Source organism: Lissotriton vulgaris, chromosome 5, assembly GCF_964263255.1.
Source record: "Lissotriton vulgaris chromosome 5, aLisVul1.2, whole genome shotgun sequence".
Lineage (NCBI taxonomy): Eukaryota > Metazoa > Chordata > Amphibia > Caudata > Salamandridae > Lissotriton > Lissotriton vulgaris.
The window spans coordinates 321,231,384-321,303,472 of record NC_141693.1 but is presented as its reverse complement, the minus strand read 5'-3'; positions in this window follow the sequence as shown (position 1 = coordinate 321,303,472).

Sequence of the window (72,089 nt, the reverse complement as noted above, 5' to 3'; positions counted from 1 at the left end):
AGGAGTCTCAACTACTCCAGTATTTTCAATGTTCATAGCTAAAACTAATTCCTCCAAATTATTGACACTTCAAATGAAAGTTAGTCATCCCATACATTCAAATAATCTCAAGCACATAACACACTTCCATTTAGTTTTCCCGTTTGCACACACTACCGAAATGACTCATTATACTACATTTGTTTAAACACATGACCAATCAGTGGATAATTGCAGAAAATCGCTTAAGTGTGATATTGAATCACATTTGAAGCATTATGATTGCTGAGATTGCTTTCATAAAATGTAGGCATTATGATTTAAGCCTTTGTTCCTAGATTAACTGGAATACTGTTTGATTGCACACATGGTAGAGTGTGTGCTTAAACAATGTGTTGAATTACAACCACAGGGATGAGTTGGTAGAGAAGAGGAAGAGCCAGCATGGATACTGCTGACACATGAAAGTTTTTGAAGTTTTTTTAATCAGATCACTATCTCTTTATATTGCAGGCAATGTCAAGAGCTTTTCCTAAAGTTGGGTTTTTGGAGGACATAAAACGTTCTTATATGCTTCTCAAAGAACAACTTGCAATCATTTGATCTTTTATGATTTGGGACATGAACCCTCTAAAATAACAATCCTTAGGAAAGAATGTTGAGAACTGTGACAAATGCTTCCTTAGGTTAATTCAATCTTTAAACTCCGGTAAAAAAAATGATATCTGAAAACAACTAAATTCTTTTCCCTCTCAAAATACATCTTCAAGTAATTTGAAATTCATTTAGTTCTTCAGCTGTCTCTTAGCTAGCTTGAGGCTCATCATGGGTAAGATTGTCAAATGCATTTCCCCCTCCGACCCATAGATAGTAGTATAATGTATTCTTTTTCCCATCTGGTCTGCATCTTTGACCATTGACGGCATCCTAATATGCACTGAATGCTCTCATCGAAATTCTCCATTTGGTGGGAGAATGTCCAAAGTCTTGTAAGAAGAAAGGAGATTGTGTTACACCTGTAGAGTTATCCATACATTCCTGTTGAAGCTAATAGGTTTAATATACTAAAGAACTCAGAGATACAAGAGACTGTTATCTTTCCTGACATATCGGTGGATGTTTCTTCAGGTCACATACACGTTGAATTGCTTATTTTTGGTCAGACTTTTAATTATTTATTCCTATTTAAGGAGGGCCTAATTATGTTGGGTCTCTATAATCTAGTTTGCGTATTACAGCTTCAAATGATGTCTCTTGACTGTTCAATGTTTGAATACCATGTATCCAGTAGAAGAGTGATGGCACAGACAGGGGTTTTTCTAGATACATAAATGTGACTTCTATCTACTAGCAAACCAGCGAGATTAGCTCCGCCTCTCTGATGACTCTACCACTGAAAGTAACCATGAAGGCCCAAAGTGAAGATGTTTGCAGAGTTTGTATAGCATGTTAAGGAGACATGAGTGCCCAGTTGCAAATATAATGACTGTTAAGAAAAACGTAATATTATGTATTATTTTGTTTTTTGTCAGGTTTTCTTAATGAGTCCGTCTATCTTTTGGGTAACTAGATAGAAGCGACAGCGTTTTCACCATGAACTGTGCTGAATTTCCCCCACCACCAGTTGCCAGGCAGCTTGTCGTACAGTTCAGTGGAGAGTTACAAAAAACATGGGCCTTTTGATTTTGCTCATCTTCCCTTTTTGGCAATGTGCAACACCAATGGGTGGCAGATTTGGATCTGTCTGTGTTTTTCGAAGTATGGTAAAAGGATTTATTCTGCAGTTCTCAGCCACCTGGGCTGAACCTGCAGGGTAACATTCTGTGTACCCAAGGCTACTAGTAGAAACCAGTGAATGGATCAGTTAAAATTATCGCTATTTTGTATATTTTCTATCAATTTTGACTTTTGACTATGGCGTTTGTCAGCAAAGTATGGCAAGAAACTAGACACAAATGTATACCTGAAGACCCCTCAGTGTGTTTGATTGCTGGATCAGAGAATAACATTTATCATTGACTGCAATGTTATTTGAATTACAGAGCCATACCACGTTGCCCATATAATGGTGGTGGACTGGGTCCCAAAAAGAACTTGAACCTGCATTTTTTCTTAATCCGTATTTTAACTTCCATTCTCACTGTAGACTGATGATACTTTGTATCATTTATTGTGTTTTGCTGTATTAGAGTTTCTTATCCACCTCTTAGAATAAGCTTTGACTGCTCTTGTTCACTACCCACAGAAGTCCATGTGTCCAAATTATGTAAGCTGTTTATCTATTAAATAGCAACTTGTAGCCCTTAGACATCTGTAAGAAACACATCACCCTCCACAGATACTATTAGCCACCTCCTGTTCTAGTATCAATAAAAAGGCTTCATATGTTCCCCTATTGGCTCACACTAGCAGCGGCTTCCTTCAATACATAATGGATGGATGTTCATTTGAACATAACTCCTTCTGGATTAGAACAAGTCAATGGGTACACATGCTCTCTTGCCACTTTCAAAAGCTTATCCTTGATCGTGTCTTAGAAAATGTAAAATTCTGAATGAGAGCAGGATGTAGTAATTCAGGAAGATTACTATTTATTGGTTTTCCCTAAGGTATTTATTTACCACGCCACAAATCCTAATGGGGGTCAACACACTTAAAAAATATTTTACAGTCTCTCTTTCACACCTCTCTTTTGTAATTTTAACATTCGTGGTTTTGCAAAACCATCCACCTATTACTTACAAACCAACTTAAAGGAATCATTAAGGGGCAGATTTATGAGGCCCTTGCGCCACGTTTACGCTGCTGTTGCGTCACGCAAGGCGGCGTAAACGTGGCGCATCCCTACGAACGATTTACAACGTGACGCATCTAGGCAGATGCGTCACGTTGTAAAGCCCTGCGCCGCTTGTGGGCGTTCCGGCGCAGGGTGGGCGTTCCGGGGCAGGTGCGCCTCGCAAAAGTGGCTGAGTGAAATCTATGAGATTTCACTCAGTCACTTTTAAGCCAATGCTGCGTCAAAAACCTGCGCCTGCTTGAAGCAGGCGTAGGTCTTGATGCAGCATTGTTAAAATGGGGCACCCCCGAGCCTTGCTGGAGCTGCGTCGCGCTTGCGACGCAACTCCAGCAATGCGTCACATTTCCGGCACAGATGCGTCACGCATCTGTGCTGTTTTTGCACCATGGTGCGCCGCATTATAAATGTGGCGCACCATGGCTGGCGGAGCTGTGGCGCACTGTGGCGCATGTTAACTGGCGCATCCCTGGGGATGCGCCAGATAACATAAATCTGCCCCTATGTGTTTTAATAATAATCAGCCAGCGTGTATCAGGACAAGAGTATAGCTGGCGATGGCTGGGAATCGATATAGGGCTGGAACCCCTTTCTATATTTGGCCTGGAGTTGCCTGGACTCTCCATTGCTATATGGGATATTTTAATAGGATACTGTGAAGAGTGTTTAATTTGTGCCTTTAATAGCAGATGATGGGCACTGTCGTGACCCGACAGTGTGGGCGACGGACAGTAGGGCGTTAGGACCCTGTGGGTCCTCAGGCAGAGTGACCAAGTCACGGACACCAGATCCGGTGACGACACAGGAAAGGGGACAGACACTGACCAGGACATGGACGGGGACAGAGGTGCTGACCAGCAGCTGCACGAGATGCTACCCAGCAGTTATGAGAGACGCAAATAAAGAAATGTGAAACTAACCTGCGTCCAGTGTTTGGTGTACTTCCCGGCGCACGCGAAGAACATGACAACTGGCGACGAGGGAAAGTGACGAACGACGCGTGGAAAATAGAGCGAACAAGAGATGACTGGAGACACACCAGGAGCCCACCCTGGATGTGTAGGAGACACGAGAAAGACTGCCCGTTGAGCAGCGACGCGGGAGCTCACCCCGACTGCCACCGGTGAAGACGAGCGTGGATGCGGTAAGCGCCGAGGAATATGGGAGTGAGTTGGAAAGGCTGGCGCGAGCCATCGCGAGAACATCGAGAGTCTCGTCGGCCATATTAGAAGGAGGCGAGCTGAGCCAATGGGCATTGAGAACAGCGGTGGCGGCCATCTTAAGAGCAGGCAATACGAATAGGACCGCGAAATTGCGCGAAAACAGCGGCGGCCATCTTAGATCAGGAAAGAAAGATAGACAATGATGGAGCGGCCGTTTTAAGGCCAAATAACGTCAAAAAAAAAAGAAGGAAATGAGAAAAAAAAGACAACAAGAAGCTAGAAATAAACAAAACAAAGGCAGAAATAAGGAGAATAAAGAGGCATAATAAGGACAAGAAAGGACAAAGACAACGAAAGTATTATGAGAATGACGGCGGACATTTTGAAGGGGACACTCAAGGAAAGGTCATAGGAAAAAGAAGAGCAGCGATTTCAAAGCCAGGCAAAGGGCAAAGAAGAAGAATAACATAAGGCAAGGTGAATTAAGGAGGACGCGAGCAATAAAAAGGAATAAAGAAGAAAAGACAGGAAGAAAACGAAGATAAAGAAGAAAAGGAAGATAAGCACGGAAAAGGTCTGATAAGAGAAACAAAAGAAAATAAATGTTTGACTGAAGAATAAAGGATAAATAAAGCAAAAAAGAGCGCACAAGTGGAAAAAGAGCAATAAGGCAAAGGAAGATGATGGTGCAATAAGAAAAGAGAAAACGAGAGAATAAGAAAAGGACAAATAGAGAAAGAGAAAGAAGAAAACAATATATATATATATATAAGAAAGAAGAACAAGAGAGTTGAAGAAGCCAGAGAAGGCTAAATAAAAGACAGAAAAGAGAAATAACAAAGAAAAGAAAACAAAAGGAAAAAAAAAGCAGAACAACAAAGAGAAGAAAAAAAAGTACAAAGATCGCACAAGGACAAAGAAAGAGCAAAGGAGAAGTTACAAGGCAATAAAGAAAAGAAGATAGAAGAAAGAGGAGTAAAATAACGAGGAAAGAAAGGACAGAAGAGAAAGGAGAACTTACAAGAAAAGAAAGAGAAATAAAGAAAAGGAGAAGACAAAAAAAACAAAAAAAAATCAAAGAGACAAAGAAATAATACAAGTGCATACCGGGAAAAAGAAGAGAATAAAAGGAAAAAGGACCAAGAAAGCCCAGAAGAGGCCAAATTAAGTAAAACAAAGGAAGGAAAAGAGACAAAAGAACACAAAGAGAAAAGGAGAATAGAAGAAAAAGAGGACTAAGAAAGCCCAGAAGAGGCGGAATAAAGTAAAACAATGGAAGAAAAAGGGACAAAGGATCACAAAGAGAAAAGGAGAATAGAAGAAAAAAAAAGACTAGGAAAGCCCAGAAGAGGCCAAATAAGAATCTTGTAAAAATAAAGAAAAGAAAGGAAAGCCAGAGATAAGGCTAAATAAAGGACAGAAAAGAGAAATAACAAAGAAGAGAAGGACAAAGGCCCACAAAGAAACGGGAAAGAGAAAAGGAGAACATATAAGAAAAAGAAAACAAAAGAAAAGCCACAAAGACAAAAGAAACAAAATGGGTAAAAAGGAGTAACACAAGAGGACTTTGGCGCAGGAGAAACAGCAGCAAAAAGAAAGTGACAAAGACATACAATGAGCAGAGCGGACAGGCGCCACCAAGGAAATAAAAGCAAGAGGCACCGTATGGCCAGGACCAAAGGTGTTGAGACAGAAACAACATAGATAATAAGACAACAAGTTCTCCAAAGAGTCACTGGCGGTGACGAAAGTGAAAGGATCGCGGCTGCCTACGACCAACAACGAATAACAAGAAATAGATAGCAGTTCAAGGACAAAGAAGGCGGAGAAAGAAGAAATGGCAGCAACAACTGCAGCCACATGGAAGGTATAAGATAGAGGACAAGGAAGCGATGGAGACACTAGATTCACGAAGGACATGCAGTAAACAACAGAGACTCATTGAAGAAATGTAGAATGACAAATACTCTCTTCTCTCTCTCTCTCTCTCCATATCTCTCTCTCCATATCTCTCTCTCTCTCTCTCTCTCTCTCGTTCGTTCACCTCCATCAATAACTGTGAATGAGGACTATGATAAACGTGTCACGAACATTTGTTTGCAACAAGGGGGGAGATGTCGTGACCCGACAGTGTGGGCGACGGACAGTAGGGTGTTAGGACGCTGTGGGTCCTCAGGCAGAGTGACCAAGTCACCGGACACCAGATCCGGTGACGACACAGGAAAGGGGACAGACACTGACCAGGACATGGACGGGGATGGAGGTGCTGACCAGCAGCTGCACGAGATGCTACCCAGCAGTTATGAGAGACGCAAATAAAGAAATGTGAAACTAACCTGCGTCCAGTGTTTGGTGTACTTCCCGGCGCACGCGAAGAACATGACAGGCACTATAACTCATGTTTGAGGACCAGTACTTATTTGCATCACCAGACTTTGCCATAGCGCAAGAGTGCAAAAGGATAAAAGAAGAGGAACAGAAATGTAGGAAAAAAGAGACAATTGGAATTAGATTGGACTGAATTGGAAACTTATTTAGCACTAAAAACTGTTATTTGGAGCAACTAAGCAATAAGTCATACCAAAGGTATTCAACAAAACAGGAAAACTTTAAGGCCTTCTCGGAAGGACCTAGATGTTGACAGCATCATATTAAGGCATGTTGAGAATTCGACAGCAAGCATGCCGTGGCTGGATAGGACCTCCGTCCAACCTTTTCCCTGGTGGCTTTACTTGGTTCCAGTACACATTTCCCAGGTTTCTCATCAGAAAAGTGCACACAAAAATCCTGCTTCATATAATGAAATCAATACCACACAGGATTTGACGTACCCGGGTTAGTGCCTTAAACTTTGCGTGAGCTGGCAAAAAGCCACTGTAGGTTATTTTGAGCATTCAAAATATGGGACACTCTTAGTCATATAGTAAGGGCCGCTCTCATTGCTGAATTTTGCATGCATTGAATTTCGTTCTTATTGACATTAAAGATGCCTACTTATAAGGAGATAGCAGGAATTAAAAAGAAGCTGAAAGAGTGAGATCAAGTGATGGGAAGTGGGGGGTGGTGGAAGAAGGAGGCATGAAGTAAAATCAGAACTAGGCAGCCTTGGTATTCGGAATTTCAGCATTTGGGAGAGTCCAAAAACTTTGGACTCTAAAATAAGCAAAAAATTCTAAGTAGATAAAAGCATGCAGTAGTGTTAAAAGAAGTGATAGTTCCTGCATTCCAATACTTCTTACGAGATCTGAGGGAAAACATATCCTAATTGCGCTTGAACAAGCAAACTAACAGGGAAGGCCTTGCACCACGGTATTAAACCACCTCGTCATCAGGCTCTCCTGCACACAGTTATTTTTCCTGCATGTACTCTCCTTACAGTAAAGCTGGTTTAGTTCACCGCGGTGATGTCATGGTGGCACTCTGTTAACATGCCTTCCCAGACATCCTTGCAGGCTCTTGGCAGCCATTTTCCTCCAAGGTCTCGTAAAAGAGAAAAAACATAGCTCCAGACCTAAAAATAAACACAGCTAACAAAATTATGGAGTTAACAAGACCATAGCTTAATTATTTCACCTCTTCTCTGATCCACTTACCGTAACGCGTGCCCCTAGGCGCTGCTATTGTGGAACCATTGGAGGCTTAATGTATTACTGCACACGATCAAGGAGACCCAAGGGCAAAAGGCATTTTTCTTTCTCTGGAAGAGGCTGCAGAGACATTAAAAACTAATTACACCAAGCCGTGTGCTCCAGCAGTTTGCAAAATGTAAATGAAAGTTAGGCGAGATTTATTGCCTATTTAAAGATAAACTCTAGCAAGTCAGAGGCAGGAAAACAAAATAAACACGCATGCCGATCCCTAACTTTTAATTAAATAACAGAAGTTTAATTCACTTTTTAAGTAAGAATATCGTTATGCTCGCATTTCTCCACTTTTTCGAAGATTTCTTTCCGTATATGCAATGCAGACATTGGCCGAATTCAGTGACAGGAAAAATTAACAAACTTTTTTCGGGTAAGGAGGCCGATGAGAAAAGTCAGCTTTACAGCGCCAGTTGAAAGATGAGTGTTTAGACAATGCTTGTCGCACCAGAGCTGAATAGGCCACCTTAACCTTTTTTTGAGAAAACAACAGGAATAGTCCTTTTCTATTAATGCAATGCGCACTAGACATAAAAGAAAGGCTCGGAAATGTATCTATGGCTTCTTGAAAACTAATTTAGGAATTTGGTTTAAACTCTACCAGTTCCCCAAATAACAAATCTTGTGTGTGTGTTGGTATGTGTGAGGGGCGGTGTGTCAAAGTTAGTCTTAAATAGTTTCTTTAACGAGTGCAAAACTGTTATTGCAAATCTCAAAAGTTGTTTTTGCACCTGAAAAATTATTTATTAATATGGACATTTTCATGTGATGATGCAAAATCGATTTTGTTTATTTCCGCTTAAAAAATATGTTACTCTGTAACCAGCATTAACTCTAGTTCACACGAATCACACATGATTTATTCATTATTTCATTATGTACTCACATTATGTCACTTATTAGTTCACGTTGTTCATATTTAGATGTAGCACAGTGAGCCCTATATATATGGCTAACTTTAGTTAGCCAATATGCATTTAAATGTAGTGTGAGTGGGCCTAAGTGCTTCATTCCATTTTGAAATGCACATGTATTTCAGCTTGCTGTGCATAATGCATTCTATTTCAGATTCCCAAGTAACCATGTGGTCATTTAAAATGTTATTCTTTGCTACCTTACATTTTGAAGGTCATAGTGTTGTGATTAGTTGGTTTGTAATGAAATTTCAGCACCTCCAGTGGATGAGAAAGCCAAGGAGGCGATACACTTTTATGTGATATCGTGAAGGTCGTGTTGAGAAAAAAGAGTTGGCATTGTATTAATCCATGAGAAGGAGCTCAACACCAAGCACACTGGTCATTGATTGGTCAGCACCTGCAGGGAAACCTGAAGATTGTATCATTTAGATAGAATGTTATTCTTAAGCTGTGCGAAGCCTGTTAGTGGGAACTTTGCTCATGTTAGCAGGCAGATGTCTTTTTCTCATCTTCTGAGACAAATGCTCCTTATTTTACTTCTTGCAGATATTCTCTCAAGAGCAAATACCTTTCTTCTCATTCTAATTGGAACCTTTATCTGGTTCTTTTTACCATTCTATAATGGTTGACATCAGTACACAAAAGAGGGAAAGCCTCACAACTGATTAACTCCTAATATGTTAAGAGGTCAAATTAACTGGTCTCAATTCAGCCTGGGTGGTGAGCACTGCTCCGTTTGTGGAGCCTGCAAAGTTTTCCGCACTCCACAGATCACACAAAGTTCCCCAAAACTCTGCTCTGCTCCATTCAATTAGACTCAAAGACACACAGTTAATACACTGATCCAATCAATATTATGCCTGTTTGTGTCAGTCCTTAAATTGAGGGTGGAAATTATTGAGCCCAAGTTCCAACACTCGGAAGTACAAGGAGAATCTGCTACATACAAACGAACAGCCAGAAGACAAAGAAAATTAAATTCAAGCCAGGCAACAGAGCGGTATCAAGATTCGAAGCCCACCAAATTAAACACGTGGGAAACGATTTTAAAGAGTGGCTCACAGGACAAGACAAATCATTCATCATAGCAATCAAGCGATACTGACAGCCAGACCCCTAATTTCATAAAAGTGGGATATAAGTGGAAAGGATAACAAGACTCGTGCAGAGTGATAAGCCACAACGGGATAAAAGGAGCTTACCGGCACTGGCCGATAGGAGCTCAAGTTAAATTAAACAATCTGAGTTAATGAGATGCCCTGAAATCTGTATAGAAATAAAGGGTGAAAGAAATATAACTGACATAACCACAGAGACAGAAATATTGTGTCTTGATAAAGATGGTGTGAAATTACTGGAGCCATCGAAACGCGTCAACGCTGTTGAAAAGCACAATTTAGGGACTGACACAAATAGGCATAATATTGATTGGATCAATGTATTAACTGTGTGTCTTTGAGTCTTATTGGATGTGCAACTGTAATTGACAAGGGTTGGGTCTTACATTTGTCTGTCTCTATTATGCTGGTCATAATTGCAAACTGTCCATTAACTTTTTTGTGAATTATATGTAATGTATGTTTTTTAATAATCAGAAAGGATTGATTTTATTGTGTTTCATTTGTATGTTTTCATGTGATTTTATATTTGGTATAATGGAATGTGAACAAAAAATCTTTTTAATAAAAGATGATGACAAAGTATTGGATATAGCATTCAATATTTTATATTGGTAATTAGTGTATCTGGAACAATTGGGTCAAGTGAATGTTTTCTGTTTTGGTTATAAGTACCTCATTTCCCTTGATAGCTTTAAGGAGTCCCTCTCTTTTCTCTTACCGCTAAATATCTGCACAAATGGTGCAACTAACAGAGGTCGCCTCTTATGGAACTCCGCATAGCGTTGTTGAGTTTTTTGGTTACTTTGCTAAGTTCTGCTACGCAGAACTCCGTGAACTCCGCTTAAGCCTAGTCTGAATATATATCAAAGTGGAAAGGGATCTGCACCCAGGTGAATTGGTGCGATCCTTGCATCACTTAGATATATTAGTACGATCCTCACCCACTAGTACCACCAGTGGCATGCTTCATCATCGGATCCTCACCCACTGCACCTAGTGTGAGTGGGTGGGCTCAACACGGCTTGTAAGTGGAGCTCTTACTAAAACCTAAGTGCAAATTAAAAAGTCTTTAGGTTCATAATTCTTGTTTATTATTAAGGTCCTTTAGCTGGGAGAAAAACAGTGTGATGTTCAGTGCGTGCAATGATCCATAACATCTGTAGCTCGGTATGGTCAACATGTTTCAGCCTGTTACAAGTGCCACTCAGGGTCAGCAGGCTTTCTTCAGGACCGTCAAAATCCGTAGATTTTTTATAGACTGTGTTAAAAACTAACTCCTAATGCTGGTTTAAACAGTATGCTAAACATGAGATATGCAGTCATACAGACCATACAGGACCTTTTCCCTCTAATGGTCTCTGAAATAAAAAACACAAAAGCATTTTTTCTAAGGGGTAAATCAGACCCCTGATCATGTAATTGCCCCATGCTTGTGCACACCAAGGGGGTCATTAGGATGATGGGTGGACTTAGTTGGCCCGCCATCCTATCAGATTACAGGACCGCCCTCCATAAGGGCGGGGGTCCCGTGGGGGTATAAGGATGCGCCCGCCACAGTGGCGGGCGCATCCTGCATTTTTAACATTGTGGCAGGCGGTGCTCTCAGCATGTGAGACAATTGCTGGAAGCACTGAAATTACCAAAGGAAGTGGCAGTCGTTAAATGTGCTGCCCATGGGAAGGGAGATAGCTTTGTCACAGTGAAAGTGCTACGCGGATGAAGTTGCTTGTTTTTGTTTTACACACGCATGCATTTTTAATGGGGAAAACTGAACTCGGCATGATGCTAGCTGTTGCAGACACATGGGATGAAGTCAGCCAACAGAGGCCACATATCAGAAACAAGCAGGTTGGATCTGAGCAGGTTGTGAGAAAGGAGAAAGCGACAAATGGGTTTCTACGATGGTAGGGCAGTGTTACCGGATTGCTGTTGAACCCAATTCAAGGCAGATTCATGGGGAAGCTCACATAGGAACGGATGAAATGGTGAGATTGTTCAGGAAGACTTTGTTCAATCCAAGGTTTTGAGTGATTGCAGAAGCAGTTTTCATTGGTGTGTTCCATGTCAACAGATGAATGCTGGGAAAAAGGCGGATTTTGCTCTGAGTCACATTAGCAGATCAAGGGGTCCCTTCAATCGGATTTAATTGGATTTTGTTGAGATGCCTATGTGTAATGGACTGAGGTACATTTTGGTTGTAGTGTGCATCTTTTCTCGGTGGGTGGAAGCTTATCCAAGTAGAAGCTGTGACAGTCTCACAGTAGCAAAGTTATTGCAGAGGGAGATTATACCCCATTTCAGATTTACAACAACATTGGAGTCGGATAGAGGAACTCACTTCCACAGTGAGATCATGAAGCTGTTGTGTACCACCTTAAATGTGGATCAAAGACTGCATTGTAGTTACAGGCCAGATGCATCAGACATTGTGGAGCAAATTAATAGGACTTTGAAGGTGAGGCCGGCCAAAGCGTGTACTTCAATATCTCTGAAATGGCCTGATGTGTTGCCCTCATTTCTGATGAGCTTGCGCAGCATTCCAGACGGAGAACTGGGTGATCCCCACATGAGATTTTGATGGTGAGGATGATGTGCTTGCCTGTAGCTTCGTTAAACATCACAGATGACTTGATCCTTGACTACTGTAAAGGATTGGCTGATGTGGTTTGTTCTGTGTCTCATCAGCTTGAAGCAACAACTGCACCGACATCGAAAGACCTCTGCCATGATGTGAGCACAGGGGACTGTGTGATCATCTGAAATCATGTAAAAAAGAACGGTCTTGAGTGTCTGTGGTATGGACAATATCAGGTGATATTGGTGAGGAATACAGCTGAGAAGTGTGGAGGAGTGCCTAACTGGATACACGCTTCCCATGCCGATGAGTCACAGGTCCCTCCAATGAAACAGCTCCTCTCCTAGAAGTGGTTCCAAGATTAATCAAAGGTTCACAGGAGTGGCAATCCAAGATGTGGAGTTTCCTGACGTGGCTGGATGCCCACCAGATCAAACTTAGGGGAGGTAAAGCGGCACGGGTATAGACTCTATGGGGTACGGTAACGCTGCGAGTGGTATAAAGTCTGACTCAGCAAAAGAAAATGGTCTGGATATTGGTCGTGTGCAGTCAATAAAGAAAGATTTCACAGATGAAATGTGGCCTGTGAGACAGAAAAGGATGAATTTGAGACTCACATCTAAAAGAGAACTTGCACTAATAAGTGCATCCTCAGAGTCTGATTTGAGGGAGTCCAAACAAGCCCCAGGAATTGTAAGGCGATCAAGGAGAGCAAGAGTACCGTGTCGGAGGTATTGCTATCCTGAGTGGATTTATCTGGTTACCAATGCAAATTATGATTTGGTACTCTCAGAGATACCATTCTATAAACACCTGAACACATATGATTATTACAAGCAAGAAGAGAGTATGGAAAAGTATTTTGTACCCACTGTAACACTAGACACGGCTCATGCGCAGAAATTTAATTTGCACACTACTAGACAAAGAAAATAAATTTGTAGATCAAGTAGAGGATAGGCATAGAGGTTTAACTGTTAAACTTAACAATAGGGAAGGGCATTTTGAATGGACCAAGGAGCAATTAGCTCACAAGGCTTAAGTAAGTTGTGGTCCTATAGCTCTAGATTGGAAACAACAAGGGAAGCTTTGCATTCGACAAGTACAGTTCCGTTATGACACTGTATTTGTGGGACAGAGTGTGCGTGATCACATCTTTCTAATTGATACTTCTTAGAAAAAGTTCCTTCAAGACGCAGAGCAAGTGGTTTCAAGAGTATATTTTGTGTGTGGAAAGAAGGCATATGTTTGGCTTCCGAACAATTGGTATGGTACTTGCTATGTAGCAGTTGTGTTTCCAAAGATATATCATGTGGAAAATTTGGAGAGTTTGGATGGAAAATCGAACCATAGAGAAAAACGTGGACTGAGTGCAGGTGAAGTTGTAGGAGAAATATTTGGAGTGATGATACATAGTTTGGGAGTAGTGCTGAATGACATCAAGATTAGAAGGTTGTCTACCATTGTGGATCAGTTATCAGTTAACACAGCTCAGTCGTTGTTACTCATACAGGGAGGAATGGTTTCAATAAGTGCAATGGTGATGCAAAACCGTATTGCTTTAGGTGTGTTACTGGCAAAAGAAGGTGGAGCCTGTTGGATGCTGAAGGTCCAACAGTGTTGTACTTACATTCCTGATAAGAGTAAAGATATGCAAAAATATATAAGTAACATCACTGAGATACACCATGAGATACATGACTTGGTAACCAAGGGAGTCTGGGACAAGATTGGAAATCATTTTGGAGCAGTTGGAAGTTAGTTTGCTAACCTAGGAAAGGGAATTCTTGGATACATCTTGAAGTCAATCATAATTGTTGTGATCTCTTTTATCATTTTGCTAGGTAAGATAAGGGTGTTCAAATGGCACAAGGTCAAAGGGAGAGAAGGGTGGAAAGCATGCAGTACATTCATTATGAGAATCTAAAGCAGTGGGAGAAGTTCACACAGAGTAGACTAGCTATGACATCTGTTTAGATTGGTCTAATCTACAGGTACTTAAGAATGTTTTATGATGACTCAACGTCATCAGAGAGGGGAACTGATGTAGCGAAAATTGCATGTTATATGTAGGGGTGCATTATATTCACACGTGTAGAGCGTACACGCATATAAACCTTTGTCATATTAACGTGGTATTAGAATCTTGAAATGTAATAACATGAAAATGTGATGTATTTACGCCATTGAAGAATAACTTGGAGAATTAACATAGAAGGTGAATGTAACTAGCAGAAAATGTTAGCATGAAGAAATTTGTGTTGAGCAGTTGACAATCATTCTTCCATTTAATGTTTTCATCAATTCATTGCTTACATGTAGTTAGAATTCTTAACTGAAGGTGCCTTATTTTTTCATGCAATTTCGTAAAACTCACATGTCATTTTCTTATGTTAGCTGAATTTTGTAGGCCTGAAATGCATTTTCCCTTGAAGCCCTTGCTTTAGAATTAACTGTTTGAATTTCATGTGTGCTGTGGAATTTCTCTTTCTCACGTTTTGTGTTGCAGGTGAAAGAACCACTCTTGTTAGCTAGAATAATGATTTTGTTTTAGTAGTCAGGCAAGGAGAAAATAGTTACATTGTACAGGGTCTATATCGATAAAGGAAGGATGTTGCGTTTCGCACCGGAGATGGCTTGGGTACCAAAGTCAAATGTATCGGAGGAGAAGAACACCATTGTGCCATGGAAAACTACCTCTAGGGCAGTACCCAGAGTGGATGGTATAATCTGAAAGCGATTCTTGGAAATTTCTCCTCGATATTGGATTGTTGGTAGTTGGAAAAACACCGACTTCTCTTCCTGCCTTCAGAGAGAGAGCACCTTAGAATGAGTTCTGTCTCGATTACTTTATGCTATCTGACTCGTCAATGGTGGAGAGACTTCTTAGGAAGACACCACATACTGACACCTTTTATTACTTTTTCTGAAGATGCTTAGGTAGGGATGTCATCTTAGCGTTAGTGTAGGGAAAGATTAATGCTCTATATTCATCAACCCTCAATGCAGGGAAATTTGGACTCATGCTTTCTTATCCTTTGCATTCTATTTCTTGAATTAATTGTTTTGTCTTGCATCGACTCCACTGGATGTGTAGATTTAGCTTTATGGTAATTCCGATGTATTTTTACACTCTCATCTTGAGGTGTCTTTATGTCCAGTTATTTTTGGCTTTGTAATAAACTAACCAACCTTACTTGGTTGTCTGTGATTACTATGTGTCTAAAGAATTTTCTAGTGAACTGATATGTCAATAATAACAAACTTTCTTCCCTCTACGCTTATATCCTGCTAAAAAGACCATTGTATTGTGATTCTAGAATATGTCTGGATTAATACCCCCAGCTCTTTCACCAGTGTAACCATAAATAACCTAATGAAAGCTCAAGGGCTCTTTCAGCAATGTACATTCCTGAAGTATTCATAACTTGAGATGCTTTAGTTGGATTCTTATTGCATTTATCTTGTTTGTTAAAGTAAAAGAGATACTATTTTCATACCTCATTGTGGAGTTTTTTTGTGGTGCTTTCAAAGTGTTACTGTAACAACATATGCACAACTGCTTTACACAGTGCCTCTTATGTTAAGCCTTACTGCTCTGTGCCAATCTCCCAGAGGTTGAGCACGGGTTAAGAGTGTGACTGACTTACCCTGGCTAGAACTGTGGTCCCTACTTCGACAGGGTGCATACCCCTGTCAACTGGAGACCTGATTTCTAACAATTACTTACAACCATAAAGATTGCAAGAACTACAAGCCTGTTTATAATGTTCATCTTTTAATAAAATCGTAGAGGATGCAGCCGCACTGCAACTCAAAGTCCATTTAAAGGTGATGCAACTGAAGGCACATTTAGAGGCAAACAATTCTCTAATTTAAAAAAAATCATATTTTCTCTTGAATAGAGAAACCTTAACTGAGTCTTTTGTTTTTGAAGATTCAGACATCCATTTGAAATGTTTGGGATAAGGGTGATGCAGCCCTGTCTAATTTGTTAAATTAGTTAGCAGCTATCAACAGGAACATCATGGTTCATGGTTGGAGGCTATATTGTTTAATATTTAACTATTACGGGTAACTGCTTTGCTTGCAAGTTCAAAACCCCAATTCTGCTGAAAGTACAAAAGTGGAAATATAGCTGACTGTCCAGTAAGCAATCCACAGACCAACAAAGAAAGGGGGGCTTAGTTATATGCTTTGTGATGCAGTGTAGCGCAGTAAGTCAGCTTGCTGTGCTGCATAGCGTGAGAGAGAGAAAGGGCAGGAATGCACCAAAATGTAATTCAATATGGTACAGTCCTGTCCTTTTCCATGTGCTGGTACACAATAGGCTACTTAGTGCCAACACAGGCACCTTTGCACCATGATGCAAGGGTTCCTGCTTTGCATGCATGATCGTTATTGTGCAGGAAGGGACACCTTCCTGCACAAAAACAATCCTGGGAGGCATATTCCTCTTTCTGTGTGTGCTGAAGAAATGAGGAGATATAGACATATTTATCCTTGTTACTCCTCCCCTGGGAAGGTGTAAGATTTTGATGCATCTACAGGTTTACAAGCACTTTTAAATCTCAGGATGCGTCAAAATCCATGGGAGTTGCATAGGTATGCCCATGCAACACCCATAAAAAGCCGCAGCGTGTGGAACTTTGGCAGGATAAACCGCGAGTGCGACAGCGGACCCTCTGACCTAACTCTGCTCTGCCCAAAGGACTCAGGAGGCAAGCGGGGAGACCACCGTGACCCTGGGTTTGTGGTAGTCACGCTGGAACACCAAGGCGGACTCCAAGTCCCAGGATCCTTCAGCTGCCACCACCTGGCCAGGGAGCAAGCCACGGCCACCCCTCCCAGCTGCCTTAACTGACCTCGCCGCTCCGCGGGAGCCACAGCGTGTGGAACTTTGGCAGGATAAACCGCGAGGGCGACAGCGGACCCTCTGACCTAACTCTGCTCTGCCCAAAGGTCTCAGGAGGCAAGCAGGGAGACCACCGTGACCCTGGGCTTGTGGTAGTCGCGCCGGAACACCAAGGCGGACTCCAAGTCCCAGGATCCTTCAGCTGCTACCACCTGGCCCGGGAGCGAGCCGCGCCCACACCTCCCACCCTATATAACAGTACCATCTTCCCCGCGACGCGGGAGCGTCCCGGGAGAAGCCCGGGACAAGGGCGGGACCGTCTGCTGCAGTCCGGGGCTATCCAGGGCTGGGCTGGGCCACCCCCCTGAAAATTTGGCTGCGGTAGCACGGACAGTTAGCCAACTCCTGTTTACTGTTGATTGTTTTTCATCTGGCAAGTTGTTTTGCTGGGCCCAGTGTATTTATTTTCTATTGGCTGTGTACGCAAAGGTCTACTTGCTTAGGGAAGAGTTTGAGAGGGGGGGAGGCCCTGGTTGTGTTACTGGCGCAATGGACACCCGAGTTGTCACAGTTATCGAGAAGGAAATCGCCATGACAGAGCGGCGTCCTTCTCGAGAACATCTTCCAAATAAGCGGTCGTCACTGGGTTCCTTGGCGCTAGTCCCCTCTCCAGCACGCACAACCGACCCCGTGGTGAATGCTTCTTCCCTTTTAGATCATCCACGCGTTGCTGCTTTAAGGGTCAGTTTGGATAGGCTGGAGAGTATGGCAGACATAGCCCCACTTACGGATGATAATGCTTCGGATTTACGGTCCAGTGAGACCTCTGTCCCTAAGCTCCCTCCTAACATTTCTTCTAGTCATGGGGATTCCCCCCCTCCAACAGTGTTGGTACCGCTGGTAGCAAAAAGACCTGTTCATATCAAAAGGAAAAGAACTGTTAGCCCGCGCAAAGGTTGCCATCCCAAACCCTACAAGAAACTTAGGAGACTTGGTACCAGGGTGGGTGTGATCCATAAGGGCGCAGGATTGGGTGTAAGTTGCCCCCAGGGGGCCACGGGGGGACAGCCCTCCGGTGCTATAGCAGAGAAGCCATGTGTTGATCTGACTAGAGATTCTGCTGAACTCCCACCCCATGAAACCCCCTTGATTGATCAATTAGAGAAAATCTTGAAATCATTGTTGATCCCGGTAGTAGAGAGAGTTAAAGGGCTGGTAGAGCGGTTGGATAGGTTTGAGCAAGTGACCCTGGACAACTTTTTTTCCATAAAATCTCTCATTAAGTTACACTCTAGAATGAGGGAGGAGGGATCAAGGGGGAATCTGCCAGAGCGACTCCTATATCCCCACAGGGCCCACCTATTGCATCTGGAACGGCTAAAGGGGTGGTAGCGGTTAACGCTCCTGCTGTACATGTTGTGGCTTCTACTGGGGGTGTTCGGAACCCAGGGTTGGCCGCAACGAATGTTACAGAACATTCTAACATACCAAAGGCTAGTACTGTTCCTGTTAAGAAGCTTGTGCGTCCCGAGGTTCCTGGTAGAAATGGCCCTGCCAAATTAAGACACTCTGGCACCTGTAAAGGCCCTGAGCTAGCTCAGCCAAGAAAAATTAGTTCCAATCCTCCTCCGGCTATCCAGCCTGATGCGCTCCCCCCCAAAGAGGCCACTAGAATACCACCCGTGAACCTACCACCAGATTGTCAGCCTTATGTTGACATCCTTACTAATGTACCATCCCTTAAGGCTGACCAGCAAGAATCCTACCAAATGCTAAAAAATAAAAGCATGCATTGGCTAAGGAAAAATAGACCCCTCCCCAGGGAACTAGATGGCCTGATCCTAGGGGTCAGAAGGGTAGGGTGGGTAGGCTATGGGCAAAAGCACTTTCAGGGAGACTGTGTGGTGGTAAATTTTAAGGATGTTAGGGTTGCCCAAACAATTTGCAATCAGAATTTGGGGACTGGTGGTGCAGGTATTGGTGTAGTAGATTTGACTTACTTCTACCCAAGATCTGTGTGGGGGATGGAGGCACAATTTTAGCTCTCCAGAGAATCTCTTCAATCCTTTGCCACACTAGCCAGCTCCATGGCCTGGGCCATATGGGAGGATGCCAGGATATTGAAATGATATTTGTCCTGGGGTGGCCCCACTGCTCCTGAGCCCGGTATCTGTGTTACAGCCTCATGACCTAGGCCCAAGTAATGCTAGTCTGCCATTTTCACCAGTTGGATGCAGCCCCCTTTATCAGGATCCTAACCTGGTTGTCGGTACTCAACAAGGAGATAGTGCACCATGGACATCCCCTGAGAGGGAGGGGGTATCCAGCCCCGAACCCCGCAGGGAGCCTGCTGTGGCGGATCCAGATCTAAGGATTCTCAGCTGGAACGTTGCGGGTATTTCGAGGAAGCTGGCTCTACCCGATTGGAACACCCTTGTGGAAGGCTACTCTATTTGCATCTTCCAAGAAACTTGGAGCAGGGAGCCTTGTCACAAGGTAGGCTATTCATCCTTTTTTGTACCAGCAGTGTCCCCTCTTTCGGGGAAGGTCCGCCCCTCAGGAGGCCTCCTTTTTTGGGTTGCTATCTCGCTTGGCTTCCAAGTTACTCAGCATGCGTCAAATTCACCCGATCTACTGAGTATATCAATCAAGAGACCGCAGAGAGGGCTGATCCTGGACATTTTTAATATTTACGCCAGGGGCACGAAGGGAGGCTCGCAATCACCCACAGTATCAGGGTTGGAATCTTTGCTTAGGCAGTGTCCCAATAGATCTCATGTCCTGGTCGCGGGGGACCTAAACTGCACGTTTGAGCACCTTGGGATGGAGGACACTTTGGGAACCGCCGATGAAGACACCAGGAGAGGGATACCAGCCCTAACTATACCGCCCATTAGGAGGTGGTCTCAAGTGGTGTTCCAAATTAACTCCTTAAACATGGAATTTGGCCTTAGGGCTGTTAATGGAAGGACGACGTCAGACCCTTCTGGAGCCCATACTTATAACAGGGCTAACCATACGTCTAGGATAGGACTATATCCTCCTTGACGTAAAGCTTTGGAGTTCTTGCAGGATATGGAGGTACTCCCTTCAGTTGAGAGTGATCACAACCTCCTCTCTCTTGTCCTCTTTCCCCTGTGGATCGGGAACCAGGGGGTGCATACGTCTCATATAGCATCTATCCCCCAGGAAGTACATCCCTCCAACTGTGGCAGACGTTTGAAGTGGAGCAAGCTTATTATAGACGAAGAGAAAGTGCTAGCTATTGTGGCACTCTTAGACACAGCCCAGTCTAAATTGGATTCGCTGGCTCCTCTGTCCGGGGAAGTCACTGTGCTTTTTTGTGATACAACCAAGGCCCTGAGTGACCTTTTCATTCTCACAAGTAAGGCCTCCCGACCTGGCAAAAGCAAGCAGCTGCCCAAACCGCCGGGTTGGTTCACTAAAAAATGCAGGGAGAAGAAAAACGCCCTAATAGGTGCTGTCAAAAGCAAATCCGAGGCTGCAATTAGGCTGGCTAGGAAAGAGTACTCCCAGACAACTATCGCTGCAAAGAGAGAATGGGAGGATGGGTTCTGGGCGGATCTTATGGAAGCAAGTACGGGCAGGGATGCTAGAGGCTTTTGGAACCTTATAAGAGCTAGAGATAGGCCAGATAGCACCCTGATGACGTGTAACATCCCAGCCCAGAACTGGTTCAACCATTTTTTGTCCCTCTATACCCCTATTGAGGTGGATTCCCATACCACCTTTTCTTTGGTTGACTGTTCAGGGGATACTGAGGATGCTCCCTTCACTGCTAGAGAGGTGGAAGGTGTAATTAAATCATTGGTGCTCCTAAAAGCAGCTGGGCCTGATGGGATACCGGGCGACTTGCTACGTGCAAACCCCAAGGAGTGGGGGAAGCTGATTTCGTCATTGCTTAATGCAATCAATAGCGGTGCGCCTGTACCCGAATCGTGGAAGGGGGCGGAGGTTGTCCCCATATTCAAAAAGGGGTGCCGGGATAACCCCACCAACTACAGGCCAATAAGTCTCATTGATTCATCACATAAAGTGGCAGGGAAGGTGATTTTGGGAAGGGTGCTCCAGTGGGTGGACGACAATAACATCTTGTCGGACTTCCAGGCTGGATTTCGCTCTGGAACCGGGACTATTGAACAGGCCTTCAGACTGGCTCTCTTGTATTGGAAGGTGGTGGTGCTGGGCAAAGGCAGTCTGTATTTGGCCTTTATAGACCTTAAGACTGCCTTTGACCTGGTACCAAGGGAGGAGTTGTGGAAGGTTTTGTTAGAACTGGGGTTCCCTCCGTATATCCTATCCCTCCTCGTGAGACTACATGCTGGCAATTTTGCGCAGGTGCGATGGGGCACGAATGGTGAAAAAACTGATAGGATTCCTGTGGGAAGGGGAGTCCGTCAGGGATGTGTGCTAGCTCCCACTCTGTTCTCTCTTTATGTGAACGGAGTGGTTGAGCATTTGTTAAGAAATCCCTCGGATGCTCCCTCCCTGGCGGGCAAACGGATCCCAACACTGCTCTTTGCAGATGATACCCTTCTTATTTCAAAGACCCCCATGGGTCTCCAGAGCCTCCTGAATAGTTTCCAGGAGTTCTGTTCATTGAGGGGATTGGTAATCAATACTGACAAAACCAAGTATTTGATTATGAATCCGCCTAAAAACCCTGGGTGCCCTCCGGCTTTGAATTCTGTCCCATTGGAGAGGGTATCCGAGTTCGACTATCTGGGTATCCGCCTTAACGACTCATTTAGCTGGAACCCACACATCCAAAAAATGCTCCTCAGTCATAAAAGGGTGGGTGGAGTATTACTTAAGGAACAACGCTCCTCCACAAGCAAACCTATTGCCCCAGTTGTGGAGATATACAAAGCCAGAGGGGTTAGTGCTTATTTCAAAGACCCCCATGGGCCTCCAGAGCCTCCTGAATAGTTTCCAGGAGTTCTGTTCATTGAGGGGATTGGTAATCAATACTTACAAAACCAAGTATTTGATTATGAATCCGCCTAAAAAACCTGGGTGCCCTCCGGCTTTGAATTCTGTCCCCTTGGAGAGGGTATCCGAGTTCGACTATCTGGGTATCCGCCTTAACGACTCATTTAGCTGGAACCCACACATCCAAAAAATGCTCCGCAGTCATAAAAGGGTGGGTGAAGTATTACTTAAGGAACAACGCTCCTCCACAAGCAAACCTATTGCCCCAGTTGTGGAGATATACAAAGCCAGAGGGGTTAGTGCTGCCTTGTACGGGGCGGAGTTGTGGGGTACTTGCAACCTGGACATATTAGCAAGATCGGAGAGCAAATTTCTGAAAGATCTGATGGCTCTCCCGTTGAGCACACCTACAGTACCTGTGTTTTTGGACCTAGTTTGCAGATCGATTAAGGACCAAGCGCAACTTCGCCCCCTGCTTCTTTGGGCTCGGTTGTGGCGGGGGCCCGAATTAGCCTCCTATGCAGAGGCGCTATCAGAGGTCATGGCCATGGAAGGCTGGTCCAGGATTAAATGGTTGAGGGATGTAAAATGGCTATTAGTGGAGCTAGGGCTTGGCGATGCGTGGGCTTCGAGAACTGCCCCACCTAAAGCCATGATTAAGAAACTGTATTGGATTTGGGTCCCTTCGAAATTATTTTCAGATCCCCGTCATTGTAATTCCACTGCAGCCTTTGTGAGGATTAAAGATGTGGTGGCTTATGAACCTTATTTCGATATGATCTCCATCCCTTTTGACCGGGCCCTGTATTTAAAGTTCAGAGGGGGGACCCTTCCAGTAGGTTAACTAGTTACCCGATGGAAATCCTCTCACCAGTTCTCCCCCTTTTGTGCTTGTTGCCCCACTCGAGTAGAGTTGGTATCCCACATTCTTTTCGAATGTCCGGATTACTGTGCACCTAGGAGGCGCTGGCTCAAACCCTTATGTAGACTCTTAGGTACTCGCCAGCCCAAAGTGGCGCTACGCATTTTAATGTCTGACACATCCACTTTGGTTGTCTGCGCTGTTTCAACATTTTTAAAGTGGTCATGGTTGATTCGTGTAAGAAGGCTGTCCTTGTCAATTTAATCCTTGTTTTAACTGTTTTAACATTTTATTCCCTTGTTTTCCTTTTTTTTGTAATCAGGAAGTGATTGCTATAAATGTTGTGTTTTATACTTGTTGTAAAAGCTTTTATGATATTTTTATATCGAAATAAAGCCTATCAATCAATCAATCAAAAAGCTTTCCTAGGGCATAAGAACACAAGGCAGTGATTTGCGCTGCGTTGCTCCAGATTTTTAAATCCACTCAGGACCACACAAAGTGGATTTGAGTCGCTTTGTGTGGTGCATGAGTGAAGCAAACAGGGTCATAAATAAGCCCACCTATTTATTTGTGGATAAATAAGAACAAACCTGAAAGGCACAAAAACTATTGCAAGTAAACAAATATCATCAACAGAAAAGTAATGTAGAAAAGCCTGGCTGATAAAGGCTGATTAGCCAGAAACCGGTCCCAGGATGCTTGTTTCCGGTCCAGGGAAGACATGGCTTGGCAGGTCAGGCTGGACTGTTCCCATGAAGCACAGGGTCAGACTGATTTGCATATGGCCATGTCTGAACTGGGGAGGCGGAGTGAGCTAAAGAATGAAGATGGATTAAACCAAGATCAGTTGACTGGAGGTGAGTGCTTGCAATGTGCAACACTCTGTCCATCATCCCCTTTAGTTTTGCTTTGTTCTCAAACTTACACAAGGAAACTTCCGCCTCTCCTCTCACCGTTGTGGCAGAGATCTCCACATACATAGGTATACATTTAATTAGTAAACATGGGAGGGGTGGCTATCGTTCTATTGCCAGGGTATGCAGAGACTGGAACTTTCCTTGGGAAAGAGACACAAGCAGTAGGACTTCCAAGTCATGGGTGGTATTAGTGCTTTGTAAACAGTTCACTTCCCTTAAGAAGGTACCTGGCAACTTTCCTTGCTGTAACGTCCTCCACTGCTCTTCCGTGAGGGTAGCCTCCAGATCTGTTTCCCATTGCAATGCACCAGCCCTTGAATTCTAGGAGATTCAGCTTGCGCAGTATGATATAATAGGGGGACTAGGTGTTGTGAGGTGTCCGCTTGGAGCATGGTATGAAGGATATTGAGGTGGGAGGTTCAGCTAGGAAATCAGGTGTGGCACCTTTACATTATGAGGCAAACAAATGTATGTGAAGATACCTAGTGGGGATGCCACTGCCTGGGAGAAGAAGGCACCACCACAATAGAGACCCCTCACTGCCTGAACCCGCACTTCTGAAGTAGAAGTCCGCTTGAAGCCTCGTGAGTGACTGGCAGCAATGGGTGAGAGGGGAATGGAATAATTGAAGAATATTGGAGTGTCCTTCCCATTTTGCTACCTAGCCTGTGTCAAGTTTTTAAGGTGCAGGCTACCGTGGAGTCAGTGATAGAGGGCGCGCCAGAGTGGGGGAAAGCAGAAAATAGGTTCAAAGAATTTAGGCCATATAAGCACAGATGATGGAATAGGATTTATTTAATTTTCCCTATTCCGTTATCTGTCGAATTCCCCCCTCCTGTCCCACCCCATCCCGCCCTACTGGGCTTACTTGCTCGGACCGCTGCTAGAGAAAAATGCGGTCAGAGTGTCCCACTGCAAACGAGGTTTGTTTCCTGCCTATGCTAATCGTATTAACTGTATTTTTAGCATTTGAATGAAAGAACGGCTGAGTGGGAGAAGTATGTTTAGAAAAAGTATAAGAATTTGTGCAGCATCACTATTTTTATTAGACTGACACGGACCACCAGTGACAAAGGAAGAGAAACCTAGTGAGTAATAAGGTCAGTGAGCCTGAACAGAACTTTACCATAGTAAGATCACATCACTTCTTCTTGATCGCAAGGTATCACAATTTCCAAATATTTGAAGTCTGACTGACACCAGTGTAAAGAGAAGTCCAGGATGAAAGGCCTAGGGGCTGGTGTAAGTGGAAACAGTTGTGAATTCTCCCAGTTTATCTGCTCACCTGATAACCCACCGAACCAGACAAACTCTCGGAGACAGAATTTAGACTACGATGAGGATCGCGCAAGAAGAGGGTTATATCGTCTGCATTTAGAGGTATCAAGAGAAGCGTGGTAGGATAGCCAAGCACATGCACATGGTGGTGTTGTTGCAGCTTGGCTGTGAGTGTCTCCACTGCAAGGGCAAAAAGTAAGGGCAGTAGTAGAAAGCAGTGGTGCTTGCCTCTCGTAATGACAAAAGAGAGGAGACACACCCATTAAAACAAACTCTAGTGACTAGGTTTAATTAAAGGAGCGCAATCCAGGATAGAAATGGACAAGGGTGCCCCATCCGATGTTGCACGGCCAATAAGAAGTGCGACTCAATAGAGTCAAAGGCCTTGGTAGAATCTAAAAAGACTGCCACCATGGCCAAGTCGGGGTTGATGTCCTGCAGTACTGTGAACTGGGTTCACAATTTGTAGGAGGTGAATTGACTATGCATAAAGCCTGATTGGTCTGGGTGGACCAAGAATATCATGAGAGATAAGCACTAAGCAAGCACTTTACCTAAGATTTTAACATTGCAATTAATAAGATATAGAGACCTGTAGGTCTCACAGTGATCAAGGAGTTTGCCTGGTTTAAGTAATGTGAGGATCAGGGCTTCATTCAAGAAGAGAGGAGTTGACCCTCCTTTTTCACCTCCTGAGAGGCAGAAGCCACATCGGATGAGAAGAGGTCCACATAAGTGGTATAAAAATCAGCTGGCAGCCCATCAGGTCCTAGGGACTTACCAGCCTGCAATTGCTGTATCACATTTCTTAACTCATCAGCGGTAAAGTCCTGAGCAAGGAAATTCCTCTGGGCATTGTTCAGCCAGCCCAAGGCCACATCCTGTAGATATGAGTCAGCATCAGTAGGGTTTTCCTTTTTGGAAGTATAAAAGGAGTTATAGAAAGAGGAAAAGGTTTGGAGGATCCCCAGAGTATCCAATATGCAGTTGCCCCAGTTTGTCCCAAACTCCCAGAGTATTCTTAGTGGAGTGAGTCCCTACCCATTTACCTTGACTATTGCATACTTGCTGCGAAGAGGCATTCTCTATTGACAGTTTCATGAAATTCAGACAATATTGTCCTGATCTGCTGAGTTAAGCTGGGATCATCAGTGTCATCTAATTGGGCTTCAAGCTGCTCAAGTTCGCCTACCAGGCGGGGTAAATGATTACAGAAGGAGCGCAGAATTCCCCAACTTTTTGCAAGGCGCTGACCCCTAACCGTGGCCTTGAACACCTCCCAGATTGTACCGATCAGCTGCACCAAACCACACCAGAGATTTCTTGCAGAAGTTCCTCCCAAAATTGATGATCCAGAACCGAGCACAGGGACAAGCGACAGTTTACGCCAAGGGGAGTCGGTGTGAATAGATATGACAAGTAGGACTTGATAGTGGTGAGAATATGTGCGTGCAAGATGAGAAACCTCCCACATCCAAGGTACCACTCCCCTGGAGATCAGCCAGTAATCTAGTCTAGACTAGCTTCCATGTACGTCTGAGTATAAAGTGCCTTCTGTAGTCATCGGGTGGAGTGTTCTCTAAGTGTGACGGAGGTCATGGTCCTCCATGATATCTCAGAGATGATGGGCAGCAAAGCTGAGGTAGGTGGGCGTGATATGTGAGTGATTGACATCCACATATTTAACTGTGTTCGAGTCGCCACTCCACAATAACAAAAATGGGCCTATGGATGTAACTGGGCCCCAGTAAGTCAAAATAAGCAAGGTCATTGAATTGGGCTCATACCAATTCACAATTGTGATGGCATGGGAGTGCAAGTTCTCCCACATGATCATGTTGCCGCCTTGCACATCGCACAGGGATCCCTGCAGTATGTATGGGACCCCATTGCGTATTAGCGTGATTGTCCCCGTGCACAAGAGGTGTATGTGGAAAATAGTCATGGGAAGCCCACCCATCTGTGATTGTTGTAAGGTTGTACCAGTGGCAGTACTAAAATGTAAATGACATGTCTGTCAAGATAGGACAGTATGTGTTGTCGCTTGTGTGGGTTCCTCAGCGCCCTAATGGTCCATATGATTCATTTATAAGGTGCTTGGAAGGGGATGACATCAGCACTGGTCGTGTTGGGGACACTAAACTGGTTAGAGGGTGTGGATGTGGCAGGTGGTGACTAAGAACAAGATAGCAATACTACACAGTGACCATTACAGAGTGATTAGCACAATGCAGCGTAATGAACCACCCCGTAACTCCCCCACTCCCGCACTGATGTCCCAAATCTGCCAGGATTTTCTTCTCTCCAGTCATACCACCTAAAAAGACTGAACTAAAGAGCAAAACCTGGATGGTCTTTAACACACCCACAAGCATAAACAACTCTAAAAGGAAAAAAAAATACGAAAAAAGGGATGGAAATAGCAATACAAACATTTGCAGTCAGAGGGAACCTGCAGTTTACATCTAAAGAGGCAGCAGGGGTCATGCTCGAAAAGATGAGTGTGTCCGGAGACACCTAGTGCTGTCTCATCCAGATCAATGTGACAATGAGGACACTGTCTCGGTTAACCAAAAAAGATGTCTGTGATGGGGACACATTGTGTGCAGCGTTTAGGCAGAACACAGGACGCACAGGAGGCTTATATGGAGAGGGTTATGGTCATCCCAGGTCCGAAGCTGGAGAACAAGCAAGCACAGTACTTCTGTCAAGGTGCCATATGCAGTGAGTGAAGAACCTGGACATGTCCATATGAATGTAGTCCCTTGTTAATGTCATATACATTTGCCCCTTATCTGGTTCCATTCAGGAGCATCCAATACAAAATAAGACCAGTCAGTGAACAATTTGGACAGCAGCTAAATAGGGCAGCATTGAAAATTACCATCTTCCGCTGGTAATGCCTTCAACGTTGTTATTACTTAATCTCAATGTTGTTGTCTTTTCTAAACAATATTTGTAACAATTGTGCATATAATTGAAAGTAACTGTACCTAATCTTTAGAATTTAAAGGCACAACATTCTAACTTCGGCCCAGATTACGATTAGCCAAGTGTCGGATGTTACACCCAATAAAATCCAACACTGAGGTGTCCAGAACTTTACAATTACCATTCGACCAAAATTGCATTGGCTTAGTAATTATTGTGCTTTGGCCCAGTATTTATTGAGCATTTTCCCCCACCAAATATCAGTAAATTTGACAAGTTGGAGCTTACAAGGTGAAAACTGCAGGGTAACTGTGTTTGCTTGAAAATTCTTAATTCCGAAATATGCGTTACCAGGTATTACAGCACATATTTTAATTGCCACTGGTGCTCATAATTGAGGCATATGACTTGCCGTGATTTGCACTTGTGAAGTGCAGGTTACCTCTGAATTCAGACCACATAAATTACACAAGTGAATTGAAATTTTGCAGTTGTTTATGGTAATGGTACACCAGTTTGGGCAATCACTAGATAAAGAACACTTTTACTGATTTATAAGTTCAAAAATTATACTTTGGACCAGATTTACAAAGATGTCACACAACTCAGCCAGTCCTTAATTTTCACGCAATAACATAAGTGACAGGGCCCTTGCTAGAAGGTCGCTGCATCTTCCATCCCCCATTGTTCCTCCCAGTTCTGCCAATGGCAATACCAACACAACAACAAACCATCACACTCCTACAAGTGCGACAATTTAGGTGCTCCAACTTGGGGGGCAGGTATTAGTCCTTTTTTAATGTATATTGAATTGGTAAATGGCTGTTGTTGCGCTCATTTCTAAATTTAACGGATATCTCCACCATGTGATAGACAGTCATAAGTACTGGTGTTGACAATTAAGTGTCTGTGCCGAGCACCGTAAACCACAGGCTCAAATTAAGCAATGGTTGCTGCATTGCTTAAGAGAGCTTTAGTAGGAAAGTGACATATCTACTAAGACAATGGCACCATCCTGCACACTCCCTAGCGCTGGTGCACAATCAGGTTGCCTAGCACCATGCCCACACCTTTGCACACTAGTGCAAAGGTGTCTGTGTCATGTCTAGCATAGGTATTTCCAGTACAGAACACAATGCTTAGACTAACTTTAAAACGTTCCCCACTTCGGATGTGTGCTGTACGGTGCAGAACAAATGCAAAGAGGGAAAATGTAGGGTAATAAAAACATTTATGTTTTTTATACTGGCTTCAAAGTGGCTTTACTTTTTGGTGCAAAACCCAGTCTATGATTGTTAGTAAATAGGATTTTGCATCAACAACCATGGTTGGTAGCATGGGAAACACCCTTTTACCTTCCATGGAATGCCCCTTTGATACAGAGTACACAAAGAAAAGCTTTGAGCTACTTTGTGTTACTTTGAGTCAACTTTCCAGCCACAAAAAAGTTTTACTCTGGAAAATACATCCCAAAAAATGTTGTTCGAAGTCAAGCAAACCCATAGCAAAACGTCTATAAATCAGGGCCTTCATTGCAATGATTTTAGAAATCTATAATTTCTTTTAGAATAAAAGTGGGGAATAATAAGATATGCTTGCTTAGTAAAAATTGCACTTAACACTTTGCACTTTGTATTGGGTAATTCTCTTGGTATTGGCAGTAGAGTATTTTACATTGTTTATTATGCAGCTGTTACTGAGATGAGAAGCAGGTGATTGGAATCTAGTAAGTCTGTTATTTGCACTTAATATCAAAAAGAAATAAAATGAAAAAATAGTGCTCCAGGATGTATGGTTGGAAATTGCACTTTGTAAATGCACTTTTCGCACAATGCACTTTCTGTTAATTTTTAATATTGCATTTTTGTTGGTACTATTTCAGCTGCTATTCGAGAGGAGATTTGAAAAGCTGTTATTTATTAATTTGACTATTTTGCAATCAGAAATACATGTTCTAAGGGATAATATTATATGATGTAAGGTTGAAATATTGCACGTTATATTTGGCACTTGTTATGGTTCACTTTCTTCGAATCAACAGTATTGCATTGTTTGCACGGAATATGTTTGTGCTGCTATTGTTGATGTGTTTGGTCGGAAATATGTCAAAGTATTATTGCTCTCTTTGCTTTGATAGATTTCGCTTTGCTATATGGATTGGAAGTCCTGCTTTTTACCCACTTAAATGAAAATTGAAATAAAAAAATAAATGTGGGGCTTTTTATCTGATAGTGTAAATGTTGTTTCAAGATAATTCCTCAGGACCAGCGCAAACTTGCGCAGTCCTCCCCATCAAGCCCCTTTGTGAATTCAGCCATCGTTTAGGCCTTCTGGTCAGGATTCCCACAACTTCCCAAAACTATGAATGGTTATAATTTAAAGAAAGTGATGGCTTAGAAAGCTGTGCTGAGCTTCTGAGACGCAGGCGAGTACTTTGGAGTCATGCAGAGGTGTGCAGGTTCATCATCTCTGTGAAGACACACAGGTGTGCAGCCGGTATCTATCATCTACTGACGTGTCTCTTTTTTACGACAGTGTCATCTGTTCTGTATCCTGGAAAAGGTGTGTTTATTCCTCCTTGCTTCACCGGGAAGACAAGGACGCTCGTGAGTTTTGACACACAGAGATGACAGCCTTATCCCAAGGCCTCTGCAAAAACAGCACAAAAGATTAATTGTAAATCAATACAGTATTTAGACCGAGGCTGATAAGCAATAGCAGAGACAGCAGCAGTTGGCTCTCCGGCTCACCCTGTGTGTCAGTCTGTGAAGTGACAGCGCCCCGCACCGGCAGTGAGATGATTTACAACACGTGCACGCGCGCTTGTTTCCCCTTTTATAGTAATTCAGAGAGCAGGTACAACACTTCGATACTAATCCTGATGACGTTTGTGCCAGATCCATTTCTCTTTAGATAAAAAACCTCCAGACTACACTCGTGGCACCAGAGTTACAAAGACTTTGCTTAGGGTGTGTAAAGTCTTCTGCGGGGATTTACAATCCAACACAAATCTTGATTTGCGTTGGATTGTAATCGAAAGTAACGCAGCGCAACACAGTTCACTGTATTGTGTTAACTGGTTTCAAAAGGGCTTCCATGGGTGGTGCATGATCATTTCAATTCAACGACCCATGGGTTGTCAATCAAATCTTTACCCACAAAGAACTGTGGACGTCGATTTGCATCAAAATCCTGCACCTCTCTGAGGCAGGCATAACGCGGAGAACTGTTTTACTTTCTCCTAATTCTTTCCTCTTTGCATGTGTGCAGCATTCTTCAACATATATACAAAGATGAAAATGACTTGAGAAATTGTTTTTGTACAGAAAGGGACCCCCGTCCTGCACAAAAACTATTCTGACCAAAATGCAGGCAGCTTTGCACTCTACTGCAAGTGCCAGTGCATGGAAAGAGCAGAACTGCGCCACTTCTTATTAGATACACGCAGTTTGTTTCTCTTTGTTCAAACAATGCAGTAAAGCAACATTACAACTCAACACAATGGTTCAGCACACCATACAGTATGTAGTAACAATATTAATCAAATTAATGATATCAGTAAGCCATGGAGTTTTCTTTCTTGTTTTTATTCCAAATCTTCACACACAAGTAGCCAACGCGTTTCGTCCGAAGGACTTCTTCAGGGCGAATAATTATCAAAGTTGCATCATGGATTATGTGTTCCAGGGCTTTATCAATGAGAACAAGTCTTCAAGTTATTTAGTGGAAAAGATCCTTGTTTTAAAATGGACTAGTCAGTTCTCTTCAAATGCTGTATTGGGTGGGAACGTGATTGTCAGATGCCAAAATTCACATCCTTTGCCAGTGATATCTATATTCACCTTAAACAATCGTCACATCTCGGTTCTTCCCGGTCGCAGCCTCGAATGGGTGGTTTGAGTCTTACCCTGTACCCCTGTGTCAGTATTACTAATAGTAAAGCAACATTACTTGCTGCACTGTGTAGTGTGAGCTCTTTGTAAATCTGACCTTAAAAATGTTTAACACCCTAACACTGATCACTCCTTTTGAGTGGCCGGGTACCTCCAAACTTGTTTAACTCAGTTTGTTCCTTCTGAATATACATAAAGGTGGTTCCATCATTAAAATTATTTCTGGTATGAAGATAGTCCATATAATAATATTTCTTATCTGTTGGTCCCTGGAAATACTCAGCTGTGGAATGCACTTTTTTTTTTATTTAAAAAACCTTTATTTGTTCTACAGTGAAGACACAGCCGAAGCGCCTACAACCCTGGGGCCGGCAGCGTGCAGCAGTAAGTTAGCTAATCACTTCAGAAGTAACACAGCCCATAAGCAGACAACCCTGGGGTCCGGCGGCAAATCGTATATAGATGCATGTGATTCAGGCAACATCAACATTGTATAAACTGTGATCATAATATTGCAAACATAGGAGCAAGCTCCATGTAGTCCTGTTTAAACCGTGGTCCACACTGTCGAGACTACTCAACTTTTAGACAAATAGCTTCTAGGTTATGTGAAAACTATCATTGATATTAACAAAACCTCTCTCCCCCCTCTTACACACACACAATGTCATGGATTGGCTATACAACAATGAAAATTCTTCGGAAGTCCATGCACATACTATCCTCAGCTCGCCTCCTGCAGATGAGCATCGAGCATACCGCTATTGTCACCCCTCGGGAACTGGACGCCCCCCAAGGCACAACAAGGCCCTGTGTTAGGCAATGTGGTGGAATAGAAACCTCTGCACACCCCAGCCATCAGACACACTCCCTCATCCCCACAATCGCATGAATGTACATGGTTCGGGTGCGTAGTCACCCCTTATCAGTGTCTACTCAGCCGTGCTGTCAGCGGCAGTTACTTGAGTCCCTCCGGCCACACCTTCCAAGTCAGAGTCCCCCCCCCCTGAGCAGCGCCACTTAAGTATGATTGATACAAGCCCCAGAAATTTTATGGGCGACTTGTAGGGGTTAGGAGTTCACTATAGTTTTCAGTTTGAGTGCAACAATAAAGCATATCTTGTGCCCAACGGGCAGCAGTGGGCAGTGGCCCTCTCATCCAGCAGATTGCCACCACTCTTCAAGCTATCAGCATCCCAATGTCTGCCAGCCAATGGATTGCCACCGTCCTATGAGCACCAATGCAGGATCTGGAGTCAGCTCAATCTCAAGAATCTCACTAATTTCGGAAAAAATCCTGTCCCAATATGCCTGTACCCCAAGGCAGCACCACGCTAAGTGGAGAAAGTCAGCGATTGGCACACGACATCTCTCACATGTCGCCGATGGGCGCAGTCCATATCTATGTACCCTCTCAGGGGTATAGTATACACTTTGGAGAAATTTGAAATGTATCAATCTATGCTACCCATTTAAGGAAATCTTCCTAGTGTTAACACAACAATAGTGCCACATGGCGTCATCTACTGTAATCGATAAGTCTCTCTGCCAATACACTCTGGCCTTCATGAGCTGATGCTCCTCGTGAGACATTGCAAGTTTGTACAAATTGGTCAGTAGTTTACGGGGAGATTCCATTTTTATTACATAGGTAAGCTCCGGAACTTCTGGTGGTTCTGCTAGGTCAGGCCCTAATAATTCTAGGAAGGCACTACGCACTCTATGGAACTGGAAGCGGAGCAACAGTGAGAGGTCACCTCTATCGCCTGCCACCTGCTCCCAGGTTTTAACCATGCCGTTCTTGAAAAAGTCACCCGCCAGGTGAATGCCGAGTTGCTGCAGAACCCGGACCACTCTTTTTTCTCCGATGGGGGGCAGCCACACTGTCCAGTCCACTGGCATAAGTGGCGAATATAGCAGCACACTTCCCTGCCTCAGCAGCAGAGTGTGCCACGCATGTTTAGTAGCTGTGATTGAGTCAAGAATCCTAGTCCTGCACTCCATTGGCTGGAACACTGTGACCGGAAGAGTAAGTGGCTCCACAAACAATTTTTCCATGCGTACGTGTGGGATGTGCTGTTCACCATGCACCCAAGTGTGCAAGTGTGATGCCTGCGCCACTCGATAGTATAGTTCTAGATTAGGGGCTCCAAGGCTTCCCATACTGTACGGCAGTGTGAGGGTCGTCCATTTGACTCTGGGCTGCTTACCAGCCCAGGCAAGGTTGATCATAAGCTGAGTCAATTTTGTTGTTGTTGTGCTTCTTAGCCCGTGTCTCCGCCCTGCTCCAGCCTCCCAGCTGCTCCTCCCTCGCCCCACCCCCCTCCACCATGACAGATGCTTCTACGCGCAGCTTTCACGTGCAGCGGTCGCGCCCCATGCGCGCCGAAGGTGCGCCAAAGGTAAGCCCGTCTATGCCGGTCCGTGCCTGGACCGCGCCCAGCGCCAGACCCCCTGGTCCTCGCAAAACCCACTCCACCCGCATACCGTATGACGCCGCTACCCTCTCAGCCCTTAACCCCGGCCGCACACCACAATGCTGTGAAGCTGCCCCAGGACACACCCATGGACCATTCGCCTGCCAATCCTGCAAGTTCGCCTGCATCAGGACCTACACCAAATCCACTTCCTCCAAACATAGCTCCGACTCTAACCACCTGAAGTGCATCCTGCTGAACACCCGCTCGGTCCACAGACACGCCACTGAACTCTGGGACCTACTCGACACTACATCACCGGTTGTCGCCTTCCTTAAAGAAACCTGGATGAACGCCTCCTCAGCGCCCGACATCGCCATAGCCATCCCGGACATTTACAAGATCATTCAAAAGGACCGCACCAACCAAACAGGAGGAGACATCGCCATCATCCATAAGAACACCATCCGAATCACGACGAGCTCCGACGATAACCTCGCGACCGCCGAACACATTCACTTCCAGATCCACACCGACCCCAGGACCACACTTAGAGTCACCCTCATCTACAGACCACCAGGACCCCGCACACAATTCAACGAAGACATCACTGACTTCATCAGCCCACATGCCCTCACCTCCGAGAACTACATTCTACTGGAAGACCTCAACTTCCACCTGGAAAAGAAAAACAACAGCAACACCACCACCCTTCTGGACAACCTGGCCAATCTCGGACTCAAACAACTTGTTGACACCCCCACCCACTTAGCCGGACACACGCTCGACCCTATCTTTACCTCCTGCAAACACATCTCCTTCGATCACACCACAGCCTTCCATTGGACGGACCACAGCTGCGTTCACTTCAGCTACAAAAAGACCACGACCCACAACCCCCCACATCCTATTCCTCGAAGAAACTGGAACAAAATCACCACCGACCAACTCTTCACATCGCTTAACCAAAACCCTCCTGCCATATCATCGGACCCAAACCAAGCTGCCACCAAACTCACACAATGGATCACCCACAGCGCTGACTAATTAGCACCCTTGAAAAACCACCAGATCAAACAAAGTAGCAAAAAGGCCCCCTGCTTCAACGATGACCTTAAGAAATCCAAGAAGGTACGTTGTACCCTCGAGAAAACCTGGAGAAAAAACTCAACCACTGACAACCTGACCACCTTCAATGTCGCCACCCGCAAACACCACCAACTGATCCGATCAACCAAGAAATCAGCATTCAAGGATCGACTCGACAACAACGCCCACAACAGCAAGGAACTATTCAACATTGTCAAAGAATTTACCAACCCCATCGCCGGCACCAACGACATCACTCCCTCCCAAGACCTCTGCAACTCTTTATCCTCTTTCTTCCACAACAAAATCGCTGACATACATAACAGCTTTGAAAACCAGTCCGAAGAACAGTCCACTCCACCCACCCCCGAACCAAAACAGCACTTCCACAACCTTTACGCCTGGAACCCAATCACTACTGAAGACACCATCCGCCTGATGAACTCCATCTACTCAGGTTCACCAACCGACCCATGTCCCCACAATATCTTCAACAAAGCAGACTCCATCATCGCACCCCAACTCCGCGATATCATCAACTGTTCCTTCAACTCCGCTACCTTCCCGGAAAGCTGGAAACATGCCGAACTCAGTGCCCTTCTGAAGAAACCCACAGCAGACCCCTCTGTACTTAAGAACTACCGCCCCATCTCACTCCTCCCATTCCCTGCCAAAGCCATTGAGAAAGCCGCCAATAGTCAGTTCCCCGCCTTCCTTGAATCCAACAATTCCCTCGACCCCTCACAGTCTGGCTTCCGAGCCAAACACAGCACTGAAACCGCCCTCATCGCTGCCACAGACGACATCCGAACGCTACTGGACAACGGAGAAACAGTTGCCCTCATCCTACTTGAACTCTCCGCCGCCTTCGACACAGTCTGACATAGCACCCTCATTCAACGCCTCAGCAACGTCGGAATAGAAGGAAAAGCTCTGGACTGGATCATCTCGTTCCTCGCCGGAAGAACCCAGAGAGTCCGCCTCCCCCCATTCAAATCAGAGGCCACCGAAGTCATCTGCGGCGTACCACAAGGATCATCTCTCAGTCCCACCCTTTTCAACGTTTACATGAGTCCCCTCGCATCCATCGCACGCCAACACAACCTCAACATCATCTCCTACGCAGACGACACCCAGCTGATCCTCTCCCTCACCAAAGACCCAGGCACCGCCAAAACCAATCTACACGAAGGAATGAAAGAAGTAGCCGAGTGGATGAAAAACTAGCTGTTTAAAACTAAACTCGGACAAAACGGAAGTCCTCATCTTAGGATCATCCCACTCTGCCTGGGACGACTCATGGTGGCCACCGGCCCTGGGTACAGCGCCCATACCTACAGATCACGCACGTAACCTGGGCTTCATCCTAGACTCCTCCCTCTCGATGACCAGACAAGTCAACGCCGTCTCATCTTCTTGCTTCAACATCCTACGCATGCTCAAAAAAATCTTCAGTTGGATCCCCACCGAAACAAGAAAGACAGTCACCCACGCACTGGTCACTAGCCGACTGGAACCACAGCCAAACTTCAGAAAAACTCCAATGCATCCAAAACGCCTCCGCCAGACTCATACTGGACATCCCCCGTCAAGCTCACATTTCCGGCCACCTGAAAGACCTCCACTGGCTCCCCGTCAACAAAAGAATAACGTTCCGTCTCCTTACCCACGCACACAAGGCCCTTTACGACCTAGGACCCGAATGCCTCAACACGCGACTGTCCTTCTACACACCCACCCGCCAACTACGATCATCCAATCAAGCCCTCGCCGCAATTCCGCGCATCCATAGATCCACCATGGGAGGAAGATCCTTCTCCTACTTAGCAGCCAAAACCTGGAATTCTCTCCTCACTCACCTCCGCCTTACACAGAACCACCTCTCCTTCAGAAAGCAGCTAAAAACCTGGCTATTCGATAAGTAATGCACCCACCCCCCCCCCTCAAGCGCCTTGAGACCCTCTGGGTGAGTAGTGCGCTATACAAATTCTAGAACTTGAACTTTAGACAGCACAATCGGTATTGCACTGAAGAGGAACAGGAGTCTAGGCAAGACGACCATTTTCATTATGGCAATGCGCCCCAGGTCCTCTGTCCGTTGTAGCGGATACTCCATGTCGGATTTCTGAGTAGCTGGAGTTAGGGGGAAGGCCAGTGATTTAGTCCAGTTTACTTTCAGGCCCGAAAGGCCGCCGAAGTGGACTACCTCCCTGAGCATCGGCGAGAGGTTATTTTCGAGGTCGCGAACATACAACAGGGTGTCGTCTGTGTACATAGAGACGACTATGTTATATGTGGGGAAGTGAATACCCTTGTTGCCGTGGGATTCCCTCAGTGCGCAAGCCAACGGCTCCGCAGCCAAGGCATAAACAGTGGGGAGAGCGGGCAGCCCTGTCGTGTCCCTCTGCCAATAGCAAAGGGTTCCGTAACTAGGTCGCCAATTCCCACCCTGGCCGAGGGCTTGTTATAAAGAGCCCCTATCATTTTGAGAAACGGCTCGCCCAGTCCCATCCTCTGCAGAGCCTGCCTCAGAAAAGGCCATTCTACTGAATCAAATGCCTTCTTCAAGGAATACAGCGATGGCCTTCGTATCCTGTTTGACATGCTGCATTGTGCCTAGTACTGTGCGGATATTGTAGGTTAAGTTCCTACTGGGGATAAAGCCCGCCTGCTCTGGCCCCACCAGGCTGGGGGCCAAGAGTGCCAGACGAGTCGCTAGCACCTTAGCGTAAAGCTTAGTGTCAACATTTATCAAGGATAGCGGCCTATAGGAGCCTCACTCGTCATATGCCTTTCCAGGCTTAAGTATCGCAACTAGCAATGCTTCCCGTATGGACTGTGGCATGCTACCCTCCACACAGATTTCATCAAACAGTGCAGACAGATGGGGCATAAGCTTCTCCTTAAAGGCTTTATAGAATTCCACCGTAAGGCCATCCACTCCCGGAGCGCTTCCAGCTCGCATAGACGTCAGGGCCTCTAGTATTTACTCCTTACATATGGGGAGCATTAGGAATTCCCTGGGAGTGTTAGAAAGCATAGGCAGTTCAATGTGCTACAACTACTCCAAGATCTCGTCAGTGAGATCACCACTCTTCGAGGAGTACAGGTCAGAGTAAAAGCTCCTGAACGTGTTTGCTATTTCCGAGTCATCCGTGATAGTCTGGCCGCTAATAGTTTTAAACTCAGTTACTTGGGGCTTCCCTCTCCTGCCCTTCAGCATTCTAGCAAGGATCGAGCTAGGCCTTTCTCCCTCACCGTAGGTGCGCGCAGTTGCGTATTTACCCATATTCTTGATCTGCCTGTCTGCTTCCTCATGATATTCCGTAAGAAGGGATTTTATCTCTTCCGCTACTGCGGTGTCGGGGCACCTCAATTGTCGCTCCTCCAGTCTCGATAGTTGTCTCTCTAACTCGTACAGCCTCTGCCTGATGGATTTAAGAACACTAGAGTGTTTGGACATGGCAACGCCTCGTATGCAGACTTTAAAGGCCTCCCACACTGTTTGAAAGCTTTCAACCGACCCCACATTGGTTTCGAAAAAGACCTCTATTGCCTCCGCTAGCTCACCCCTGAGTAATGGGTCAAGGAGCGAGAATGGGGGAAAGCACCATGTGAAAAGGGGAATTGCCTTTGTTGGGACTTCGAGCACCAGTAAGCGCGGTGAGTGATCTGATAAAGTGTGCTGCAGTATCTTGCAGTCTCTAACGCGACCCACCATGGTGGAGGTAGACAGACAATAATCAATCCTAGTATGAATATCGTAGTAGGCCGAGTAGTGGGTGTATCCCCCCTGTGCCGTGTTTCTGTACCTCCATACGCCTTCCTGGTCCGAACTAGTGAGCAGAGTGTTCAGCATCTGGGGCGCTGCCGATGGCCTACGTTGGGGAACTACGGATCTGTCCAGTGCTGGGTTGAGTACTAAATTCAAGTCTCCTCCCCACAGAATTTGCGCAGTACTTAATTACTAACTATATCCGCTAGGGACAAGTAAAAATCTGGGGAATCATAATTTGGACCGTATACGTTAACTACAACAAAGCCCATACCTAGGCCTTTGCAATTTGCTATCAAAAAACGGCCCTCCGTATCCACCCGTAGGGAAGTTAGAATAAGTTTCGATTTGGGGTTCACTCATGTTAGCACCCCTCTGGCATGGGTCGTGAAGCCTGCAGCTGCAATGTTACCTTCCAAGCCCTTACTGTGCAGCATCCTGCTAGTGAGTGGCAGATGTGTCTCCTGGAGGAGAGCTATATCCAATTGAAGACGTTGTAGATAGCTAATTGCTTTCCTTAACTTACGGAAATCGTTTAGTCCCCTCACATTCCACGTGAGTGCACGAATCGTGGCGGGAGAGTCACGATCCCCCTGTTTAGGTATAATCAGCGTTGTTACAGGTACTATAGTGTGTAAAAGCACGGTGTCTGGATGAGCCTAGCATGACCTGTGTGTGAAAACATTGTAAAATCCCTCCCCCCTCCCCACAAATAACTCGAATCAGCGAACATGTCCCCCGCCACCCACAGCAGACCCCCCCAACTGGGCAGCTGTGGAATGTACTTACTGTCATCAATATCTAGGATGTAATTAAATATGAGGGTGAAAACAACAGAGTTGCAATTTATTAACATTTCCTTTATATAGCACTTCAGATCCCCAATGTGATGTCAACATTAACTGTCGTATGAAATCATCTTGGAAGCTATTTAAATGCCTGTCTTCTACATATCCTCACTCAAGTCTCAGTCTCAAAGAGTTGTACTAACCATCATCCACCTACTATCGTACTCAAAACTCACTAATCAATAATCCATCCCCATCCCCCAACAATTTTGCCACTCACTCTTGAAAATCATAACCTATAGCTACACCCTAACTATACTACCTACCTTTCCACCTCTAAGTATTGCACCATAACCTCCTACACACCCATCACACTCCAATTTCATCCATACACATTTTCAAGCCTTGCCACACATCCCCTTCTGAAATAATTTCGGTAATCTGAGCCACTAACCCATCCTCTATATCATTGGACTCATTCATCCATCAAACTACCAAGTGTCTAGCCCTCAGGTGCGGACCTCAATACTGTCTGAGTTATCTCTCCTAATTTCAGGCAAACACCCTTTATTTCAAATCCACAGAGGTTCTGCCTCTCCTAGTACAATCAAATGCATATCTTATCGCTCTCCAACTATCACCCAGTATCTTAGCTTCCCTTTTTCTGCAAGATAAAGGACTGATCGGTTTTCATTACCTCAAACTCTATCTTTCCTCAAACAACATATTTAGCCTCCTTTCATTCGGCGTACCTACCATCTACTACATGCAAACAGAATTCTCCCATGTATCAAACTTTATCCTCACTGCACATCACAAACAATGTTATGGCAAGACAGGAGACTAGTATAAACAGACTGTAAGTAAATCGTTTTTTTAATAGTTAGTTGAAACCATAACAATTTTACATAAAACAACATCTTTCACTCGAGAATGTAAAAACAATTCAACATATACAGAATACAAATTGTCATGGGGTGTATAAAAACAAGAGGTATAAAAATTCAACGTGTAACATGTGTCAAACTTTGCTCTCGGGTCCTTGTTTTACTAGCTGAGCATGCTAAAATACAAATAAAGTGCACTTGTAATAAAATTAGACATTTGCGGTGTCTGTCAGTCTGATAGTTTATGTCCTATCTGGCTATGAGTTATATCTTTAATTCTCGTAGTCCCTCAACTAACAAAATTGTACTGGCAATACTACAGAAGGGAGTCCAATTTGTAAATTCAGGAAATTGGTGATAACCGACTATGTTGTCTCCTTCTCTTTACATTAGCGTCTTCTTCCCCATTAAGGTTACCATCACTGAAGTGCATCCGCCTTCACTGCTTGGTCATGAGCAAGTAGAAACTTTATCAGTCTATAATTCATTTGGGGGTCCGATAGATCCAATCATCTAATGGCAGCAGTTCTATTGGTGCTTATTCCTCTAACCAAAAAAGCTCTTCTTAAAAACATGACTTGCGCTGGTTGCAGTTTCTGAAACAGTGACATATGAGGTTAATGAAATCTTCTTTTTTGGGTGCCGCAAAGGCAGCATTCTTTTGAATCAATTTGCTTCCAGTGCGGGGCATCAGCCAATGTAGGGAACTTACTGAACCGCAGTGCCATTGGTTGTCTTTTTATATGGATAGAGATTGTGGAGTAGGTAGGCTGCTGGTTTAAGGACTTTGTGGTTGTTAATCACTGTCCACGAATGAGATCGTTGGGAGAAAATGTATTTATCCATAATCAGAGAATTACATTTTGCTGCTTTATTTATTGCTAACTTGAAAGTTGGAAAAGGCACATTTTTATTCCAAAGATCATTGGTACAAGTTGCTTTAAGTGCGTTGTCCAGGAATTGGTTGGCCGGTGTTTTTTTTATCCTTTTCCAGCTCTAACCATAATAATTCGTTAAGGCTAGAGTAAGTTAAGGTTGGCAGTGTTTTAGCAGCTATAACTGAGAGAAGCAGCCTTAGCGATGGTCCCTCCAGTTTCTTTGCCAAGGACCTGAAGGCAAATGTTAAGGTCCCGCTCGCTGTGTCATGCAGTTTTTCTGGTCACAATGGGTTAGCTTGTTATCTATATAGTGTCCCAAGTATTTGTAGCTGGATACGTTCTCCAATAGTTTGCCTTCTAGCCAGAAGTTATATTGTGGGGCTAACCGATTGGTAATAAGCATTGGTTTTGTTTTGGATATATTGATTTCCAGCTGGTTTGCAGACAGAAACTCAGAGAGTTCAGCTAACAGTCTGGACAGACCAACCTTAGTTAGACTTAAAAGTACGATGTTGCCTGCATAGGTAAGGTGCAAGAGCTGTAACTTACCTATGTGCAGTGAATGGGAATTAATTATATCAAGCTTTCCAGATAGGTCAGATATGAATAAGTTAAACAAGTGCATGGCCAACACACACCACTGTTTCAGGCCCGTTGTCGTATACACTTTTCTTGAGATTCTAGCACCATCTCCAAATTTCACTCTGACCCAAGTATCTGTATAAAATAACAATAGACCCCTTAAGATTCTCTCAGATATGTCCCAGTCTTTTAATTTTGCCCACAGTAGTTTCTGGCCCACACTGTCAAATGCAGCTTTTAAATCGCTGAAACAAAGATGCAGATCCTGTTTCTTGTTCTTTCATCGTTCTGCTATTAGAGAGATTGACAATATGTTAGAAATAGTTCCAATTCCCTTTCTGAAGCCTGTTTGTTTTTTTGGGATCAAGTTGAGTTCCCCTGAACAGTTGATCAGATCTTCCAGGATTAGAGAGGCAAAATATTTAGCTGCAACATCCTATAGGGCAATTAGCCTGTCATTTGAGGTGTTAGTTCTATCTCCTCCTTTATAGGAATTTGATTGTTGATCTCAACTTCGGCATAAAGCTTCCCTTGATGAATGCTCCAGTATTCAGAGTCATATTTATAGGTGGGCTGTGGAATCCCATTCTGGCCAGGAACCCCATCACTTTTATTTGTTATATTCTCGGTTGTATAGTGGGGGTGGTTTAGTAGTGGGATCCATTCTTGCACTGGTGACTGAATTGCGCCCTTTGATAGTAATTGACATTTGCATGTTTCCTTTAATTGTGGCTTATTTTGGATGTCTGCTTCAGATTGTTTCGACTGAACGCTTGATGGCTTCAGTTTGAATTTCTGTATGAGAAAGAATGCCCATTCCTGCTCCTGCACATTTGACATTAAGACGTTTCGATGCCTGGTCAGTTGATGTATCATCTGCCAAAAATTATTCAGGTTATGATGCCTTACACTATAAGTTAACTTGGACCAGAAGCTCTCTTTATTTGCTTATTTAAGTTCCCATACCTTCTTTTTATACTGTTCTCTTAGTTGTTAAAATGTTTCCCATGTAATCCCTTCGTGTTTTTGTGATTGCAACTTCCTTTGTGTTCTTTTTAGATACCTTTTTAATTTTTGCACTTTATTTGGAAGTCCTTTAAGTGTATTATGTCTTTTAGCCATAACTTGGGGTGCTTCCATTATTGTTGTTAGTTTGCTTAGAGAGACCAAGTTTGGATCCTATTCATAGGTTCATTTACCAATTCTGCCAGGAGATCTTTTATTATTGAGAACCATTCTGTTTCGTTATCATTTGTCCATTTAAGGCGTTCTTAAATATTATACGTTTAAACGAGTGGTCACTCATGGTGGTTTACTGTATGTGAAAGCGGTCCAGCAATGGCATTAAAGGGAGCGCTATAGTTGTAAAATCAAGTATCGTTTTGTTCGACTGATTGTCTTCTTCCGTTCTTCCATTAAGCACTCGCATGCCTGAATATTCGAGGTCTGTTGCTAATTACTGACCAATTCGGTCTACCCGAGTCGTCCTGACTTGAAATTGCTGTGGTACACACAAGTACGTATTATCTGCTGTCAAAATGCCATCTTCGTCCGGCATGAATATCTGGTTAGCATTGAAGTCTCCTGTCACTATTAGATTCCATGCAGGCTCGGTACAATATAGACCTGAGATTGTTTTACTTAGAAGAGCATTTTTCTCCTTTTTAGTTTGGAGCTTTGATTGTTTGTAATAATTGATCAATATTATTGTGCTTTTTGTATCTGAATATTGATCTGTGAATTTAACTAGTTGTATACTCGGGTCCAGAGATTTCAACTGTTCAGTTGTCATTTTTAGAGCTGTAGATACGTAGACTGTAAACCCACCTATTGCACAGCTGTATTGCTTTCTTTTTTCTGCTTCTACTGTGTAGTGAGTGAAGCCTAATATTGGAAGGTCTTCCTGCGAGCACGTCTCTTGCACAGCTCTTAAATCACAATTTGCCCACTCATGCAATTTTGAGCTTTAGACGGGGTTTGTAGCTTCAATGGGGCTTGTATCATTGAAGATTTTATGTTCTCCTCTGTGCAGATTCTCCCTTTGCCTACTTCCTTCTTGACTTCTTGTGATTGTGGTCTCATGGTTGTGGCTGTCTTGTGTGTTTCAGCCTCCTTATAGCGATCCACTGTGTCAGCAAATGTAGAGATCCATGTGCTTTTTCCCGATCTCATATGGTGACCAAGGATTTGCCCAGCAACTGCACGTTTATAGTATCTTTATACGATGATAAATCGACTACTGTGTTAGGAGAGGTATGATCTTCTTGGGTCATTCCCTTCTGGGCTTTCCTTGAGTTGGAGACATCATTTGCCATTGAAATTATGTTCTTGGTGTATTTTCTGCGGACCCGACTTTTGTCTGTATGCATGCCACCTGACCCTTCATTGAAAATTAGTAGTGTTACGTGGGGAACTATCTGTTGTGATTTCGGTGGGGTGTACTTCTTCGGAAACTCCTGCTTTGGGTTTAGAGAAGATAGAGTATACTCTGATGCCTAGCTGAGACTCGGGATCAGTCATTTTGTTTCTTGCTTTCCTTTCCTTTTTTTTGTCTTCTTGATTGAATCGGCTTCTTTTCTGGTTGCCCAGATGTAACATTCTGTGTTACCGATTGCTTGGTCCTTATGCATTCCACCGTTTCAGCCGAAGTAAGCTGAGTTTTGTTTTTAAGTTCTAAGGTGGAGTTTGCAGCTGCTGTGGTTGAATCTAGCTTGTGATTACTTCTGATTGTTTTATTTGAACAGTCTCTGAGTGAGTAGTAGGAGTTACCAGACATCTGTTAATACTAAGTATTTGTTCTAGCAATGTTGGTAGGAAACCTAATTTGTCTATTACAAGCACACATGTACAGGCTGATTCCTGTGGGGAATAGTCTGATTGCACTCTTTTAATTAGATTAGTTAGATTATCGAGTTTCACATTTATTCCTGCTATATATGATGCAATGACATTCATTAGATCTATGTCTTGTCTGCTGGTGTAGTTTGTACTAAATAGCTGATTCTCTACTACTTGTCTTCCTTGGGCCTCGATCCGGATCGCCTTTGGGTCTACTGCTTGTTGACTAGCCTGTGACCCATCCAAATTTGTAGGTGGTAGGCATGAATTTAGCCATGAGAGTGCAGGGTCTTCAGTACTTGATTGTAGATTTTGTGGGCTGACTGCTTTACCTTGCCCAGAGGTCATACAGGAGATGCTCATTAGGATGTTGTGTGCTTGGATCTCTTGTTTCTAGCCAAACTACCTGGCGTCCTTTCTCCATTGGTTTTGCTGGTAGCAATTTACAGCTCTTGTTGCTCTGTTTTAATACTAGTGTCTTCTCATGCGGCATGTACTAGCACAGTTGTTCTAAGGACTTTTTGCAGTGAAGTCCTACTGGCGAGAATACTCATGCCTTGATCTGCTTGTAGTTCACTTCATGTACGCAGGCTTTGGATCCTAGTAGGGTTCGGATGTAGTTTTCCCGAAGTCATTATTTGGCCTTGCACTTCCCCCCTTAGGTCTATCTGTTGTAGGATTTTAAGGTGGACCAAAGGGGTCATCAAGCCAGATGTTTCTCCTGGGGTATCACAGAAAGATGACCCGGGATCCTTTAGAAATTGAAACCTTGAGTTTTGAGTCAATTTTGCATTTGCCATTGATTATTCAAACATGGAGGCTGTTGGCGAAATTAATGGGATCCTTAATGTGACACTTGCACCATTTGCAATTGCGGGGTTTCCATTTTTTTGCTTTTTGGGAAGTCTTTTTTGGGCGGTGACTTTGTCTCCTGGTGTCTTCCTGAGCCTCCCCCTGACTCAGTCACAGCCGGAGATACCGACGGACAGAGCGGGGTCTCATATATCCTGAGCCAGGTCCAGGAAGAGGTGAGGTCCACTCCCCGGATACTCTGGTAATTACTCAACCAGGTTCCGAAGAGGGGATGTGACACAGTCGAAGGAACATTATATCCTTTACTGGTTTTCACTTGTGTGTTTTTTTCTTATTTTTCACACTTTATTTCACAAATCTATGCAGTAGTATCACTTGAGAACAGAGACCCTGACGAAAGCCGAAGGCGTTATCCCTTAGTGGCTGAAACATGTTGGTCTCCTCGCAGCTATTTGTTGGGACTGCGATTACGATGTTATACTGTTCTGGTTTTTATTAAGGAAGGGGCCAACAATTATTAAAGTCTTCTGGGTTGAGTTCCCTATCCTTTTTTAATATCACCACTTCCTTTTGTTTTGTTACACTGCACTTCCCATCACATCAACACTATGTGGCAGTACCAAGTGATTGTGGGTTGCTACCCCGTATCTGGGTATCGGGGTATGCCGGTCTCAATGATCTAGAGACACAATACCCGATAAGGACTTCCAAATGATAATATTGATCATTACAAGACCGTTGATGGGAATCCTACACCAGGGGTGACTCACGTTACTGGTTCTTCACATCTTGTGGTCTGGTTTGTTAGTGTTATGATTGCGTTCGCACCTTTATACTATTGATAAGGCGTTGACGAGCAGAGAATTACGATTGAATCCTCTTTTGGACCCCTAAGTTTGTAGTTGTTTGTCTTCCTGAACCTACCCGATCGCATGATTAATTAACTTAGTGTGTTGTCTTCTTTACGAATCACATTGCCACTAGTGCGTTCATCACCTCCTCTATCGAATTTAAACAAACCACACCAGGTCATAACAGTCGCAATAGTCTCAACAGTCACAGTTACTAGTCGTTCGACTAGGACCAAGTAATGGCTTTATTAATATTTTCTTCCCCTTAGGCAGTGGCACATTCTTTTTGGCCAATGGGCTCTTTGAAATATCTTTAAATGGTATTTAAAGGATCTAAGGTCTTAGGGTGCTTGCCTCTGTCATCCTTGTCTGGTTACTGGTTCCTGGGGTGCTAAGGTGTTAGGGAAAAGAAGAGGGAGGAAAGAGTGCCAACCCTCTGAGCAGCCGCAGTCATTAGCTACCACCCTGAAATGCACACCTGGTGTAAGTGAAAGCAGGCCTCTGACTTGCTGACCCCTCTCCCCCAACTCACCAGGATCATGCCCTAACCCCCGGTTCACAAAGCCACCATCCAGAGCCCGGGACCTGGTGCTTAGAGCTCACATGCTAGATGCTCCTTCCTAGTACAGCTAGTGAGCTTCCTGATACAGGTAGTGGGGCCTATTTCTGAGGCCAATAGGCTGTATTGAGGTGGTGGAGGTAGGTGCGGTGGAAAGAAGAACACAGCTGCTGATTCCGCAGTTGAACCACAGATTCTCCTCTGCTGCTAAACTGCTCCACTGCTCGGCATTTTGCCCCTGGATACTGGGGCGCTCGCTGCTTGCTTGCTTGCAGCAGGGGCCCTGAATGAAATGAAGCCAAGGATGCAGGCTAAGGGCTCTACTGTCGGGTGCAGGCACGTTTGATTAGCGCTTTTAGAGTCCTCCACATCTCACACTGCAATCTTATTACTGCTGCTCCGCCCAACACTGCTTCACTACTTAGGACCCGTACTTGGTATTTGGCCCGCCCGCACCTGCACCCGCACTCGACACTTCTGGTGGCAGCGGCGTTTGACAGCATTTTGAGCGTATGGGAATTTAGCAGGATAAGCGGCTGAATGGCCTGGACCTTATCGAGCGGCCGCGCGGGCTTTCCGCTACCTGCTTTACTGCTTTCCATTTTCCCCGCTGCTCACTTCTTTGCTGTCTGCCATCCGCCATCATCGTTCTGCTTAGCTTCCCAGAACTCTCTCCGGTGCTCCAATAAACAGACAGGAAGCAAGCATGTCCAAGAGATTGTCTGAGTTAGCAAAAAAAGTAGGAATTTTGTTTAGAGAACAAAAAAGATTTGAAAGCTTAGTATTTGCCTGTGGCTCAAGATGTTATAGCAGATTGGAATTCATGGAATGTGGCAGATTTCAGCGATTGGAAGTTAAGGGAGGACATCATTCAGAGGATTATGATTGCTATTGGGCCCATGGAAGTAGATATGTTTGCTTCCAGGTTGACTTATCAATTGCCAACTTATATCAGCTAGAGACTGGATCAGGGAGCAATGGCAGTGGATGCATTGATGCAAAATTAAAGGGGTATAAGAGGATATATTTTTCCCCCGTTCTCTATCATTCAAAAAGTATTGGTACAGGTGATGAGATAGAGATGTCAGTTGGTAATGGTTCTAGTTTGAAAGATATCAGGTGTTCAGGTAGAATCTAGGGACTTTAGAGTACAGCTTTGGACTTACTCAATGAGTCATGGGTACCAGCAACAAGGAAGAGGTATAGAGGAGCATGAAACATCTTGTTACATTGGTGCAGGGAAAGGGACATGGATCCTGTGGAGGCAGATGGAGTACAGGTAACACATTTTCTAGCAGGATTATTTGCGAAGGGGATGTTAAGTCCCAGGGGCTTCGCCTAGTATGGACGAAAAATATCAAGGGGAGATGCAGAAAAACCTGCATACTAATCATCTTGATATTATACATAATTATTTAATTTTACCCAACCAATCCATGTCTAATGGTCAATAGACCTATCCAGTGCCTTCAACAGTGTGGTTAGGCCCAGGCTGTGGGACATGCTGTACCAGCTGGGGGTGGACCCCGGGTTAGTTCAATTCCTGCATGCACTTCACTGATTTATCAGCGTCTGTTAGGTACAGCCCTGCTTGTGAGCACACCCCTAGCTTTCTGCTGGGGAAGGGTGTCCATCAGGGATGTGTACTGACCCCCATACTTTTCCTGTTGTATATCAGTGGCCTTAAGGAGACTCTATCCGCCTGTGTGGTGGATGTACCGATAATGGTTGTTAAAAAGTCCCTGTATTACTTTACATGGATGACACTGTCCTAATGGGTAGAACACATGAGTTTAAACACTCTCTTCCAGAAATGTGTGAGCTACATGGGGTTCCTGGGCTTAACTATCAATGATTTTAAAACTACATCAAGTCCTGGTGGCCGAAATCTATGAAGCATAGAAGTGTTTATCACCGAGACCACCAAGTTGCCTCTTCCCTGGAGTTTTCTTATCTGGGGAGGTTCTTGATGCCAAGGGCAATTGCGGCCCTTTGAAGAACAAAACAGCCCAAAGATTTACCAGTGCTGTTGGTTTCATCTATAGCTTAGCTTCACACATTGGCAGAAAGCCCATGGCACCCTAGCAGGACATTTTTAGGAGAAAATGTCTCCCCATCCTCACGTATGGGGCTGGCATGTAGGGCTACTCTAACATCTCAACCCTGTGACGTCTCCCTGGTGTTCCTCGATCATGTGTCTCATACATTGTTCATTAGAAGCTTGTCGTCGTGTTTGTTTATTAATATCCCAATCTTATGATTATATTGTTTGCCCCCGTTCTTTGGCAATCCTTCTCCCATTCAGGGAACTCTCAGATCCTGTTTCTACCAGGACCCCATAGATGGGTGTCCCATTTTGAGGTAGGTTTATTTGTTCTTTGTGGAATATTCTTCTTCCTTGTATTGTGTGCTTAGTTGGTAGATTAGCACGTCACTAAAACCTTATGTGCCTATTATGGTTAGACATGGATGGATACTATCTCCTTTCCAAAATGGCGCTGATGCTAGAACCACTTACGCTGTAGTATAGCAGGTCAGATGCACGCTACGGTCCTCTCGGAGCTCTTGATGTACGTTTACATTTGATGCAAGGACTCCGACACGAGATGCTATTTTCTGCACTGCTGGGACACCATATCTGCTGCAATTTGATCTCTTTAACAGTAAACACTAGCCGTATGAGATCTGGCTCTGTAGTCTTACCGCTTTAGATTCCGATGTAAGTCTATTTGTACCCTGGTGCAGTGAGATTTGTTTGCAAGCATTGATGCTGATCAAAGGATAACTACCTCTTTTAAGTGGAGTTCCTACACTTGCACAGTACTATTGAGAAACATAGATATCCACTTATTTTTAGGACACTTTGGGCTATAGTCCTGGCCTCGGAATATGGTGCGCCATTGCTGGAGATTGGGATAATTGGCTGCGTGCATATGGGTTAGCATCGACTAGATACATACGGAGGGATTGTCAATTCTAATGGTCGACAGAAGTGATCATAGTAGTTTGACTGCATTCTCCATTTTTAAATAAGTATATGACACACAGGGAGGCCCGGGACCCAAAGTAGGACATACTTTAAATGTGGGAAGAGCCCTGTAATACTTTCCTTTCTGCCTATGTAAGAATATCTTTTATTGCCAGCCATCTTATGGCTTCACCTTGAAAATGGAAGCAGCGTCTCTAAATTGGGATACCGCTGCAGCTCATCAATCAGTAAAGTTTAACTAGCACAGCAAGTAATTTCTCTTTCTGGCCGTCGAGGGTAACCATATACAGGCCTTAGGGCCATATGTATCAAGCCAAATTGACTTTGCAAACGCCGAAATTCGGCGTTTGCGAAAGCATATTGGCCTAATGGTATGTATCAAGGAAATCTGCCTGCAAAATAAGGAATCGCAAAATTTGTGATTCCTTATTTTGCGTTTGCATTTAAGGAATCGCAAAATTAGCGATTCCTTAAATGCAATGTAAGAAGCCAAAAAAAATCGCAAATTGGCCTTAAGGAATCGCAAATTACCACCAACTTCTAGTTGGTGGTAAGTTGCGAATTCCTTGAAAAATGCATAATTTTGCATTTTTCAAAATGCCTTGTGACGCACATACATGCCCTTAGGGCATGTATGTGCGACCCATGTGCACCCATGCATATTTCAGGGGTGCAATAGGGTGTCCTTTGGACACCCCTGCACCCTTGAAAATATTCTGAATTTTCGATTAGCAAATTGCGAATCGCAAATTTCCCATTCATTCCTATGGCCCTCCTGGCCCACAGAAATGAATGGGAAAGTATTCCTTAATTGCAAATTCACAATTTGAGAATTCACAATTAAGGATACATAGCAATTAGCGATTCTGAAATAGCGATTTCTTAAAAATCGCTATTACAGAATCGCTAATTGCTACCTTCATACATATGGCCCATAGTGTCTCGACAAGTTTCTTAATGAGTCTCTTGGGGATCCTTTCTATAGCTGCCTCATTTAATGCTTTGAACCATGGCTATTTATACTAGGTATGTGGGATTTCCCCCCATTTATGTTTATGCATTCCTTCTTCAAATTTATAATTCTTACTCTATTTCTAGCCACATTTCTAAAGCTATTCTCTGTGATGTTCTTCACCTCCTCAGGACTTCCTCCTTCTATACGACAAAAGGTTGGGTGCCATCTCTTCCTTGGAAAATTTGTGTTGACAGGTCTAGACACAGATGATCCTGTCCAAAAGGAGAATATCTACAAGGGCATGAGATGTTCTATGGTTAGCACACCTTATGAAACCTTGCCTGACCGACTTGCCCTGTCTTCCCCCTCTTACCATTAGAGCTTGGGTGCCTCTAAGCAATATTGTCCCATTGAAGCTTCTAACTAACTATCCGTTAGTGTATATTTATTACCCCTGGCGGACAGACATGTAAGTATGATATTCTATCACATTATTCTCTTCTTCTTCTTTATTCAATTAATCTGGTGGTAGGGCTACAAATCACTGCCTGGTTTATTCAAGTGTTTGAACATTTACTACGATTTCTACCCTCTGGGCATTTCTATTTTCTTTCCTCTCTGGACATGGGTCCGGATTAGCTTGAACATGAGGACTCAGACTATTCTCAACACCACCCTTGGTGGACCTTCTTATATCTTTTCTTTGGTACATGGTACACTAAGTGGCTGTATCACAGATTGGACTGTTGGTTAGTAGGAACTTCACACTTTATATGGTAGGTGGGGTCCTACTTGTATCCATAGTCTTAATAAAGCTATTATTTTATTTATAGGATCCAATGCATTTGTTGGTTTTGCCCCCCGTACTCCATTCCACTTTGAGCTTTAGAGCATCCCTTCTTAGTGCCCTGAAGAAGGTGTAACTCATAGAGGGTGGTCACCGAAACGGGCATCGGCGCTGATCTCAGCAGGAACAACAGTATACTAAGTTCTGATGAAGAAGTTTCGATCAGGAAGTGGACTTTAACACACACAATTGTTACAGTGATACATTAAAACAATCAAATAGCACCAAACCGCTCTTTACCATTACACTCTGAGGTGTTTGGTATACACTGTATCACATATGCAATTCTAAAATTGTCCCTATGTAGCCTGAAAAATTGGGTTTTTTTGTTTCCTGTGCTGGTTTCTCTTGAGATATGTATTGTGGATTTAAAAGAATACTGAGTGTTAGTTGTTAGCAGTATGTGTATGGTCTGAGTGCTTAGTGATTGTGAGTAGCTATGGAGGAGGAGTTCAAATGCATTGTGTTGGGGGATGAAGATTACAGTTATGAGTCTCTTATCTATATATGTTTTGTCTAAGTTACATTTATTAAATTTGCTATCTCAAGAATTCTAAATATAGTTTTGTATTAAATACATATGAATGTACATATGAGCATTGTCTTTATATCTTTAGCTTGGTCTAATTGAAAATTTCAGTCGCAGGCAAAAGCGAGATATTCCACAATTTGACTATTAGTGGCAGTGGAGTCCCATTGTGGTTTATTTGCTTCAGTACCACAGAGTCCTGTTAACTAGATTTAGGCTGGTTATAGTAAGGTGGCTACTAAGCTTTTTGCTGGGTCACTTTAATTGCACTAATGTGTTCATTTGTCCTTGTGACGAGTCCTTTCCCCAGAGCTTGCTCCATTTCACTTTGTTCTGTAAATGTTATAGGACAGACTCCAAAACGTTATTGGTCCCATCAATGAGAGCCTGTGTCATTAGAAGTTGTGCAGAGGCTTTGTTTTACCTGCAATCACTGAATTCCCCTACTCTCTGCTGCTCTAGTTGTTCCTTTTCAAAATGTGCTCTAAGTAAGAGAAAACAAATCACTTTTTGATGGTCTGCTACTGTGTTTTGCTGGCATTTTGCAAATGTTTGTCTCGGAGTATTTTATTGTGTATTCATTTTTTTTAAAGTAATGATTAACTGTTGTTTTTTTATCTGTATTAAGTATGTTTTACATGATTGTACTGTGCTTTTATGGCTGTGTGTTACTGCCAAAATAAAGATTTTGAAAAGAAACAAGAAAGGGGATTTCATAATGGACTGCTAACTGCTACAGAGCTGCTGAGCAGCTGGTCATTCATTACATCAAGGGCAGTCAGTGGGTAGGAGTCCTCTAATATGCAAAGTGATGAAAGGGAATCACTTGAAGAGAACACTTAATGTGAACTATCAGACACTGTGGAATGTGGATTTGGTACAACAGTTGTTTGTGAATTGGCCAAACAATAAATATCTGGAGATGAGATAGTTAACTTGGAAGTTGGGCATGTTATTATGCCTCATTTCATTCAGCAGAGTTTGAGATGTTTGTGCATTGGAGGTGCACTGGATTTCAGCCAGATTGAGTAGTTTGTTTAAGTTTGCAAGTGAACAAAAACTATCGCAGGCTCTATTTTGTCCCTGGATTTGACAATTGACCTAAATGGTGTGTTATGAGATGTTTGAAGGACTATGAGTCAAGAATATAGGACAGGAGATGTGCTGGGGTAGATCAATTATTAATATCTTATGTAAAACCATTTAAACCTGTTACATATCTAACACTTGCTAGGTGAGTGAAAGCTGCAACAAAGGAGGCAGGTCTAGATATGTCCACATTTACAGCTCATTCTGTGAGAGGTGCTATAGCTAGTAAGGTGTGTCTGATGGGAGGACATCTGGAGGACAACATGAAAGATGCAGGTTGGTCTACTGCTGAGACATTCAGGAGATTTTATTTCAAGGCTATAGAACATGTTTCAAATTGTGTCTTAAAAGGATTTTGAACATGCATAATGCTAGCCTTCTGTTTTGTACCATATAGGTTTACTAAATAAAAATTCACAATTGTATTAGAGACAAGAAGCTAGCATTATCCCACTCACACTTCCCTTGGAGGAAGCTGTGTGGGTAGGGAATTAATAGACTGTAACATATTTATAATATGGATCATTTAAGAAATTAGTAAGTTTGGAGTGTGTTTACTTTGGTTAGTATAGGTGTTGAAAGCAAGAATATATGTTTTTTTATTGTGAAGATAATTAAATGTGGATAAAGGCAGGATGCAGAAGAATTATAGGAGAGCAAGATTGACAGGAGGAGACAAACAGAGGAGGAAGAAAATGGAGGACAAGGAGTATTTATGGGACTGACAGTTCTAAATTACATTGTGCTGTTTTTTAAAGTTAGTTCTGTTTTGGAAACGTTTAAAGTTTGCTGCTCAGAAGGAGTGAATAAAAGCGTATGCATAGTGCTAGCCTCCATGTCTTTAATAAAATCGTGATTCTTTATTCAGTAAATCTACAAGAATCGTCATTGTCTTCCATTCTCAGACGTCTGCTCCTATTTATTGCTTATGATATGCCAGACCATTCTACCCTCCTCGTCTTTCTATACTTACTAGGCATCATTGGCCCGTCACATAAATGGCTCACCTCTCCCTCAATAGGTGGATCTTATTCTGCCGCTTGGGACCTAAAATATTTGCACCAACCCAACTCTCAATTAGAGCCCCACAAGGATCAGTTTATGTCCCTCTTCCTTTCTCACTATACACCACCTATTTTGATGACATCATCTCTTCATTTGAGTTATTGTATCTTGTCTGTGCTGATTCTAATCAAATCTTTTTCTCTCTTGCAACTTTGACACCCCATTTTAGTCCCCCAAATGAGACAGACTCACGGCCATCTGACAGTTAATGGCATCACAGTCGCTTATCTTGAACTCTCCCTAAACTGAGATCATTTACCTCCCCTACACATCTGCACCCAAGCCTCTTACCTTTTCTAATCTCTTTCTCCCAGACTCTGATATCCACAGCTGCAGTCAGAAACCTCTGGGTTTTTCTTCAGTCCAGCTACAAAAATATAAGCCTTTATTACTAATCAGCAACTGCAGCATGAATGCAATTACTCAACACATTCCATGGACAACTCTTTTGCATTCTGCAGTCTAGAATATTGAAATGGCATATGACTTTTACATGTAATGGCATAGTTGATGTCAAAAAATGCTTATGTAAGAGACATATTTGTTCTAGCGGAAAAAATCTCTCGTGCAGGAACAAATATTCCATGGGTAAACATTACACAAAAATGCTAAATGCTAAATTTCATGAAATCTCAGCCTGGCCTACTATGGTAATAGCCTTCTATTCTGCAAAGGTTTTGGCTCTGAGACCTCCTCCCAGGGACTTTCATCAGGATACAAAAACTTACATTCATTCTCTTAGTCTATTGCCGTTCAAATATTATGATTCCAAAGTATATCAGTTTGCTCTGAGCAAGGGAATTGGAAGTTATGTTCATTCTGGAGGATTTCTGCATTTCTTCATGACCACAAAGCTCTCTGAGCATATTCTACAGTCAGACAGTAAGGCAATGGAAGGTTTCTTTGGTTCCAATCAACTGCTTGGATGGCTGAGTGAGATGAACATTCACCTCTGTAATATGCAGTCATGTACAGGTCACAAGTTTGGACCCTGGTAAGGCTGACTCAGTCTTCAATTCTTCTTTGGTCTATATATTGGGTATCTGTAACACATTTATACAGCACTTGGAAATGCCACAGTAATGGATAAAGCAATATGAAAAATATTTTTTCAAAAATTATGCATTATTAGAACATTGGAATGTTGGGAGCTCCATTGAAAACAATGGAGTGCTCCGGGCTTATAATGGCTGACATAAGCCTGGAGCGCCAACATTCTAATGTTTCTTTGTTTACAGATTTTCTGTGAACAAAGGCTTCAGGGAGCCTGATGGGATTCCAATCCCCTGTCGCTCCCATAAGGCTTTTTTTTTTGTTTGAACATTCGGCCCTCTAGTGGCAGAATGTTCTAATAGCCTTATAGCCCTTCGTATCGGGGCTATACCGGCTAGTAAAGTCCCTCTCCCTTGTTAAAGGCCCTCGCCTTCAGCTTGGGCCTTTAACGCTGGAGAGGGCCTTTAATAGCCGGTATAGCCCTCTATGGCAGGCTATAAGGCTATATTAATTGTCATGGTCTGATGTCACCCATGTCCAAGAACATGGTTGGATGACATGGCCTCATGGGTTAATATCCCACGAAGTAAGTTGAAGTACAGCTCAATACCAGTTTCCAGTGGTTTACTGGTCTCTGGTTTCAGCAAAAACATGGGTTCCCTTCAACTTGCAATAACTTCTGCGCTAGATGAATCACCTGCACTCTGACAACTCTTCCGGGTCCAGCAGACTCACATGTAACTTTTAAGAGTCTGGACTCCATCTTCCGGGCTGTGCCTCAAGGTACAACAGAGGTCAGGCTTCTTGACACTGGGCTATCAAAGGAGAAGGCTTCTCAGCTTTTATGGCCTTGTGTCTGTAACAGGAAGTCAAACAAATGACTCTTGGAGTAATCTTCTCCGTCTGGGGCCCACGGATGACTTTCACTCAAGCAAGACTCCACAGACACTATCAAGTCTGTGCTAGCTCAAGATACAGCAGATGCAGTCCAGCCTTTGTTGCAGCCTCTCTTTGCTAGGTTCAGGGAATGGCAGGGCACCCCTTCTTTGGCCCTCTCTCCAGTTCAGATGGGGTCTGGGTGCCAAGGGGGCCATTTTTATGCCGACTTGGAGCTTAGGAGGATGTGATGACTAACTGACCAATAAACTTTCAGGCCCTCCTCTGCCAGATGATGATTTCCTGCAAAGTATGGCAGAACTCTTCTCTTGATGTGTGGGGTTCCATAGCCCTACCCAGAGGTGGGTCTACAGGGGCAATATGCCTTAGGAAAAAACTGTTTGACAATGGCTTCTCAATCTCTGCCCAAGATTCTAGCCTGTCTGCTAAAATACAAGAGCAGCCTCTTCCATCTGTGGTTATTATTTGCACTTCAGAGGCAGCTTTGTCTTTGAAGTTTTCATTTTGGACTCACACCTTACTGGCCATTCTGTCAGGAGGAGAGCACACCTCTACTCTATGCAGGTCCTTAGATCCTCTTCCTGAGAGCAGGAACATCTTAAGGATTTTGGGGGCCCTGGCCAAATGTATTTCGAGGGCCCCTGTTTGGAACAAGTTTGAAATTACGTTCCAGCTTCAGCTCTTTCATCCCCTCTTTGGACAGGTCACTGACAGTGCATAGGCACACTCATCCAAATTCTAAAATTGTTACATTTAATATTTATGGATAGTGATGTGTGTTTTCAATATTGTAACACAGCAGAAGCTCACTGATATTTCTACAAATAATCTCTGTGACACCCTTCCATTTCCCATATATCCTGTTTTGTTACAAAAGACATTTTATTAATGGATGTTGCATGAAACATAAACACAATATTTCTCTTTAAAATGTCTATAATAAACGTTCACACATCACTCACATTAATAAATACATTAAAGAGAAACAGTATTTGAAACAATCTGTTGAAGAATTATTTTAGGTCATCAGGGCAAGCCTTTACATAATGGAGCTAGCTCTATCAGGGGGGGCTTGAAAAGGCTGTGCATAGCTCACTTTGACCATGCCTTAAAACATCTCTGGCATCCACACCTCTCTCCAGGAGGGCAGGATGCTGTGTTGAGAACTACAACTTGTGTGCAACTGTAAACAGCTAATGAAAACTTTGGGCAACAAGTGGAAACTTTCTAAAGTTCCCATTTGTTCAAAAGTGACATGAAATTTTAGTTGAGTAACAAGTTGTGTTCAATGCAACAATTATTTTGATACTTTGAAGTACAATATTTAGTAGTCCCATTTGGAAGCTAGAACTGCAGAGTTGTCAGCCTGTAACTCCATACTCACCAATGGGGCTAATAGCCTTTCCACAATAAAAACAACTATTCAGGTTATTTAATGTCAGAACATCTAAAGTTAATAAAACGCATCTCCAACTATTCAGCTTATTTAATGTCAGAACGCCTAAAGTTAATAAAACACATGTCTATTATTCCAATAAAATGCACCCTGCCTTTAGAACTTAGTAGACCTGCCTTAGGGCTGATAAATACTAGAAAAGGAATGTTTGGGCAGTAGCAATTTAAAACTGCTCCTCCAGTCTGCAAAGGCGGACTGGGTGTCATGATGTGCTTTGTGACACGTGTGGTGGCACAATAACGACTGCAGTCCTTGAGGGACACTTAACTTACAAGCTCTGGGTACCCCTGGTACTATATACTGGGGACTTATAAGTCAGCTAACCGGCCAATTGTGGGTTAACCAATTAAGCATACATGTTTTAAGTGTCAGAGCACTGACATTAAGGCCTGTTTGGCGGGACTCAGTGCACCTTCGGTGTCCAAAATCCAGCAGCACCAGACCAAAAATGTTGAGATTGTAGGAAAGTAGGATCTGCTATTATGGTTACCCCCACTTTTTGCCTGATGCTATGCTGTTTCTGACTAGTCTGACTGGGATCCAGCTAATCAGGACCCCAGTCTCTATGCTTTCTCCCTTAAATTGTTATGGTACGTACTTAGGTACATCGCAAATTAGATACTGGGGTACCCTTGTAAGTCCCTGGAATATGGTACTAAGGTACCCATGGCATAGGTACCCCAGGTGTACCCGAAAGGCTGAACATGTATTAGGCCACCTATGGGAGACCATTCAACCTGTCACTACTGGTCTGCCATTGCAGGCTGTGTACGCTGGTGCTAACAACACTTATGACAGATATAGGTTCCCTATTTCTAGGGTCACTGCACTTAAAACCTATAACTCACCACTAAAGCAGGCCTTTTCTTTTTTTTTTAATTCTTTTTATTAAAGACAAGAAACAAATAGCGGTCAACACATTCGCAGACTACAATCGCTTCAACACATCGTGAGTAACACAGAGATAAAGCTATTCATCGTATTGGAGCAAAAATAGCAGCATGGCTTATAACACATTATAGTTCTGCCTCTACATCTGTGCATATGGGTTTGAGCTGGCACGCATATGTAGTCCCTATACTCGTTCCATCTGGACCACACCGCCCCCCATTTTTTGGGGCATCCCCGTGACGAGTCTACAGTCTTTCCCTGGAGCATGCACCAGTCCATGTCTTTTTTCCACTCATTAAGCTTCTATGGCTCGACTGCCCCCTAGAGTCTCGCGATATTACGCTTTGCCGCTGCTTGCCCCAGTGTGACCCATATTCTCCCTTTTGCTGAAAGATCCGTTGGCTCCCAAACATTTAAAAGACATCTTTTAGCCTCCACACGTAGCTCCACTCCCCACACCTCCTGCATTGAGCGTACCACTCACCTCCAATAGTTTTGCAACCCTGGGCACTCCCATATTGTGTGGAAGAAAATGCCGACTCCCCCGCACCCTCTCCTGCAGGGCTCCTCCTCGCTACGCCCATCAGTTTCAGCCTGGTGCAGGAACTGTAAACCCTGTGCAATACCTGGAGCTGGATGAGCCTTAGCCTAGACAAAATGGCCACCACCTTAGGGGAGGCGAGCGCAATCCTCCACTCCTCCTCATCGATCTCTAGACCGTCAGCCTCCCATTTCCCCTTGAGGGCAATAAGCGGGTCTAGAGAGTTGTTTATGAGTTATTTATAAGTGAGGGAGATTGCATGTTCCGGAAAGTGACCGTCCAGCAGTCTATCCTCCATAGGGGTGGCCTGTGGGGGCATCGTTCCCGGAGGGATGTTCTTCTGAAGGGAGTATATCAACAACAGGGGGAACCGTTAATGGACGATATTTAATGGGGTCCAGTGTACGTGTCCGAGAGACTGGTAACAAAACAATGTACAAAGTTCCCCAGGGGAGGTGAAAAGGGGGGGGGGGAGAGAAGCAAGAGTGTGGAGAGTGGAGCGTGGAAAAAGAAGGGGATTTTCCTATTGTTGGAACTAAAACCCTCCCACACCAAGCAAGCTAGATGTCATGCTTCATCATATGGGTTCTGCTCCTCGTCAGACTGGCGCTGCAATGTCAAATCATCCTACAAAATTGGCATCTTCTAAAAGACCTGGATACCCAATTTTCTGAAGTGCCACTCTTTGCCTTTAAAAAAGACAAAAGTGTAGCAAATCAAATAGTGCGGGCAGCAGTACCCAAAACACAAAAGCCCACATTACGAGAATACATGAATTTCCCTCCCATCACTGGCCACCGTAAATGCGGTACGTGTGTTTGCTGTCCCTCCACGATGGAAGGTAATTTGTTTCAACATGAGGGTATCTCATGGAAACATGAACAATTTACTAACTGTAAGACAAGAAACATCGTCTACGGAATCCTATGCCCATGCAAAACATTATACATTGGGAAGACTAACCAAGAAGCTCGACAAAGGATGTCTCAACACAAATCTCGTATAAAGAAAAAAGTTTTGACAGCCCCCCTTGTACAACATTGGATTGAGCAGTCCCATTCGGAAAATGATTTAAAATGGACAATTATTTCCAAGATCGAACCTGACCCGAGAGGCGGAGACGTGGAGGCCCGATTGCGACAACGGGAAGCAATGCTGATCTTGAAATTTAACACCACAGTATGTGGCCTCAATGAAATGTCAGAACTGTACAACTTATAAATAAGGTGTTTGCCCGAGACCGAACCCTCACAAGGTGTCCCAAACATAAGATCCAAGAATGATCCTCACTTCAGACAATACCAATATCAGAGCTCTTCTTCAATCTACATACCGTACCATCTTTCACGCGCGTGAAAACTAATTTGTAAAATACTCCTTTATACTTCACTAATTCTTTGCATGATACACCCAATTGTTGATTTGGGCTTCAACTTGCTGTACTACATACAGCCACCCGCGGTTTATCCCACCTAAACTACATTTCCCTACAGCACTTGCGCCAAACAAACCCGGAAGCTCGTTCCCATTTAGGAGAGCTAACCCGGAGATTGTTACATGGCGCCGACTTTCATGGAAGTGACCCCAAACAGTCGAAGCTGACTGCGAACCGAGGTAAGAATCCGGATTCCCACTCCCTGCTACTAATGCCGAACGTATTCGCAACCCCGTGATGTCATTTCACTTTGGACCGCCAAACCGCGAAGAATTTTCCGATTACGGTGGGTGGGCACATTCCGCGGGTAACCACTAGTCTCAAGTTTCCGTAACATCCCTACAAGACTTACATTGCTCCGTTTTTTTAAAAAGGTTACTACCGCCCTTTTCAAATACCGTATCCTCGTTTTTTTCCTCAGAAAACGACAATCACGGTTTTCTAGCAAATGAAAAGGAAAACGTCCGCCCTGTGACTACCTGGTCAATAGGAAGCTTTGTTACAAATTATATTTTCGGCCATCCAAGTGAGTACATTTTCCTGGGACATCGACTCGCTATAAATGCAACCTAGGGCCCCAGTTTCTAACACCTCAAAACTCTGTCTCCTCTTTACAGAAACTTAACTAAGAATACCCCTCACTACAGAACACAGGTAGGACCTGTTTTGTGTGCTGACCTAAATGTAAGTAGAGGGTTGCTCGTCGTTTTTATTGGACTGATTGCTATTCCTTCTATTTATTTTTTCAGATTTATTTTGTGTGGTCCTGAAGAGAATCCTTTGAGTGCCAAAGGGATTTGAAACGCGTCGACCCTGTTGAGTCTTGATATTATAAAAGAACTGTGGTTACTGTTGTGACCTTGTTATATGATTTTGTGGCAATCTGCGGATTATTTTGTTGACCGTGTTTTATGTTGATTTCTAACACATTGACCAATCGATTACTAATTTGGATGAAAATGTGAAGTATATTTCGATGGTCCAGCCTAATGTGTATGAATAACCACTTTTTGCTCATTATTCAATCAGGCTATCTGCCACAAAAATAACATTGTGCAGACCCCTTATTAATTTAGTACTTTGCTCCTTCTTCTCTTAAACCAATCTTTCTCACATCTTCCACTATTGGTCATTTTGTCTGTCTAGCGTCAATCAGTGTTCACCAGTGTGTGTCCAACATTGTTTTTTGGTGATTTGTCTCGTTGTCTCACAAATCTTACTAAGTAGTCCCAGCTCCTTCCCCTGACTAATTTTCGAATAAATGTCTATCATATGATGTGTAATATATTTCAGAAATTCGTTTGAACACTTTTGTATGTAAACGTGAAAATTCATACATTTATGCTAACAAATAAGCAAAAATAAAAGATTGATTCAAAGATATAGTTGACTAAAAAAGTGGTCTTTTCAATTGAGTGAAGGATACCTCAATTGCTAACTTGCTAACTAGTGTGCGCAGTACTGGCAGTCTCTTTTGGTAACGTAGCAATGTCTGACGGGCACCCGTAAAGGGGCTCTTTATCGGAGATCTTTTGTTCCGGCCTTATGGTGCATGCGGGTGAGAGGGATTGAAAAAAGGTGTAGTCGTGAGAAAGTGGTGAATTAAAAAAGGTGGGTCAGTCCACAATAAGTTTTATTGGTGTGGCTGACGCCCTTGATTAAAATGGTGGGAGGGAAGATATATGCTTTAGGTAGTACAAAGCAAGATACCTACAACCCCCTGATCAGGTCAACATGTTTCTTGCTCGGATGGCAATTCGTCAGGACCTAAGTGATACGTACTACACAGTGAAAATCAAAAAAGGGATGTTCATACAACCTTATTCCATGAGGTCGTTGAAGGGCAGGCAACCAGGTCCTGCTGAACTGAGGCGACCCTAAGGGTGATCCTAAGATGCCCCGCAGTCTGCAGTCAGCACCGCTAACACCTACCCCCACCGTCTGACCAGACGGTGGGGGTAGGTGTTAGCGGCGCTGACCGCACGCTATCCGGGAACCTGACCTTTACGTGCAGGTCCCACTGGAGCAGACTGCGGGGCACCTTAGGATCACCCTTAGGGTCGCCTCAGTTCAGCAGTTGATGCTGTAACCGGATTTTTTGCCAAAGTTAGTGAAGATATCCAGGGCCACCGTAAGGGACCTGCAAGGTCGAGTGAGGTACAGGAGGATGTCATCCGCATAAAGCAAGATCCTGTCCTCCCAACCGTCTGCCCACCGAAGCCCTTTTAGAGACACCTCATGCCTGATCCAGGCCGCGAGTGGCTGAAGTGAAAGGGCAAAAAGGAGAGGCGAAAGGGGGCATCCCTGCCGTGTCCCTCTCTCGAGGGTGAAAGCCTCTGAGGTTTTATTGTTGACCGTGACTTGAGCCAAGAGTTCTGAGTAGAGGAGATGCACCCACTCAATAAAGCTAGAGCCAAAACCCAATTTGCGTAGCACTGCCATCATATAGGGCTATTCCAATGTATCGAATGCCATAGTGGCATTGAGCGAGACCACAACCGCGTCCTCCCTGATTGTGTGGCACCTACCTATCACTCCGTTGATGCAACGGAGGTTGAGTGCTGTGTTCTGGTGAGGCATAAAGCCTGATTGGTCCGGGTGGACCAAGGTGGTCAGGACAGGCTGGAGTCTGTTTGCAAGGACTTTGGCTAATATTTTGGGCTCCGCGTTTAGCAGAGAGTTGGGCCTGTAGGAGGAACAGGACTCAGGTTTCCCTTCCTTCGGGATGGTCACAATAGTGGCCGATCGTTGATCACGGGGCAATATGCCCTTCTCTTTGCTTTCCTCAAACATTCTTTTGAGGTAGGGGCTGAGGCCGTCGGGCTTGAGCTTATAGAGCTCGATCTGGAGGCCGTTGGGCCCAAGAGCTTTACCTGGTCGAAGGTCACCGATCGCCCGCTCCAGCTCTGCTGTGGTAAGTGGTTCATCGAGGGCCTTCCACTCGACTTCTGAGAGAATTGGCATCCGAATGTCAGCCAGTAAGGCCACCGAGTCTTCCTCCGGGTGGGCAGAGCCCCTGCTGTATACCTTCTGGAAGTGCTGTGCAAATTCAGCCACTATCTCCCGGGGTTCGGTGATAGTATCTCCGGAAGCAGTCTTGAGTTCAGCCACTACTCTGCTACCTGTTGCATTTTTGTCGAGCCAGGCAATGAGCTTACTTGCCTTGTCCCCTTGGTTGTATATTCTGCCCTCTCTGCCCCTGGCTAGAGTCTGGCCGTCTCTGTGGCCAAATCCTTATATTCCGCTGTTTTGAGGAGCAGCCAATGGTAAGCCCTTGGTTCCTCGCCCGCCCGCGCCGCCTCCTCAAGTGCTCCTAGGCCAGTCTCAATGGCAGCCAACTGCGCCTCCCTGTCCCTACGCCGGCCGGCAATTGCCGACAGTGCCTCCCCTCTGAGGACGGTCTTGAAGGCTTCCCACAGTGCCACCACGGAGTCGACAGATCCGTCGTTACCCTCAAAGTAGCATTCTATTGAGAGGGTGAGCATCTTACGAAGTTCTTCATTGCGAAGATACCAGGCATTGATTGGCGTTAAACACCCTTCACGCCTGTTTCCGATGGTGAAGTGCGCCAACACTGGTGAATGATCCGAGATACCCCTAGCTAAGTGTGTGACGTCTTGAAGTGTGGTGTCCTGCTGTAGGGGAGTGAAGATGTATTCCAGTCTAGAAAAGGACCGGTGGGGGCCTGAGCAGAAGTTGTATTGCTTGTCCGTCGGGTGTTTAAGACGCCAGGTGTCAACGAGACTGAACGTCTCTGTGAAATCTGCCAGCCATCTACATCCCGGTGGTATGTCCCTGGGAGGGTGCATTTCCAGAGCCCCTGAAACTACAGCATTAAAGTCGCCCCCCACCAGAAGCTGACCATCCGGGAGGGAGAGGAGCAGCTTACCCAGGTCCTGGTATGACTGGGTTTGAAGGCCAGGGGGAATGTAGGTAGGGACGAGGTTAAGTCTGCGCCCCTCCCATTTCCCCGATATGGCACCAAAGTGACCCTGTGGATCAGTGTTTGTGCTGTCGATAATGAGGGGAAAGGACCGTCGGAGGAGGATCCCCACCCCCCCTGGATCCAGAGGTAAAGCCAGAGTGGACCGCCAGTGTGTATCCCCATCTGTGCAAGGCGTGGCAAGTGTTATCCAGCAGGTGGGTCTCCTGCAAAAGTACGACGTTGGGGAGGTGGCGTTTGACATATTGTAAAACTATGGTTCGCTTAAGCTTGTCCCCCAGCCCGTTTACGTTCCAGCCCAGTATCTTGAGGCTTTTATCCCATCTCTTAGCCATCTCCAATTCTACTCAAAGAAACAGCTCTGTGTACTCTAGCGCGTTACACAACTCTGTGTGTGTGCTCCCTGTGTGACCGCATCCACCAAACTCCCCCACCCTCCACCACCCCCCGCCCATTCCAGACATTCTGTAAACATGTAGCAAGACATTTCTGGTGTGACCTTTCCAAGCATCCCCGAACATTTCACCCCCCACCCTGCTCCCTGCTCCGTAGGTTTCAAACTACCCACTACCCCAATTAGCAGAGCACCTTTTGCCCAATTCTCAACCCAGGAGAGAGGAAAAACCGCCCCCTCCCGCAAAAACTCCTGTCGGGGAAGTGTGCACCGGCCCCCACTCCAGCCGCCGCACGACCCCGTCCCCCACTCCTTGTAGTTACCCTTAACCGTGAAGCACTCAAGGCAATCTTAAGTAATCAAGAGGATATGCAGCAGGGATCTGCTCAGTTCAGGAATAGAGTCACGTGTTTGCAGTCTTCAAACATAGTGTCATACGTTACAGTTCAGCTGCGTTCCCATCCTGTGATCGCCACCTTCAACGGCCCATAGTGTCTCGGCAGGACCCCCACCTGGGTCTGGCCAATCTCGATGTCCACGAATGCTGGCTCTAGGCATCCGCCTCCGATCTGTCCGCCGCCGACCCAGGCGAGGCGACGCGGTTCTCCCTCCATGAGCCACAGGCCTGCTGTGGCTGCTCAGGCGGGGGTGTACTGTCCAGCCAGCTTTGGACCTCCGCCGGCGATGTGAAGAACAGGGACTTGTCCCCCGTGATGACTTTAAGTTTTGCCGGGAAGAACATCATGTACCTGAGTCTCCGTTCACAGAGCGCCACCTTTATTCCCACAAAGTATCTTCGTTCCTGCTGGACCTAGAGAGTGAAGTCGGGGAAGAAACGGATCACAGCTCCTTCGTGCTGTAGGTCGCCTTTTTGCCTTGCCGCTGGGAGGATGGCGTTGCAGTCCCTAAAAAATAAGGATTTTAGCGATGATGGTTCTGGGCGGTGCCCCCGGCTTGGGACTAGGGACTAGCGCTCGGTGGACACGCTCCACCGTGAAAATATTGGACAGTCTCTTTGGCTTGAGGTGGGTGAGGATAAGATCTTCCAGGAACAGCTCTACGCTAGGCCCCTCCGTCCCCTCCGGAACTCCCACAACTCAGATGTTACTCCTCCGGGCCCGTCCTTCCTGATCCTCGAGCCAGAGGGCCATCTGGCGGTGCTGATGCATAAGTTCCTTCACTCGGCGTTCCAGCACTGTGGAAGAGGTGTGCAGCGCTTTTATCTTAGATTCGTTCACTTTGGATCTCTCCGACGTTTTGCCCAGGTCCGTTCGGATGAGGTTCATTTCTATGGAGATCTTATCGATTTTAGTTTCAAGATTTGCACCCAACCCCTGGATCGCCGCCATTATGGAGGTCAGGGATGGTTCCTTTTGGCCCGCCTGGTCATCTGTCGAGCTGCATGTCCCTGTCCCACCGGGACTACGACCTTGTCCAGTTTGTTGGTTTGGGTGTTGGCCCCCCCTTTAGGCCTCATGGAGATGCGTCTGCTGACTGTGTGGTGGCCCGTCCCAGCTTTCGGGTCTCTTCAGGGGTTCGAGCACTGAGTTCAAGTCCCACTTGTAGCTCCCGTAAGTTCGGCGGCCCTTGAGCCTCTAGCCCACAGTATGTTAGAGCGTCGCCCACTGGGGATCTTCGAGCTATCTGCCCCCAGGCCCTGCACCAGCCGGCAGGTTCGCCACATCCAGCACTACTCCACGGCCCGAGTGAGGTTTGCGGTGTCAAAAACTTTGTCTCCCGGCCCAACCTTGGCCACCGTGTCACGCACTGAGTCTTCGGGGCCCTTCAGGTCCACTGCCAGTGAGTCACTTGTATCCAGCCAGCACCCCCACCGCCTGTGAGGCCCTGCCGACAGCTCCACTCCCGTGGTCTCTTTTGCCTCCCCGGGTCTGGGTTCTTGCCTCCACACTCGAGGGGCCTCCACAGGTCCTTACACAATGCCGCTGCCACTCGGCACTTGTTTCGGGGCTTCCGTTGGTAGGCCCCCTGCGACGCTGCAGCGAGGTGCCCCTGCCGGTGACCCCTCGGTCGGGCTCCCGCCACTTCTCTCGGGGGTCCCTACTGCCTCTTCACCGGGGACCGGTGCACTCCCGGGCTTCACCTCAGGTTGGGCCCACCGCACCGCGTGGCCAGCCGCCCTGGGCGATGCAGATCTTGGCGCGCACGCCTCCCGGCTGTAGCCCTGATGCTCTCCTTGGCCGCAGCACTGTTTCTTCCCCCGGCCCTTGGCGCCTCCGGGGGGGAAGGGGCCGTCTCCTCACCTCAGCAGTGTGATGCAGTCTGCCGGAGCCCCCCGGCCAGTCTTCCCACCCGGCACGGCGACTGAGGCACCACTCCGAGCGGCCACCGCAATGCAGCCTCCGCAGCTAGGCCCTAAGCCGGGGCCTCTGGTAGTCAAACTGTCCGGCCGCTGGGCTCCCGTGCCACACCGCTACCTTGGCAGCGATTGTGTCCAGGGGTGAGTCTCCGGCCCAGGCAGAGTCGGGGCCCGAAAGAGATATCTTCGGAGAGGGCTTCTCTTCGGGTGTCTGGGGCGCTTGTGCAGCGGCGCCCTGGATCGGATTTAGGGCGGATATCTAAGGGGACAGGGTCAGTCCCGGCTGAGCTCACTTCCTAGGCGGCCATGTTCGTTGGCGCCTGGCCAAAGCAGGCATTTTCAATCCTGAAGGCAGGGTGTCAGCAGAACACTCCTATAGCCTTCGGAGTCCATTCTCCCGGGTTGCAAGTGAGACTGCCATATGCCATATTGAGGGGCACCGCGTTATTACGCGATGACCATCTTGAAAATGGGCTGTAATGAACCCTGTCATGTTTGGTATCAAACATGTTGTAACGGTCCGCAGTTAGGCCCTCAGTCCTCCTCGTACCAGACCCGGACAGCACAACATGGCTGCCGCCGTCCAGAGGCATGATTCTGCCCTCCTGCTGCTGAGCCAAGCTTGAGCAGGGGAAGGCAGAAAAATAGGTATCCTGTCACACGAGGTGTGACCACCTCTCAGACATGGCTTAGTGTATTGGGGCCGTATGGCGTGTTTGCCAGCACCACTCAGTCTGCGGGAAGGGCACATTTGGTGCCCTCCTTGCATAGTCCAGTTCAAACCAGCTCAGGAAGCCGTTAGCTCCTGCTCTGTCACAATACTGGACAAAGGACATGGGAGTATGCTCCCCATTGCCCAATCTCTCCCTTGGGAGGGAACAGTGAATCGTCCCAACCCTTTCCTTAGGGTACTTAAGGGCTTACCTGGGGTGGGTTCCTATATTCACCGTCGGACATGATACAATTCAGACACCCCTTTAACTTCTACCGTCTGGGCACTCTGGACTTTGCTCTGGGCATCAAGGTTGCAACCGGGAAGACTCCTGCTGCTTCTGATCTCTTCACCATGCTCGTCTGCTGCAACATCCATGCCTCTGCACCACACAGGAATCTTCTAAGGCCTGTGGGCATTCAAGACACCTGAAGGAGTCTCTCTTGAAGTGAAGGAGTCACTTCCCTGCATCTGCAGGCACCGCAACTAAGCTCACTGGTCTGCTGATCTTGGGCTCTGACAGACACCAAAAGGCTCAGCAACACAGGCAGTGGTTCTTACCATCCTGTGAGGCCTGCCCTGTCTTCTCACTAAGTTTGAGGGCAGTGTATCTTGTCGGAGGCACAGGAACCAAACCCCTGTGCAATATGACAACTTGTAGTAACAAAGGCTTGTTGGCTTACTTCCACCAAGATCTTCGGAGTCCAAGTAGCCCCAACCTCAAGAATCTCCAGTGACTAAGATCTTCATCCTCACCACATCACTTGCATCGTGGGCCTGCTTCTTTGGTGAGCTGCTCGAGGTCCTCTCATTGGCGTAATGAAACTTTAGAGGGCCCCCCTGAAAATTTAGTGGAGGGGCCCCCTCCTGACTCAAACAGGAGCTCTACGGCCAGGGCACTCTGCTGAGGGGGCCCCCAGGTGCTTGGGACCCCCGCACTGTGGGGGCTGCGGGCCTATTTTACGCCACTGGGTCCTCTGATTACTCCAATGCCTCTGTCCTGTGGGTCCTCTTGAGGGTCACCTTTCAATTCTTTGGGCTCCCCTGATTGCTCAGGGCCTGCCCTGACTCCCCTACTTGTGGTAAGTCACCTGGACCTTACTGGTCCCGCCATTGCACCTTCTTCGCTTTCCACGTTGTTTGCAGTTGCCAAGGCTTGTTGGTGTTCCCGACAGACACCGACCCCTCAACTCTCGACATCCAACCTGGGACAGCTCATGAACGGCTCCTGGTCTTCCCCAGCATCACGTGGTCCTCATAGCTGCAGCTCCAACTTCATGTTGACTCTCCTGCAGCACCCAAAATCAGTGGGCATTCACATTCCGTGACTCCTGGTCACTTCCAAGTGGCATAGACTCTGTCACCTCTGCTTTCAGGTACTTCTCAACTTACCTCCACCTTTGGGTTCCACCAGACAGTTTCTCCTTCTTCAGCAGCGGCATCTTCCTGAAGTCCTCCATTGGGTTTAACAGCGGTTTCCGATGTCTCTTCACATCTGTGCACCCAGCTCCCCTGAGGCAGGTATCCTGGTTCCTAAAGTATCCACTGGTGGGGTGGCTCTCCAACCTTCTGTCTTCCACTGCGTTTCTTCAGGGTCCACTGGGAAGGTTCCTTCTTCTTCAAAATTGCAACCGCGTCGTACACGTTGATTTGTACGGAGAACACAGTCGTGTTTCTACACTGCACACCACCTCCATGGGGCTCCTAGATGCTCACCTTGGGTGGTTCCTTGGGTCCCCGGCACTTCTACATCCTCTGATTATTGCCTTGACTCAAGTCATGGTTTGCATACCACTATTTTACTATATGGTTTGGTCTTTTCCTGGGGACCACTGTGTATTCTGTGCTACTTACCTGCTTCTATTACAAAGTAGTGTGTGCATGGCTAGGAGATATCTGTATGTGTTAGTGAGTGACTTATAATAAATACATATTTTTTATAAATACACTGTGTGGTTCTTTTTCATTTAATCCAAACCTAAAAGATTATGTTCTGGTAAAGCAAGCTGTGTTACACTCCTTATGGTCTAAGCTTGAAGGCTGCTCTCTACAGCTACCACTTAGAGACCTTTCTAAGGTTATCTAAGACCACCAAAAAACACCATAAGGGTTGCCTGGATCAGTTCAAGGTGTCCACTTACATAAGTGTACATCATATACTGAGCCAGCCTCTCACAGGGGTGAACATGCAAAAAGAGGCATTTCCTTACAGTAAAGAAATGAAGATATTCTGAATAGGAAGGATGGAGATCATTGTGAACCTGCCTCTAATTTTAGATTTTCATGCATCAAAGGTGACTCCCAGGTGGGTGGAACACAGAACTTTCATCGTTGAACATGAATGGCACATTTAAGATGCCTATTGAAGACAGACTAAACTGCCATTATGGGGCATGGAACTGATCAACAGAAACATTGGTGTCAGAAAGGATTTAGAGGTATAAGGATAAATTATAAAAGGAAGTGCACTCTAGTCTCCATTCACCCCAAATTCACTGACTTGCAATCTACTTGACCATAGTCACCTTGTGCAGGGTCACAGGGATTATGCATTTGTAGGGCTGCAGCATTTGTTGCAGTTTATGTATTTGAAGCATTGGCGTCATTTACTGCATAACTGCAGGTTTAAATACAAAAAATAGATTCTATCTCAAACAGATCAAACGTTACTAATAATGGAATGACTTGTATTGCCATGCAGCAAACAGCTATTGACAGGGGTTGACTGGTCCGCTTTCACTTGCTTATTGCTGATTTTAGGTGTTAAATTAGTACTAATGAGGTGAAGCCTTTGACCAGACTGTGTTAACTTGTACAAATGACAAAATAATGAACTGATAGTATTCCAAAATATGCTACATTACGCCTCATAAATTCTTACTTTAGTCAACTCTGCTGTGACCTTCATCTTGTGACACACACATGTAAGACAACAGGTAAATCTACAGTTGTGTCCGTAGAATGGAACAGACACACATAGAAAAACAGTTTATCCCTGAAAAGACTCCGGGGCATATTAACAAGCTGCAGCGAAAATTATCACTGACCGCTGTTAGCGTTAAAAAATATATCGCCGGCTATCCCTGGTGATAATCGCCATGGTTGCGCAGTATTATCTACACTAAGCGCCATGGCGATAAAAAAAAACCAGGGATAGCAGGAATATAGCCGTTTTACATTGAATAACGCTGGATTTCCAGCAATATTCAATGAAAAACTGCGATAACCTTGGTGATAGAGACTGTGGTTGCAGTCACATAATCCACCTCCGATTAGAGGTATGCCTAAATCTGAAAATTAGCAGACTTGAAAAAGCAGTGTTAACCGTGGTTAGCGCTGCTTTCTTTTATCTCCAAGAGAAGCTTGATAATAGGAGAAATGTCGCTTAGCGACATTTCTCCTATTATTTTGCTCTGGAACGCCCCTTTGCATCTCATTAGAGATGCAAAGGGAAGCATAGAGAAAAAGGGTGCTAACATGCGATTTTGCATGTTAGCACCCTGTTGTTGATAGGGAGATAATTTTATCTCCGGTTTTTTGGCTTTAAAAGCCAAAAAAGCAGAGACAAATCCCTTGTTAATATGCCCCTCAGTGCCTCGTACTGTATGACAAGACACGTCCATAAGAGTAAGCGTCTAAAAAACATAATGGGACCATTTTCAGATGAATCAATGAAA